We start from the raw sequence: 72,089 nt of genomic DNA on the forward strand, positions 1-72,089 counted from the left end.
CGTCATTTCATAAGCACATGCATTCGTGCACACAGATACCAATTAACACATCATAGACGTTTTTCTCTTCTTTAGTCATGCTGTACAATATCAGGGATGCTGTACAGCAGGGCTAAAACCACAGGCAAGCCAATAAGTGCCAAAGTCATGCAATTGCATACCACTTACATGGTGTATTTATAAAAGACAAATGTCTTCTAGGGTAGCTGAGCCCTGTGCATAGCAACAGGACATTTAACCAACATGTGAGAATAAGCAGAAATGCAGATACGTTTGAAATGATCTGACAGGACAATATATGTACACAACTAAAGTATAAACTGCATCGCATTTTGGTGAAGCATAAGAGGGCCACAAAATAGTTAAAGATGTAAGTTTTAAGACCTTATGTGAATAGCATGAATCACATAGCAATTATGAGTTTATTCCTGAGTCTCAATCCATATATCAAGAAAGGCAGTCTGTGTGGTCTTTCTGTGCCTTTTGGATTTCTAGTCTAGTCACAGGTGTGCTGGTGGCACGGGGTGCACCATCAGCAATTTTGAGTCTAGAGGCAAGGTGGGCAATTTTAACCAACCGAGAGCCTTATGGATACGAATAGTTCTGCCCGTGGAATGAAGAAAGATCGAGAGTAATTTGCTGGGAATAGCTGCTAGATATTTTCATCAGGCCTTGGTGTTTAGATTTAAAAGATGTGTTTGAAGGATGTGTTTGAACTTTGGGAGTGTCAGGGCTGCTGTGCATTCCCGACATGGGATCTGAGCAGTCCACTCAAGTGAAACACCAACAGTGCAAACAGTGGCTTACATACTGTCAATGGGCTCTGGTTTGCAGAGTGAAAATGTAAAATGTGTGTGCGTGTGCAAACTTTATATTGGCAACTATGCTTGGAAAGGAGTCCTCATGCGTGACTACAAGGTAAGACGGAACAGTGTCCGCAACAAACATTTTTGAGTGCCCTCTCCATCAAACCAACAGACAGTTCTATACACAGTTGGGGGACCAGCATCTTCTGGCAGCAGTGACACTGTTGGATCTGCTGCTGGAAAGCTTCATCAAACAGGCAACAGAGATGGGACTGTCAGAGTAAGGATGTTGGACTCCCCACCCTATTTAGGGTGGTCTGGTGTTTTTTTCTGTCTGTCGCTCAAGAACTGAAAAAGAAGAAAAATGCGCTCTAGTGGGGGGCATTAGATTTTTCCAACTTTGAGATGGGAGATTTTTTTAAAGAACAAAATAGTTTGGTGTACCAAACTTGCATTTCAGGAAATCACCCTGACAGCAGTTCCTCCGAAACGACAGAGATCGCCGCTGGGCTGCTGGTGATCTCTTAATATGGTGGTCTTCTGTCCATCAGAATGGCAGATGCAATGTCCTAAGCCACCATGACACGCAGAGTAAAGACCACAATACTGTAAATCATGCTCCAAGTTTTTTTTATCAAATGGGGAAAACATACTTAGGGACACCCACTTACAAGGATTTTACAACAGTCTAGGAAGTGGCAGCATATGTCATCATGGCTTACAAAGAAAGTAGAGGCTTCCGCTTCCTCTGATTCTTGATTCCGCCCCTCCAACAGGAGGCCCGTGGTGGTAGCCTCAATCAACTTGATTTCAGCATACAGTTGGGTAAGAAATGTTCTTGACTGTGAGGATGACTGAGCTTCACTTAGATTACAATGCATCGATCAATACGGTATCTTTCTTTTTCACAGTGGTTTTGCCACCCTATTGAACTGCCTCCATCCATTTGGTGCTAATACACTTACAGTGACCACACTTACTGCCACTTCCCTTGACCCTAGAGTCCAAGCCCCCCACCATTGAGAGGCCCTTATAGTTTACTGGCGGTTGCCTCAGACTACAAATTAAGGCCCATATGTAAGAGGGCCTAGCGCCTCCTTGCGCCACATTAGTGTAATTTTTTTACACTAATATGGCCCAACAAGGCCAAAATCGCTGCTCCAGATTTACAAAGTGGCACAATGCATGGATTGTGCCACTTTGTAACCTCTTGCCCCAGGCATAATCTATTCAAGAGGGGTGCCATTTTTTGCGGCCTTTTTAATGCCTGCTCATACCAGACACTAACAGGGGGCAAACCATTGGTCACAATAAGCCCCTATGTAGTGTTCAGGGTTAGTGCCAACATTTGGGCATTAACCTTGAACAGTAAATCAATAGCATCAACAATTCTGAGACTATTGCCCCCTACACATGGTGGCGGTAGGGGGTGCTAATGGGCACAAGGAAAGTGGCGCTGCACTAGGTGCAGCGCCACTTTTCTTAAACCTGCCCCTAAATCCATGACTGAGATGAAGTCTATGCAGCCAACAGGATGTCTCTGGTAAGGAAGTTTATTGCTTCAAGTATCAAGTAATACAACCACTGGTATGTCATACTCCTGCTCTTCACCAACTGCCACTCTCAACATTCCATGTTATTGTTCCAAACACTGACATCATATAGAACCCCACAATTTCCCAGTTGTATAATTTAGGAAAGCTAACTGTGCTCTACATATGCTACAGGGCAGCAAGTGATTCTGTAACCATCTGTTTTTACAAAGGTATTGGGTATTTTTACCAATTAACTGAATTGCTTGCGTGTTTCTGATGCATTACTCTTACAAATGAGTGAGTGGCAGTCTGGACCACCGCCAATGCTGTGGCCCGACCACCACATTAAAACCCTGGTTGTTCGACCGCCAGGGAACCACCAGCACCACCAAAATTTTGGATCCTGGCAGTCTGGAGGTGGCGGAGATCCTAAGCGCTGGGAGCGCTGCCCTGAGTATTACAACCTTGTTCTCTGCCAGCCCTTTCATGGCAGTAACACCACCATGAAAAGGCTGCAGAGAACAGGTGCAGGGGCCCCACTGTCCAGCACCCTCGCAAGGTTCACTGTCTGCTTTGCAGACAATGTGCATTGTGAGGGTGCAGGTGCACTCTACGAGCCAATGACAATGCTGTAGTCAGTTTCCTGCTAGGCTGGTGGGTGGAAACCAAGGTTTCTGCCCGCCAGCCTAGTGGGAAACTCTTAATGGGGCCAGCAGGGAGGTAGCCTGTGTGGTGGCAACCTCCCCTTTGGAAGTTCGGCAGACGCTGAAAACCATCCTCTGAACTTGTAAAGACCCCCTATGGGTCCGATCTCGTAATGACCCCCTTTGGGTCCGATTATGACATTAACGGTCCGAGGACAGCCAATACTGCAGTGGCGGTCAGACCTCCAAGGTTGCGCTGGTCCGACCGCCACATTATGAGGTTGGCAGGCAGACCCGCCAACCTACCACCGTCCCCACCAGGATCTTCGATGCCAATGGGCTGACGGCAGGTGCAGGTTTTAATCAGCCAGGGTAGCTCTGAACACTGCACCGCCCTGCTGATTACAACCTTGTTCTCCGCCAGCCTTTTCATGGTGGTACCAGCCAGGTGACACAGAGAACAGTGCAGAGGGCCACAGGGGCCTGTCTGCCCAGCACCCGTGAAATGCGCACTGTCTGTTATGCAGACAGTGAACCTTGCAAGGGTGCTTGGCAGGAGGCCCCTGCACTGCCCAGGCCAAGTGGGCAGTGCAGGGGCCCCCCTGTAGCCCCTGCACCTGTTCTCTGCCAGCCTTTTCATGGTGATGTTACTGCCATGAAAAGGCTGTCAGAGAACAAGGTCGTAATCCCCAGGGCAGCACTGCTATGTGGACAGTGTGCATTACGAGAGTATTGACGTACCCTGTGTGCGGCAGCATTGCCGCCGTCTCAATTATGAGCCTGCAACAATGCTGCCATCTGTTACGACTGTCGTCCTATCTCCAGGGGGTGCTGCAAACTGACTATCAGCAGCCTGGGATTCACCATTAATACTCATCCAGATTCCCTTTCTGACCCCTGTTTGCTTCCCATGTCGATATGGTATGCTATTTAGAACTACATTTGCTTCCATGTTCTTCAGGTCCCATAATGCACTGGTAGTCAGTAAGACCTGGATTCTGCTATCCATTGTTTCCTATGGGACTAGACCTGTTGTTCCTTTGTACTGAATTCTCTCCTCCAGGGCTTGTGTGAGACTGCACCTGCACACACCTGTGATCACTCTTGTGCAGCCCAGCCATGTGACTCCACCCTGGGCTTGCGTCTGCCTCGAACTGCTTATAAGCTGATATTTCCTGAAGCTCCTCATCGTGCATTGGAGTTCATTTCCTTTGTGTACCAGACCTCTTGTTGGCTTGTGTTCCAGTCCTGTTCCTGCTTTTCTTCAGCCTGAACCTGCTCCCTGTTTTTCAGTCCTGTTCCTGCTTGTTCCAGCTAGTCATTGCTCCCTGTGTTCCAGTCCTGTTCTTGCTTGCTCCAGCCAGAGCCTGCTCCCTGTTTCTCAGCCCTGTTCCTGCTTGCTTCAGCCAGAGCCTGCTCCCTGTTTTCCAGTCCTGTTCCTGCTTTACTTCAGCCTGAGCCTGTTCCCTGTTCCTGCTTTTGCCTCCTAGTTTGTTCCTTCTGTTTCTGTTTCCTCTTGGGTTATTGTGCCTGGTAAGTGTACTGTCAGTCCTCACATGTGTGTAAGTGTTTTCCTTTGTACTGGGGTTGGCTCCTGGTTTCCAGGAGTCAATTTCTGCCCCATCCTTTGTCTAGTGTTGTGTGTAGTCTTGAGTGTCTAACAGTGACAGTGTGCTATTACTATTTTTCAAGAATTGCCACTGTTTTCCAGCTGGACCCACAAGGGCTTGTCTTCTGTATGTAAGTACAATCCTTGTTTGTGCCCTAAGGGTCCAGAGACAGAATCACTTATGCTGCCTCCTTTCTATTGGGCTTGCGGGGCGACTATCTGTAAGAGTAATCTGCACAAAGGCATTGATATTCTCTGTTGCTGTGGGAAGTTCTGATCCTTACGTGTGTACAACCTTAGTGGTAACTCCAGTGTGGTTGTCCACTACTGATTAATTCCCTGTTTGTTCACACTAAGATTGCTCTGCCTTCTATCCTGTTTCTGTGCCTTACGATAGCTGTCCTTTCATAGTGTATGCCGTGAGCTGCTCTTCTGCTTTGGTACACAACATCCATAGGGAGATATTCTGTGACCTCAAGGAGTACACCACCAGAGTCCAGACAGACCCACCCAGAACCTGTTTCCGCCGGTCAGCCCAGCATGAAAGTCTAAATGGGGCCAGCGGGGAGGTCGCCAGCATGGCGGCAACCACCCTGTCAGGAGTTTGGCAGATGTGTGTTCCCATCCACCAAACTCATGATAGGGCCCTTAGACTTGGTCTTTGCATACTATTTGTTGGTCTCAGCTGTGAATTGCTATACCTTGTTTCATCCACCCTTATTGTTCAGACAATCCTTGTTTGTTTTATTGTAAATCCATACTTATGTATGTAGTTATAATTAATTTTTCTTTGTGATCACTGGGGACACCTCAGTTTGTCTTGTGCCAGTTGAATATATTTTCTATGTCTATTTACAATAGTATATTTCATTATTAAATTGATTTTCACATACGAAAGGATGCCAGTGGAGCATCAGGTAATTAAATCATTTGATCTACAAAATCCAGCCTCACAAACCCAATGTTTAAGCCAGAATGCACAGCGACTACCAACAGTTTTAGTTATGCTCTGCTTCACTGACCTATCACTGGAACCCTTCTAATCTAAAATGGCTAATTCCTGGATGTGGATCATCAGGAGTGATGTCTGCACCATCAAGCAAGCCCAGGGACACCATAATGCCCCTTATATGCAATTTCTCCAAAGATCAGCACAATTGTGAGATTTATTTTTGTCTTGGTAAAGTCTGTTGAAGCAGTACATTAATAACCTACGTTTCTTGCTATCCCTAAATCTAAAGATGGGCATAATTCTGGGTGTGGAGAAATTCGTAATGATGAGGTCACTCAAAAAATAAAAGGTGTATGACTCGTACCATTGAAGAGATCTGTTTTCTAAATTAACAGGGTCCATAAATGCATACGCTCCAGGCTTCTTTTTCTGTTAATGAGTGTTTTGTTTTATAGTACAAGAAGGATCACCTGTAAGCACGCCCTACTTTGTGAAGCAGGGAAACTGTGGAACAGGAAAAGCTAAGGTGTTGCAAAACATTGAACAATTTGTCATGTTTGTTCAGAGACTCTAAAACTTTATCAAGTTGGCTGATGAACCACATGTGCACCTCATAATTTCCGCCACTGAAATATTTAAACGTGCTTGGTGCAAATAACCTGTCCACTTTCTGGCACCAGAGGCTTGCCATTCACTAGCTATCATGCTCTGCAATGGCCTCCAAGTCAATGATCTAGCAAAGACTATGGGGGTCATTACGACCTCGACGGTCTTGTAAAAAGACCGCTGAGGCCGCGGGAGACAGAATACCGCCATTGCCGGCGGTATTCCTGGCTCCCTATTATGACATTTCCGCTGGGCCAGCGGACGGTAACAGTGTTACCGTCCGCTGGCCCAGCGGAAATGTCACATCAACATTGCTGCCAGCTCGTAATAGAGCCGGCGGCAATGCTGATGTGCAGAGGGTGCAGTAGCACCCGTCGAGCATTTCACTACCCGAAATTCGGGCAGTGAAATGCACGACGGGGCTATGCCTGGGGGCCCCTGCACTGCCCATGCCAAGTGCATGGGCAGTGCAGGGGCCCCCAGGGGCACCCCAAGTCCCCTTACCGCCAGCCTTTCAATGGCGGTGTCTACCGCCACGGACAGGCTGGCGTTCGGGGACTCATATCTGCCCTGGGGATTATGACCGCCAGGCGGAATCCTGGTGGGATATTGGAGGGGCCGGCGGTATGGCCGTGGCAATTCCGCCACGGTCATAATTGCTCGCGGAACACCGCCAGCCTGTTGGCGGTGTTACCGCCACCTTACCGCCGGCCGCCAGGGTCGTAATGACCCCCTGAGTCTCTTGATTCAAACGTTCTTTATCCGTTCAACGCATCTCCGGAGGCTCAGTCACCTATAATGCACATGCCAGATTTTGGAAAAATGTTCAGGTCAACTTCCTCAACACTAATCCACCTCAATGCCAACTCCACTTAAAGGTTGCACCTACAAATCCACATACATCTTCAACTGTGTTGAATGTCCACATATCACATACCAAAATATCAGGTCTTAAATATTGTGTACAAAACTATCATCCCATTGGGAGATTTCTATTATTAGTTCCAAAGGGGCAATATTTTTGTATCACACTGAAGTAAACAAAAAAGTGATGGGTGGAATGCTTAATTATCACAGCCACTGGTAATTGCATCCCAGTCCATTGTTGTTTGCACACCGTCCCACCTCAGATTAGACTCAGTCATATGTAAATCGGTCTTAGTCCCTCTCCAATAAAACCAATCCAGCCTAAGCACCCAAACAAGGTAACCTCTGAACTGGAACACAAGCAACACAAGACCAGTTTTATCATAGTAGGGGCTTTTCCATCAAGTTTAGCTTGATGCCAGTCATACAGTGAGCACAAGACACACATATGGGCATACTCGTCAGCCTAACAAGGCAAACACTGTTCTGGGGTTGCTTCTTTTCCCTTCTGGATGGGACCTCACCTAACAGTTCGGGATGGACTGTACCCATGAGGAGCAGAGTCAGCACTGATTTTGCATAAGGCAGACCTTTGTCTAGTGTTGCACAGTGGGCAAAAAATGTTGGGTTGGAACGCTGCCCTGACCAATTGGTGGTAGTCAGACTATTTGCAATCATTGCTTCCATCACCTTTTGTGTGATTAAATACTTTTATAAACACTATTTAGAGCATGATAGTTTTACCAGATTATATTCTGACCACTATATTTTGGTACAATGTCCTTAAACTCTATGGCCACAATAGCTACTAAAAAGAGTAATCCAAATCTCACCAAAGCAACAAATGATTTTAAGAAGAGGAAACTGGTTATGCAAGATCTGTAGGCAGGGTTGAATGATTATGTGGGAAGCTTTTGCCAAACCATGGCGATACTCCATCCTGAAATAAATAAAATATAGGCAGGAAAATAATTTTGCACAAATAACAAAAAACAACAAAGGCTCAGAAAGTAACTCAGCCAAATTATTCAACCTCAAACTAATGCTAATCAAACAATTTGTATATAATACTGTATAACAAACTTCAAGTACTTAATGACTATGTGGAGCTCACTGATATGCTAGTAGGGTGAAAGGGAGCCAGTCTTAAGGTGCAAGACCAAGATACCTACCTCTTGTGAATGTAGCTTATACAACAATATCCCTTAATGAGTTAATGCTGAATGAGGCCAGATGTAGTAATCTTGCGATCATTAGTTTGAATCTTGTCAAGGAAGGCTCAGTCTTGTATCCTTTGAAAGTTGTTAAATTGAGCACCATAAACTGGGTAATTATAAGGTCTGTGATTTGTAGCTTTTCTTCATATTATTATTATTATTGTTATTATTAATCAAATAATAATAATAATTAATATTATTATTATTACTATTACTTGGAGCCATTTCAAGTATGTAAAAGTGACTGTTAAATGTAGTAAGCCATAGGAAATTGGTAAAAAATCTTGTATATGTTAGCAGGCCATTGATGTGGCTAGGAAGCTTGCTAGTGGCAGGAGCTGATCCTGCTGAACAAAGTTACCTTCTAAATTGAACCCTCCTTCCAATTTGGCTTGTCTCCTGACTTGGGTGCAAAGATGTTTCTGTTCCTGAATCAGGATTCACTGTGTACATTTTGCCAGTAAGACCTAGCAAGATATGTCTGGGTGAGAAAACACAATTCACTGGGTTACAGCTTGGAGGAAAGAAAAACATGTGATTTCTGTGTTACTTGCCATTCTGACCTAGAAACTAAGGAATGTAGAGAAAATACTACAGTGGGGAAAAAACGAACCAAGCAATATCAGTATTTTACTGGGTGGCATTACCTCCCAATATTACCCTAAAACTCACATTTGATGGCCCTTTTCTTTTCATGAAAAGTCCCTTCATGATTGATGATGGTGCGACATTATTTTACTGTCTGAACAGTCATTCCCAGTTGTTGGACATTTTGGCCCTTAACCTTTTTTCCTTCACACTCCTGTTTTCTGAATCCATTTTTGTTGACTTTTAGGACCCTGTGCACTATACCACTGCTAACCAGTGCCAAAGTACTTGCGCTCTCTCTTTTAAACATGGTAACTTTAGCTCACACCTAATTGGCACATTTAATTTACTTGTAAGTTCCTCATAAAGTCATACCACATGTACACAGGGCCTGTAAATTAAAAGCTACTAGTAGACCTAAACACTAAATGCACCACCCACTTAAGTAGCCCTATTAAACATGTCCTAAGCCTGCCTTTGCAGCCTGTGTGTGCAGTTTAAACTGCCATTCCAAACTGCAAAATAAACCTTTTGCCAGACCTAACCCTTCCTTTTTAATACACATAAAACATGTAGGATAGATCTAACAGCCCATAGGATAGGATGCAGTGTATTTAAAAAGCTGAATATGCCTTGCTAGTGAAAAACTCTTACATTTGTTTTTCCCTTCACTTCAAGACCTACCTCTCCCATGGGATAACATTGGGCTGCATTATTTTACATTTAATAAGTGCTAACTTTCAATTGGGAGCAAGTATGCATTTTAAGTTTGATGTTGAAAGATGTGTAATGTAAACCTCTCTTTAATGGTAAAGTAGGATTTAAAGTCACACTTCTGGAAATGCCACTTTTAGAAAGTTGCCATTCTCTTGTCTTAACCACTTGGTGCTGTGGCCTGTGTATTCTGTCACATGAGTAGGAGTAGCTGGCAGTTGGCATTTGTACATGTCAACTTCCACCTAGAGAACAACAACGACCCCAACTCCACCAAATTGATCTCCAACCTCGGACTCCGACAACTCGTCACCACACCCACCCACACGCTTGATCCCGTCTTCTCTACAAGCACCCAGATCACCTTCAACCACACCACCGAACTCCACTGGACCGATCACCACTGCATCCACTTCACCTTCAAGAAACAAACCAAGCACCACCGCACCCAACAACCACCCCGCCGCTGCTGGAGCAAAGTTATTGAAGACCAACTAACCAGCACCCTCACCCAAAGCCCACCTACCGACCCCACCGACCCAGACACCGCCGCTCTCAACCTCAGACAGTGGATCACCAACTGTGCCAACTCCCTAGCACCACTCAAGAATCCCCCCAACAACCACACCTGCAAAAAAGCCACCTGGTTCACCGACAAGCTCCAAGCTTCCAAGTGTGACTGCCGGAAACTAAAAAAAGAAATGGCTCCACGAACGCACACCCGACAACCACACAGCCCTCAAGGACGCCACCTGCAGGTACCACCAACTCATCAGACTCACCAAGAGGTCCTCCTTCAAAGACCGCCTGGATAACAACGCACACGACAGCAAAGAGCTCTTCAACATCGTGAAAGAACTCTCCAATCCCAGTGCCAACGTCAACGACATCCCACCTTCCCAAGAACTCTGCAACTCTCTGTCCACATTCTTCCTCCAGAAAACACCACCACCTGAGAGACCTTTACTGGCTCCCCGTAGACAAGAGGATCACATTCAAGCTCCTCACCCACGCACGCAAAGCCCTCTATAACACCAGACCAGCCTACCTGAACAACAGACTCAGCTTCTACACCCCCACCCGCCAGCTCCGCTCCGCGAACCTCGCCCTCGCCGCCGTTCCCCACATCCAACGAAAGACCTCCGGTGGCAGATCCTTCTCCTACCTCGCTGCCAAGACCTGGAACTCCCTCCCAACCAACCTACGGCAGACCCAAGAACTACTCGCCTTCAGAAGACTCCTCAAGACCTGGCTCTTCGATCAGTAGCAGCAGCCCCCCCCCTTTTCCCCAGTGCACTTTATAAATACGTTGATTGATTGATTGATACATTACCCCAAGACAATGAGGCAATGGAGAATAGGTATTGGTAGGATGTGCCATCTCTAACTTGATGAAAGGGAGGAGCTGTCAGGTACCACACTTGCAAGTCACAAAGGATTTGCCTGAGCACACTCACAAAGGGTTTGACACTAGTCTTTTGTGACCCCAGGCAAGCTTTGGCCAGGGCAGGAAGGCAAGAAAATCCAACCAACCCTGGAGGTGGAAACCTTCTTCTTTCATTCTCCTTCCTTCCTTGTTTATGGCTTTCAGGGATGAGGTCCCTCAAGCCTCTTATGAGCCTATGCAGGTGCGATGTCACTGGTATGTAAGGAAGGGAATATAAAAGTGCATACTTTTTTATGAAGGAGTATCTGTGCTGTAAGAATGAGTGCTGGTGCCCAAAGATCTGCTAAGAAGTCTGCAGCTGGTGTAATTAAGTGTTGGGGATCCCAATACCAAGGTAGCATAGTCTTGAATCCACGTCCTGCCTCTTTAATCCACTACTGGGCACTCCCTGGCCACTTTTCTTACTCTTGAAGCTTCCTGTTTTCTCTCTTTATTACTTTTTTCCATCTTTCTCTTCTTCTGTCTTTCCTCATTGCTTATTTGTCCCTCTCTTGCTCTCAGTCAATTTCTCATGAGGAAAAATAAGTGATGGTCCCCAAAAATGAGTGCTGGTGTCCCCAGGCAATATTCTGTTTATCACACTGAAGTAAACAAAAAAGCACTGAAATGGAAAATGTTTTAGGTTGCTTGATGAGTTAATGGAAAGTGGGCATGGCCTTCCAAGTCAGACCAGACTGCTCCTCTTGTGGTGGGGTTTGACTGACCAGCTTAAGGATACCAATCAAAATAGATGTCAGATGAATCTGCAAAATTATACAAAATGCTGCCTATGGTATGCTTCAGTTTAGAAGTCTCAACTTTTTGCCATCAATTCCTCTTTTATATATTGAGTCTTTCTAAAAGAAGTGAGTATATCCAGTCATGACTCCAAGCTTACTGTGCCTTAAGACCAAGGCCACTGGAATTAAGTGATAGAGGAGGACCAAAATATGAAGCAGAGTTGAGTAAATTATGTGGCAAGAGACATCACCTATTATTAGAAGAACTTACAACACGCCACTCTGGCTGCCTGGAAAAGAGTGAAGGACTGGTGGAAACAACAAGAAAAGCCAATTTACAAGGCCAGGGGATGCCCACAAAAAACACCTGACGAAGTGGTGCAAATGTTGGGATTATTGTGGACTGAGGCACCCATAGATGATGGATCGAGGCTGTGTCACAGATTTATCTGATGGTAATCTACTGTTTGAAGTTTGGGACTTGGGGCTGGCATAACAGTGGTGTTATGTTTTTACAATGCACTGAATTCTGTAATCCCTGCATATTTGAATGTTTCAAATTTGTTTCGAATCCACATCTTGTGATGCACCCAGTCACCGATTAAAAAGAAAATGTGTCAGAACCCTACTATTATAGGTTGCTATTATAGTCATGTTCTAACTTTACAATGCCTGCTGCCAAAGCCAGCAGCCCAGGTGAAAGGCAGGTCAGATTTTCGAGCTCAATTGAAGCAGCTGTTTAGCAATGAAAACTGAACATAGTTTTCTTTCTTCTGTTCAATTTTTCTAGCTTAAATTCAACAACCAGAGAGAACATTTTTGCCACTCCTTTGATAGTCAGAGAAGAGCTAGAATCTTGTTTCCACACATTCCGAGCTATTGCAGCTTTTTGTATTGAACAGTTTTTTATGTTTGTTTGCAACAACTACATAACAGGGTTTTGATGTGTTTAATTTTGGACTAAATGCTTTATTTTTATTCTTCATGTATGCAAACATACTCCCTCTTTCATATAAAAGAGCTATGCACCAAGGCACCAAGGTTTTAAGTGATTTGTTGGAAAGGTGATGGTGTGACCATGTATTATATAGGATAAAGGGCCCCCTGTTGTACATGATAAGGATGTTGCAAATCACCTTGGAGTTCCATAGACTTTTAAAGGGAACTCATCCTTTAGTCTCATTCCTCTATATGGTTATGTAGCTCCTCAGTGACTTCCAATATCCCTAAAATGCATGGCAGGGGTACTTTTATCCTTTATGAACATGTGAAAAAAATCAATAAAATCAGTTATGAAAAGATTACGCGGAAAGAAAAAACAAATAATGTGCAGTAATGCAGCACATTGTGTGATAGTATTACTTTATTACTTTTTCATGTTTACACATCATCACGCTGTCTTGGCAAGGGTTTTCCTCATTAGCACCGGTTTAACATCAAGAGATAGCAATAAGCAACAGAAATGTGAGCAGTCGAGTTTTGCGAAGGGTATTACACTATGTAACAACACATGCTGTGTTGTTTTTTAGTAACTTTTGATCTGTTGGAGCTAAAAACGACTTTTTGGGTAAAATCTGAAAATTATACGGCAGATGAAGGGTCATGGTCCAAGAAAAAATATTCCGAAAACGTTGCAGCCATAAAATTGCATAATTCCCGTGGTCTTGCGTAGAATAAATACTCTACCATATGGATGAAGCCCAACAAGATGGAAAGACGTCTGGGCCTGCTTTCGGTCTCTTGCTGAGGGAACGTAGCTGCCCTTGCAGAACTTGTGCTCTGTTCAGAGAAGGTTGATCCATTTCTGTAACACAGAGAAAAGGCTGAAAAAAAGGTAAAAATGCTGCCCAGTGAACATTGGTCAGAAGATGAATTCAAGAATTCCTGTCCAATTCTTAAGAGGAGTGGGCGTGTCCAGATGTGGAATTTTCTTGCTCGCTGCGCCAGGAGACTCAAGCTGAATCTCACTGACCTATCCATCGAGTCTGAAATGCGTCTAGAGTCGATTGATGTCTTTTGCAAGTGGTTCCTGGCACAGACTAAAATTATGGTTAATGCTGGTCATGTGTTTCCGAGTGTGATAGGAGTGGTATTCTTATCAAATTTTGTACTCTTTTGTGGCATACCCCAAGAGACGATGGGTCTAGAGAGGTACCTTAAGCTGAAAATAGCATTCTGTGTTTATCCTTGTACCATAACTTGGGGTGGTCTCGAGACAGTCATGGCCTCTTTACACCAGCATGTAAGTTAACCAGTCACACTGGCATCCACTGTTGGGTCACGTCAATTGCCCTTTAGAATAAACGTATGCAAGCCCTTGGGATAAGGTCAGTTCTGTGCGTAGCTCATTTCCTCAAATTACCCTCATCTTCCTGTTATTAGTCTTCACAATGCCGGCTCTCGCCTCCACCTACTCTATTTTCTAAGCCCTAATCAGGAAGGCTTAAATCTTGTCTGCCCATCAGTCACTGCACTTTAATCGCGCAACGTCCTCATCCTTTTAAACTTTTAACCACAGCCTAGGTTGTTTGCTTCTTATTACTGTAAGGTCCTCTCTGCTTTATCTGAAGTGGCACTTCAGGACGCATACAGGATTGCTCGCCACAAGTTAATGCGATATTGGCGCCGGTGACTCATGCCGCCGCCACGCAGCACTCTGTTTTAGGCAAAGTTGCATGTCTCCCAGTGGATAACGATTAATGGAGAACATTTAAATTATAAACTACTGGAACTAGAGGTCCATGAACTTATGCACTGTGGCGCTTAAAGGGACTTTATTGACTCAAGTCGCTTTTATTTGGGGTGAAGTCGTAAAAAATCAGACGAAATGAAAGGGGAAACATTAAAACAATATCGGAGGCTTAAAGTCATCGTGTTTAAGGCAAACTTCTGAAAAATAAAATGAAATGTATACACTTAAGCAAATTATTTGATGGAAAGAAAACAGGAACATACGTTTTGATAACTAGACAAATTAATTGCACTAAGTGCTCTTCTTTAAACTCCTACCATTGTTTGTTAATGTATCATTTGGGAATTATTATTATTTTATTATTATGACTATTATTGATATTATTATTGTTATTATCATCATCATCATCATTGTTATATCATTGTATTTTAATTCAACATTTTCCTTATTTTATTATAACCTATTTTTTATGGTGGTACATCCCCTAGCCCCTTCACTTTGTAGCTCATGGAACTTTCTTACAGCTGTAGTGCAGTCTGCCTTAGAATGCCAGGTATGTTCCATTCTGTGAAGACAGCTCACTGTGGGAAGAGTTGTAGAGCAGTGGAGATAGTTACAACAATCCTCATGATGATGATGATGATGATGATGATTATTATTATTCCCAGAGTAGCAATACTAGCAACAATGTTTCTCCTGCGACTAATAAAAATAATAATACTAATAATGAGCAGGCCATGTCTCATATGCGATGAAGAGACTAGCCTGCTCACTTGAGAACCAAGGAAGCTGGGTCTAATCCCACGTCTGGTACTTGATTGAGCATCAGCTGTCTCTTGGCAAATCACTTAGGCTTAATTAGGACAGCTCCAGGATGGAGTAAAGTATTTACTAGTTGCCATAAAAATGAGCGATTCTGAATACTCCCTAGAAAATAGGGAATTGAATGCCCAATTGATGCATTCCACATGTAGCGAAAATGACCCTGCTTTTGTCTTGCTGTAAATTTTGGCCACTTGAGATGTCAGAATGTACCCAGGGAAAAACTCAGGGCAGTGTGGTGTTAGCAACGAAACGCAGAATTCTGATATGTGCAGTAACATCAGTTAACTAACGCACGTCAGCCCTACACTCACGATCAGGGTCAAAATTCACTCGGCCAAAAACGTTAAATGTACGCTAAATGGAATAATGTTATTAATACATGAAATGTAATTTAGCTTTGTAATTCGAGTGGTTAAATGTTAAATGTCTTAACAATTTCTTCATTGGACCACGTAAAAATCGACCATAAAAGAGCACGTCACAAATTACAATATACAATAACAATGGTACAAAAGGAATAAAAAAGGATAAAAATAGGGGCATTAAATACGTACACCAATTTTCAATTTAAAAATGCCAACAGCCCTAAAAAAGGGAAGTAGTAACTCCATCAAAGAGTTCGTCCAGTGTATGAGTACCAATAACATTTTAAAAACGTCAGCGAGCTCGAAGAAGTCATGGCCAGTAGTGAGAGTTATTAAAATAACCTTGATGTAGGCAGCCATACAGCATTTTATAAAAAAGAACCAACCACTTTACATACCAGGTGACAATCAAGCCATTGGAGATCAATCAATGCAACTTTACCTCTCCTTAACTTTTTGTTTTGTAACAGTGGGTTCAAATACTGTTTAGTCAAGAGGGCATATCTTCATTTTGCTGTCTCTCAAGCTGACCACATACTATTTTAAGAAATGTCTTTGTTCTCTTACCAGCAGTTCTTTTCTCCTTTAGTACTTTTTCTGTATTTTGCCCCTTTTGTTTCTCAGTTGTGAGGAGATAGTGTTGTCTCTGTTTCGTTCTTCACTCACTTTTTGACAGCATTGTAAGTCTGTATATTTAAGTAGAAGATTGTGGCCCTCATTACAACCCTGGTGGTCAGTGTTAAAGCAGCGGTAATACCGCCAAAAGGCAGGCGGTAAAAAAATGGGATCACGACCACGGTGGAAACCGCCAGCACAGACAGCCACTTTAACACTCCGACCGCCACGGCGGTAGCAACAAGCACCGCGGCAGTAACCGCCAACAGACAGGCGGAAGTCAATGCACCGCCCACCCCATCACAACCCGCCCATCCGTCAGCTTTTCCGGGGCAGTACCAACGCCATCAAAAGCACGGCGGATACAGGGCTTGGAAGGGAAACCACTCACCTCTTGACACTCAACGAAGAACCAGGACGCCATAGAGCCTGAGTTGCAGGTCCTGCCCATGCTGGTCTACCTCCTCATCTACCAGGAGTACGAACGGCGGCAGCTGCGACGAACACGGTGAGTACTGCACCTTGCACACAGGGGAGGGGGGAGGAAAAAGAGAGTGACACACACACACGCAACATCCCCACCCCCACCCCCACCCTCACCCACAGCACCATACACACAAACACATGCAACAACATTACATTTACACCCCGTAACCCTCAGGAACAACGCAAAGACAAAAGAAATGGAGTCAAATTAGTGTTATATTAGAAACAGTCATATATACGTAATAATTAGAAAAACAGTATTTACAAAAATATACAAAATGTACATAAGGCCGTACATTGTCCACTCAAAATGTCTGCGGGCCACTGGGCCAAAACTCATAGACCAAGCCCACACTTAACTCCTGCCTCAATACGGAGAGAACACTGCAGAGGAATCAGGTCGAAAACACACAGGCACCTCAGGGGGAGGGTGAAGGAGTGTCACCTCAGCCTGAAGATGTTAAAACGGCACTGCTCCTCGAGGGGGCTCCATGCCCACAGCGATGTCCTGAGGAGTGCAAAGCCACAGTCTCTCAAGTGGGTGGTTTGCCCACTGCTTGGTCCTGGGGAGTGCAAAGCAACAGTATCTCAAGTCTCTCAAGTGGGTGGTTTGCCCACTGCTTGGTCCTGGGGAGTGCAAAGCCACAGTCTCTCAAGTGGGTGGTTTGTCCACTGCTTGGTCCTGGGGAGTGCAAAGCCACAGTCTCTCAAGTGGGTGATTTGCCCACTGCTTGGTCCTGGGGAGTGCAAGGCCACAGTTGCTCAAGTGGGTGGTTTGCCCACTGCTTGGTCCTGGGGTGTGCAAAGCCACAGTCTCTCAAGTCTCTCAAGTGGGTGGTTTGCCCACTGCTTGGTCCTGGGGAGTGCAAGGCCAAAGTCTCTCAAGTGGGTGTTTTGCCCACTGCGTGGTCCTCGGGAGTGCAAAGCCACAGTCTTTCTAGTGGATGCCTTCTTCCACTGGTTCTTGAGGGGGCTTTGTGCCCAGTGTGCTTCATCCTGCCAAGGATAGGGTGAGTGGATGCCTTTCTCCACTGGTTCTGGAGGGGGCTTTGTGCCCAGTGTGCTTCATCCTGCCAGGGATAGGGTGAGTGGATGCCTTTTTCAATTGGTTCTGGAGGGGGCTTTGTGCCCAGTGATGCAACGCTTGGGGTGTGGCAGTTCACAGTCCCTTACCTGGGTGTCTGAGGCATGAGATTTGCAGGGACCAGGTTGCATGATAGTCCATGGAGGCAGGGCTAGACTCCATCCTGCTATGGCTAAGGCAGCAAACTGGTGGTAGTGCCGGTGCTGGTGGGGGTGCTGCCAGTGGTGGAGGGAGGCTCCAGCTCTTCTCCTGCAGCCTCGGACGGCTGCCCACTGGGGCTGCTACTGCTGGTAGTGGTGCTACTGTCAGTGGTGCAGGTGGCGGGCTTGCGGAGGGGCATGTGGCGGTGCTGGCCATGGTGCAGGTGCCGGTGCTGCCAGCGGTGGAGGGAGGCTCCAGCCCTTTTCCTGCAGCCTCAGACGGCTGCCCACTGGGGCTGCTGCTGCTGACAGTAGTGGTGCTACTGGCGGTGCAGGTGGTGGTGCTTGCGGCGGTGCTAGCGGGGGGGGCTGCTGGCGGTGCTGGCTGCGGTGCAGGTGGCGGTGCTGGAGGTTGTGCTGGTAGCCACCAGACCTTCATCTGCAGCCTCAGACGGCTGAAGTGCCTTGCCTGATGTTTGGTGTCCCTTCCTCACCTTGGCAGATGGTGGTGTGACCTTGGGACTGGCAGCTGGAGTCTTTGAGGTGGCCTTGCTGGTGGTTGTGGCTCCTTCACCTTGCTCGATGCTGTCCCCCTCTTCACCTTGCCAGGTGGCGGAATGGTTTTGGGCTTGGCAGGGGTTGGTGGCACACTGGCTGGGCTGACGGATGCCCCCTTTGAGCCTCTGATAGCTGCAGGGACCACAGCGGACGTCGACTTTGTGGCTGAGGTGCTGGGCTAGGTTATGGCCACCCGGGCCTGAGGGGAAGGACGTGGGGGGGGTAGGGAAAAGGTCAATGTTTGCCAGGAAAAGCTTTTTAGATACACTGGGGCGGGAAGAGGGAGAGGGTTTGGGAGTTGAGAAAGAGGGAATGGTTGTAGGATGTGTATGTCTGCTGAGTTTGGGTGCAGGTGCGAGCTGTTGTGAGCTGGATGGCTGTTGGGTGGGTGGGTGATTGCGTTTGTTTACTTTAGGAGAAGGGGTCACAGACACACTGGGTGAGGACACAGGGGACGTGTGCATGGATGTAGGGGTGGTGACTGCCAGTCAGGGGTGTGTTGTGATGGGAGTGCTAGTGATGGAGGTAGTGGATGAGGATGTAGTGCATGCAGGTGTGAGTGGAGACGCTACTGGGAGGGAGGTGGACGTGGAGGAGGAGGGGGGCAGAGTGGAGGCAGTGGATGTTGGTGTGTCCGCATGGGGATGATGCTTGTGTAAGTGCCTGTGAGATGAAGTGTGGTGCTTGTGTTTGCCTGAGCCACTTTTGTGTGTTGATTTGGGTGAATGCTGGTCTAAAGGTGTGGTTGGGATAGGCTGGAGTTGAGGGGATTGGGACTGGGTAGAGGAAGTTGGAGGGGGGAGGCTAGATACAGGGACAAGGGCTGCTATCAGGGAGGAGGCCAGAGCCTGAAACGCTCTCTGTTGGGCCGCCACGCCAGAGTGAATGCCCTCCAGGTATGCATTTGTTTGTTGCAAATGCCCCTCGACACCCTGGATGGCATTCAGAATGGTCGACTGCCCAACAGTGAGGGATCTCAGGAGGTCAACAGCCTCCTCACTGAGGGCGGCAGGGCTGACTGGGGCAGGGCCTGAGGTACCTGGGGTGAAGGAGATGCCCACCCTCCTGAGTGAGCGGGCACAGAAAGCACGCTGAGGGGATGCTAGGAGGGCAGTGCTGGTAGGTGGGTGGCGGCTGTACCTGTTGTTGGGGTGGGCAGAGAGGTGTCCACCACCACCAGGGAGCTTCCATCGGAGGAGGAGTCGCTGTCTGTGGTGTCCCCTCTTGTCCCGGTCATGGGGCTCCACTCGCCCTCCGTCCCTCTGGTGCCCTCATCGTCGGTGGATTCGGCCTCCAGGCCCATGTGGGATGTAGCTCCCTCCGTCGCCGGTGCCTCTGCTCCTCTGCCAGATGATGCTAATACACACAAGGAGAGGGTGACAAAACAAAAAGGGGGGGAGAGACAGAGGAGACACTTTGTCAATGCCAGCAACACCACTACCGTTGGCATACACAACACACAGGGAGAAGCCCTATGCACTAGGCCATGCACTACCAGTTACTAAGATAGTCACCAGCTCATGGGGTACAATGCCTACCGCCATTAGCTGCACACCTGACACCCACAGGACCCTGCCCAGTAGTAGATGCCCACTAACACTATTGGGGTAGGAGTGCTTCAGAGCCTGCCCAACAGTGGACCTACCCTGCCATGTCCACTCTGTCATAGGGGCACCCACAGCCCACATCCCCCACCCAGGTAAATCTTAACGCGTGCACAGTCAGGAATCTGAATCTGTACTCACCCCCTTGTGGCTGCTGTGGTGCCTTCAAGCGCCCATCCAACTCTGGATAGGCCACTGCTAGGATGCGGAACATCAGGGGGGTCAGGGTACGACGGGCTCTCTTTCCTCGTTGGGAGGCCAGCCCCAGCTGGGCCTCCGCTGTCTTCCTTGCCCAGCGGCGCCATTCCTCCCATCGTTTGCGGCAGTGGGTGCTCCGCTTGTCAAAGACCCCCAGGGTCCACACCTCCTTGGAGATGGCACGCCAAATACCCTTTTACTGGTGGGCGCTGACCTGCATGGAAAAGACAGCAGAAAAGGGAATTACTCAACCATCCGGACCATCACACTCATGGCCCACCAGATCCCTCCCATTCCCTGACGCACATACACTGACCACCATACATGCAGCACTCTGGCCAGGACATCTCAGTCCCCCCCTACATGTGGCTCACACACACAGCAATCCATACATTCATGGTCCACGCATCATGCTCACAGTGTACTCACCTGTTTGTCTGGAGGACCATAGAGTAACGTGTACTGTGGTAGGACCCCATCCACCAGTTTCTCCAACTCCTCCGCAGTGAAGGCAGGGGCCCTTTCCCCAGACACATAAGCCATTATCGCTTACAGACACAGGTCACAGCAGCACTTGCAGTGTAGGCCCTCTCCTGTTGAAGGTCAGGTAGCAAGTGAGTGAACAGATAGAAAATGGCAGTCACGTCCGCGGCGTTGCGTACCATCACTGCCGGCGTACATCGGCATTGGCTCCTGGAATCCATAGGGCCCAATGATAACCAAAGCGAAGTTGCACTGCGGTCATAGACTGCCTACCGCAACGGCTCACAATGTCAGCAGAATTACCTCACTTCCACTTGTCCCTCCTCAAAGGTCAAGCACCCACCATTTCAGGGGGGCACTGGGCATGGCACCTAACTGCGTCACAGCAGACATTGGCACAACAACTGACTCTCGGATTCACATACTGGTTCTGTGAATATGACCCTCTGCTCACCGTTTTTTCCATAGGCTTCAACCGCTGAGGCTGAATATGAGATGGCGACATCCTCTGTTGTACAGACCCCTGGTGGACCTTGCGACAATGGAGGACAGACACATTATTGTGACATACAGATTTGATCGGGCCACAATCCAGGAACTGTGTGCCCAACTGGAGCCAGACCTGATGTCAGCTATCCGCCAGCCCACAGGTATCCCGCCTCTAGTGCAGGTCCTGTCAGTGCTCCATTTCCTGGCAGGTGGTTCCTTCCAAACAACAATGGCCATGGCATCAGGGATGTCTCAGCCAATGTTCTCCAACATGTTGACCAGAGTGTTGTCAGCCCTGCTGAAACACATGCGCAGCTACATCGTATTCCCCCAGGTGGAGGATTTGGCCACAGTGAAAGCTGACTTTTATGCCCTGGGACACATCCCCAACACCATTGGTGCCATTGATGGTACACATGTGGCATATGTCCCCCCCGGAGAAATGAACAAGTGTTCTAGAATAGAAAACGCTATCACTCTATGAATGTGCAGATGGTGTGTTTGGCGGACCAGTACATCTCCCATGTGAATGTCAAGTATCCTGGCTCTGTGCATTACACATTTATCTTGATGAATAGGAGCATCCCATAAGTGATGGGCCAACTCCAGAGGCACTGTGTGTGGCTAATAGTTGAGCCCAAGGTCCCCACCCTGTAAAAGTAGGTGTCTGGGTATGGGGTTGTCCCTAAGGGTTAGTGTGTGTATAACATTTGTCCCTCAATATTTGTAGGTGACTCTGGTTACCCCAACCTCTCATGGCTACTGACCCCAGTGAGGAATCCCAGGACAAGGGCAGAGGAATGATATAATGAGGCACATGGGTGAACAAGGAGGGTAATTGAAAGAACCTTCGGCCTCCTGAAGACCAGGTTCTGGTGCCTCCAGCTGACAGGTGGATCCCTGTACTACTCACCCAAGAAGGTGTGCCAGATCATCATTGCATGTTACATATTGCACAACCTGGCTCTTGTGACGCCAGGTGCCTTTTCTGCAGGAGGATGAGCCTGGAGATGGTCTTGTGGCAGCGGTGGAGCGTGTGGACAGTGAGGAAGAGGAGGCAGAGGAAGATGTTGACAACAGAGGTACTATAATACAGCAGTACTTCCAGTGACACACAGGTAAGAGACAGTATCTTCACTTTACTTTTCAGTTTCCTGTTGGACATTGTACATGGCAGCCTGAATTCCCTATGTCTATGTCCACTTACTGTACCCTTTGGCATCTCTATTTTCAGATCTCTGTGGCCCACTGTGGCTCCTGGTATGTTTACTGCTGCCCACTAAAGGTCATTCTATTGTAAATTTAACTGTACATATGAGTTGCAATGCTTTGATAATGTTGTACTAATATATATTTGAATCATTTGACAGACTCCAGATTTGTATTTGTTCCAAGGGTGTTTATTTAAGTGCTCATAAGTAGAGGGGGATGTGCAATGGGCTGGGGTGATGGTGAGGAATGTCCAGTTAGAGTCCATTTTTTTGGTATCACAGATGCATTGTCAAAGGGGGCATAGGAAGGGGCGTAATGACAGTTCAAGGTGGACTGGGTGACATAGTTGGACACAAGGGTGACAATCAGGAGAGTCTTATTTCCTGGAGGGGGTCTTGGCAATGTTCTCTGGCTTCTGCCTGGATCGTAGGGACTTTTTGCGTGGTGGTTATCCTTCTGCAGGGGGTTGGGTGCTGGTGGCCTGTTGTTCCTGTGGCGAGGCATCCTGTCCACTAGCGCCGGTGGAGGTGGAGGGCTGTTCATCGGTGTGGCTAGTGTGAGGGGCCTGTTGGTGTGCCACTGCCTCCCTCATGGTGTTGGCCATATCAGCCAGCACCCCTGTAATGGTGACCAGGATGGTGTAGATGTGTTTGAGGTCCTCCCTGATCCCCAGGTACTGCCCTCCTGCAGCCGCTGGGTCTCCTGCAACTTGGCCAGTATCTGGCCCATGGTCTCCTGGGAGTGGTGGTGTGCTCCCAGGGTGTTGTTGAGTGCCTCGTGGAGAGTGGGTTCCCTGGCCTGTCCTCCCACTGTCACACAGCAGTCCTCCCAGTTTCCCAGTTGTCCTCTGCCTCTGTCCCCTGAACCATGTGCCCACTGCCACTGACCCCAAATCCCTGATCGTCCTGGGTTTGTGTGGTTGTCTGGGGTCCATGTAGTGGTGGACACACTGCTGATTGAGGTGTTCGGGGGACAGTGGCATGGGCCCGCTCGGTGGGTGCTGTGCTGGTGTTTCTTGAGGGGGAGGCTCTGTGGTGGGTTGGGGCTGAGGCAGGGTAAACGACTGTCCAGAGGTCCCTGATGGGCGAGGTTGGTCATCGTGATCCAGATGTGCAGAGCTGCTGTCGTCACTGTGGGCCTCTTCGGGGGGGACTGGATGTAGCTGGCAAGTCCTCTTCAGTGACACTGAGTAGGGATCCTGTGGGGATGAAAATGCAGTGTTATTGTATCTGCGTGTGCCATCTTGTGCATGGGTGTGTTTCCCTGTATGGTTGTGATTTCCCTGTCAGCTTTGCCTTGTGTGCGTGGTGATTGTGTGGGCTGGGTGATTCTCTCTACTGGGCATGCTGTGGAGATGGGTGTCCATGCAGGTCTGTGATGGGGTTCCATGAATTGTTGTGGCATGCAGGGCTTGGTATTGGGATGGGTGGGTTGTAATAGTGGGGTATGTAATTGTAATTGTAATTGTAATCGTATTTATATAGCGCTTACTACCCCTGACGAGGCGTCGAAGCGCTTTTCGATGAGTAGCACGCTACTCCGGAACCCAACAAGAATTAGTGATGGATTAGTATCGTTAAATAATGAGTATAGTTTTAGTATTATGATGAGTTAATTTGAGCCGCGGATATGAGAGTTTGTTAGTTAGACTGGAGTAATGGAGGGGTGGAGGAGGAAATAAATCCAGAGGTGTTAATTGGGAGTATATCCTTCATTTACTCAACCCAAAGGCTTGGGATGAGTAAAGGGGGGTGGAGGGGGGTGGAGGGGGAAGAGTATGTGGAAGGGTTAGGGAGTTAGGGAGAGCATAGTAGCAGGGTGAGATGAATGCAGGAGAATTTAGTAGGGTTGTGTGGGAGGTCACAGAGGTAGAGTGAGGTTTGGTGAGTTAGATGTGGAGGGAAGAGCTTAGGCAGAGATATTTAGGAGATGAAAGTGGTAGAAGGGATTTGGGATGAGTCAGTGGAGGATAGTTTGATAGAGACATGACATAAGAGTGATGAGTAGATAAGTGTGATAAGTTGAGAGCAGGAATTCATAGATATCTAGTATAACAACCCAAAAAAAAAAACAGGAGCCATGCAATGATCCACGAACATGCCAAGCACAGAAACAACATATGCACATACACATACATATATATATATACATATATATATATACATATATATACACACACACATATGCACATACAGTACATAATTAGAATCATGGGTAAAAAATACTTAGTCAGACAGGTTTAAAGAGTGTGTGTGTATTTTATTGTTATGACATAGTAGCAATACATATTTTCCAAAGAAACTATAAATAAATAGAAATATACATATAATCTGAAAAAAATATTTATCCACATAGGCATATGTGTGCAGTGTTGGAGTGATGGGAGTGATGGGAGTGAGGGTGAGGGAGGGGGTATGTGATGGCATGCAGGTTGGAGGGATATAGTAGTAAAGATTTGACTTACCAGAGTCCAGTCCTCCTGCTACTCCAGCAAGGCTCTCAGGATGCATTATTGCCAAGACTTGCTCCTCCCATGTTGTTAGTTGTGGGGGAGGATGTGGGGGGTCCACCACCAGTCCTCTGTATGGCTACCTGGTGTCTTGCAACCATGGAACGCACTTTCCCCAGTAGGTTGTTCCACCTCTTCCTGATGTCGTCCCTTGTTCTGTGGTGCTGTACCACGGCGTTGACCCTGTCCACGATTCTCTGCCATAGCTCCATCTTCCTTGCAATGGACGTCTGCTGCACCTGTGATCTGAATAGCTGTGGCTCTACCCGGATGATTTCCACTACCATGACCCTTAGCTCCTCCTCTGAAAACCTGGGGTGTCTTTGGGGTGCCATGGATGTGGTGTGGGTGGTATGTGTGAGGGTGTGTGGGGTGATGTGTTGGGGTGTGTGGTGTGAGGTGCGTGGATGGTGCGTGGGTGATGATGTTTTGTGCCTCTGATTGAGTGGGTGCTCCTGGCTTGTCTCTCTTTGCTTGCTATCTTTTTTTTTAATTGTAAGGGGTTGTGGGTATTGTGGGTGTGTGTTTTATATTGGATTGGGTGTGTGGGTGTGGTGTGTGTATGTGTGTCAGGTGTGTGTAGTTTGAATTGTCCAATGTGGTGTAGTTTTGTAAGTGTGTGTGTTTTTTAAGCGCAGCGGTGTGTACCGCCAATGGTTTACCGCGGTTGAAAGACCGCCGTGGTGATTTGTGGGCCCTGATACAGTGGGCGTATTCCTGTTGGCTTAACGGTGTGGGTTTTGGTAACGCCAATTTATCACTGACCTTTGGTCTGGCGGACTTGTGTGTCTGTCTGTATAGTGGTGGATTTCTCTGTGTGGGTCATAATACCCATAGCGGAATACCTCTGCGGTCACGGTATGTTGGTGGCCGTCAGCACGGCAGTAGGCGGAATTTACCGCTGGGGTTGTAATGAGGGCCTAAATCTGAAAAGTAACAAAAAAGGTAGATCTATGTCTTAATTATGTAGTTTCACATTTACCATTTTAATTAGTTAACTACCAATATAAACAGTTGTCTTCTTATAATATTGGTGACATTATTGTATTAGTTTTCCAGTTTATATTTCTGTGTTTTTCTATGTGTCACTGTATGCATTACTCTATTATTGTTATACTACAATATTTATCACTGTGTTCCTATATATACATTTTAAAGGATTACTAGTCTTGATGGGTCAATAGGGTGTGTCAGAACTTGCATACATATCTGTATGAGTGTATGTGTCCAGCTATTTAAATAACTCCAGCAATATATAACTGCCTGTTGCACTAACTGTATGACTCTCTAAACGGAAATGTAAGTGAACAAATACCTCAGTACCTCTGAAAGAGAATACATAGCTATGTGGCTGTGTCTCTGATTGCTTTTCACACTCTTACATACATAAGTACTTTCTGAGTATGTGAGTGAATGTAGAAGTCTCCGCGTAGCTCTGTGACTGGGTGAGACAGAGGATCTATAGTTTGGAAACATGTACGATACTTCCTTTATGAGTAGTATACTCTATGTAGTGCTTGACTTAGAGGTTTGCAAGTGCATGAGTAAGTTTCTAAAATTCAAAAGGGCATCTCTCAATCACTGAAGCACAAAGCAGCATGCTTGATGGCATACCTACAGCATATCCCAGAGGAGACTTATTTGTGCTAAAATGTGGGTTTAAGATTTGACAAAGGTGTTCTAGAGACCAACTTATGTAGATAGTGACAATGCATAACATGATAATGTCACTACTTCCCTACACTTCTCACCTAATAAAGGAGAGCACCTGCAGAAGTGCTATGAGATTTTACAGTAAATGTGATGGTATGTTAGTCTCTGTTTTAGTACCTTTAAGTCCTTCTAAATGGGCATGTAAGTGGCTGAACAAATACCTTAATGCCAGTGTTCTGAAAGAGAGGGGTATGTGGTTGTGTCTTGAATAGGCCTGGGTGGAGTTCGTGGAGTTCTGCTACATGGAACTTTGAGAAGTGCCGAAAAAATTCCACTGTGCTACGTGGAGTTCCATGAGTGGAGGAGTTTGGGTAAGGCATGCTAGTTGCACTGATTTTAAACTCAGGAGTTTCTCCCACACTGTAAAATTAGTGCGAACGGCATCAGGCAGAGTGCCAGAGAGCGCTGACTTTTTTTTGCTGCTCAAGTAGATTTTCTACTCGAGCTGCAGCTTCCTCAATGCGAGCAGCAGATTTCTCATCGCAAGCGTTCAGAAATGTCACTGATGTTCGCCAACTTAGCGATTTCCCTCACTCGAGCTCACCAACTTAACGTTGGCTAGCAAGAGAAAAAGCTCTGCTCCTCGTCACTTTGCAGAGTTTTTTGGAACTCAACACTCCGTGCAGAGTGCGCAGTGGGAAAAACTCAGCGAACTCTGCTTGCAGAGCGGAATTCTTCACCCAACCCTAGTCTTGAACTGCCTTTGATACTGCTGCATACATAAGTAGCTTCTGAGTATGTGAGTGAATGTAGAAGTCTTTTTGTTGCTCTGTGACTGGGTGAGACCAAAGCTCTATGCTTTGAAAACATATGTGTTAGTTCCTTTATGAGTGGTATACTATATGTAGTGCTTGGCTTAGGGGTCTGCAAGTGCATGACTAAGCTGCTAAAATTGAAAAGGACATCTCTAAATCAATTCAGTGCAAAGCACCATGCTTGATGACATACCTACAGCACACCTCAGAGGTGACTTATTTGAGAATATTGCGCAGCTTGAAAAAAATATTTTAAGGATATAATTTCCCCTTCAAAAACCCCTGTATCATGGCTCTGGTGTCAGAGTACCTCCACCCTGACACCTTATGCTACTTTTCATTTTATTTTTCAGCCCCGGGGACCGTGTCTCATTACCTAAAATGGCAGCTGCAACTTTCTGATCAGGTTGTAGCCAGCCAATCACAGCATTCCATTGGCGCATGGATTCGGGAATACACCAAGATTACAGCAAAAAACGTTGTGATGGATCCATGGCCCTAGATATACAAATTTATTTACCCTTTAATATCTCAAAAACTACTGAACAGATTTACACCAAACAATAAAAAGCATAATCTGCGTGCAAAACCTACCTTTCTGCCAAATTTGGTGTAATTCAGTTCAGCCGTTCGGGCTCCAGTCATGTTCAAAACTCCAATGGGAATTAACATGAGAAACACATGTATTTTTGACCCCTCCCTTTACCCCGCTTGACGGAACACCTCTGAAACTTCCCACGTGCAACAAAAATCACAGCACACGATTTGTGTGATAATCCGTCTAATGGTGCCAGAGATTTAGGCAATTCAAATAACACTTTTTCTATGGAAACATGATCCTAACTATAACTATGAAGCGGGATCCCGCTTTTGGTTTTTTATAGGCCCCTGCAGGGGCCAGGCCGCAGGGACATTAAACATTTAGTGTGGGGGGGGGGTTCCTGGCCCCACTACAGCCCTGGGGACCACCATTTCCCCAGAGCTTTCATTTTTAAATATGCGGGGCTCCCACGGCCCCTCTGCTGCCGTGGGGACCGCCACCTCACCAGGGCTTCCATTATTATATATACAGGGGGCCCGCGGACCTCTCACTGCCCTGGGGACTGCCACCTCCTGAGGGCTTTCTGTTTTAAATGCGGGGGTCCTGCAGCCTGTGTGCAGGGAACAGGACAAAAGCTCCTCTTTCTGACAGCAGACCTGCTTGACAGGTCCCGCTGTCAGAAACAGGAGTGTTTGCTGTGCTTGCCAATCCACAGCAAACAGCTATGTTCCAGGGGTGGGCATCCGAGTCTTCGCAGGAGCCGGCCCTGGAGGGTACCAGCCCGAAAGCCATTAGTGGCTCCTCAAAGGGGGCCCCTAGCCAACTTTGAAGAAACCTTGGGGAGGTGGTGATCCCCGGGGCTAAGGGAGTTCAAAATGGGCCCCCTATAATTATTTCTAATATAGCCCCGGGGAGGTGGTGATCCCTGCGGCTGCGGGGGGCCACGTGTCTCCCATGCACACTATTAAAAAATAGCAGTGGAAGGTACTGGTGTCCGGGGCTGTGAGGGAGGCCGACGGGCTTCCCCCCCACCAGTAATCAATGTAGCCCGTGGATGTGGTGATCCCCAGTGCACCGGGCGTTTGGCGCCCCACACATAATTTCTACATTGCCTCAGGGAGGTGGTGGTCCCCAGGGTTGAGGGGGAGGATGATGGGCCTCCCCCACACCCATAATTCATTCTGTCCCAGGGAGGTGGTGGTCCCCAGAGTGCGGGGGAGTGAAGCCTCTGCAAAAAATTAGGGCTTCGCCCTGGGAAGATGGTGGCCACTGGGGCTTCAGGGGGGCCCCCCTCACTCTCAAAAAAAAAAATTCCCTGAACTTATTCCACCCCGGGGCTTAATAAAAACGAAGCATGGGAGCCCATGATTCGTTTTTTAAAAAAATGCCAGATCCGCCGATCTTCCATTCATCCATACAAAAAAAATACAAAAACATATTTTTAGCTCTGTTGGGGGGGGGGTCTCTCTGGGACCCCAACACCCGAGCAAAGGGGTAAGGTTACCTATTATACCCTGGCCCCTTTTCTTTTTTTTTATATATCTTTTATTGGCACTCGGCTGCCAAATCCCAACACTTCCTGGTTAAAGCATTGACAGCCAATCAGATCTCAGCACAAGATCAGAAGGAGTTGCGAATCCTATGCATCTCAAGATATACAAATTTGGATTTCCTTACATTTTTCAAAAACTGCTGAACGGATTTGCACCAAATAATAAAAAGGGCTCTTTCTGGATCAAGAGCTAACTTTCTGCTACATTTGGTGTAATTCCATCCATTGTTTTTTGTGCTATTGCTGTACAATTTTAACTATGAGAATTAACATTGGAAAAAATCTAAATTTCATCCCTCATTTATCTCGGCCCCTGTTTCACGGATCACATTAAAACTTTCCAGAGAGCAGCTCACGTGGCTGTCAATAAAAAAAAAAAAAAATTGTGAAGATTCATCGAGCGGCGCCAAACATATATGAAAACAAAAAACTGCTTTTTCTATAGAAACTAGATCCTAACTATAACTACCTAGTGGCGACTGCCCCTAGATAATATATGCACATATATATATGTATATATATATATACATATATATATATATATATATGTGTATATATATATATATATATATATTTTGTACTTCCCTATATCTTTGACACTGTTTGATGAACCTTCACAAAACTTTTTTATAAAAGTGTCCCTGTGATTTTTATTGCACATGGAAATTTTCAGGTTGATCCGTCAAGCATGGACTAAGATAAAGGAGGGGTCAATAAAGTTGTGTTTCCTATATTAATTCCATGGGACCTATAGACACGACTACAGCCCGAACCGCTAGATGGAATGACACGAAATTTGGCAGAAAGCTCGCTTTCGGTAGTCAGATTAAGTTTTCAGTTATCAGGCATAAAACCATTCAGTGGTTTTTGAGATATTAAAGGGAAAATAGATTTGTATATTTAGGGACCCAGTTCCTTCACGAATAAATTGCAAAAATTAGTGAATGTTTGCCAATGGCTGCGTGAATAGAAGCATTGTAATAGGCTGGCCACAACCTGACTAGAATGTTGCGGCTGCCATTTATGTTATTGGAGAGGATCCCCGGGGCTGAAAATATAAATAAGTGATATAAGGGGTAAGGGTGGATGTCCCTTCACCCCAGCGGTGTGATATAGGGGTGTTGCAGGGTCCAGTTATGGGTTAAAAATGATTTTTCCTCACCATGTGTAATATTCTCGAATATCCTCAAATTTTCAAAGATATTCTAGGATATTCTCAAATATCTGAGGTTATTGAAGAATAATCGAGAATATGCCAAATAAAATGTAAAAATAAATTCACAGACTCATTCATACATAAATCTATTCGATCATATATGCACTCAGAGACTCATGCGCCCACTCACACACTCATGCACCCACTCAGACCCACTCATAGACTCACACACCAACTTTCAGAGCCACTCAGACACCCACTCACAGATCCACTGACAGAGACAAACTCAGTGGCCAACTCGCTCCTTTGCCATGCACAGATAATTACTTCACATATTAAATAATTGATGACATCATGTATGGCATCTTTGAATTTATCGCTGCAACATTTGCAATAAAATTAGTGAAAAGAAAACTGTTCATTGCAAGGGGGCAGGTTATAGTTACCTTAGGGCACAAGTTATAGTTACTTGAAATAACTCTAACTATAACTGCTGAATTTCTATAGTTTTGTTTGAGTAAATTCAGAACCTAACAACTATACATGTATGTATATGTTTATATGTATATATATATATATATATATATATGTATATATATATATATATATATATATATGTGTATATATATATATATATATATATATATATATATATATATATATATATATATATATATATATAAATGTAGTCATGACCATTTTTTCCAGAGACTGAAATTTTTTTGTTTTGCCAATAAATTTGTCTCAGCTTGACAAATCTCCACAACATTTTCTAAACTTATACTTTGGTCAGTTCAGCTTCTGTGCTGAAGGTTTCAGGGTGATCCATTAATTAGAGGCTAAGGAAAAGGGAGGGTCCCAAAACACTTTTCCCATTTTATGGCAATGGGATTTTTCTAATTTTTTAACACAACTACAGCCTAAATCGCTGAACGGAATTACACTAAATTTGGCAGAAAGCTAGGTCCTAGTCCAGAAAGTACAGTTTTTGTGATTTGGTGTAAATCCCTTCAGTACTTTTAGAGAAATTAGAATTTATAAAATATAAATCTATAGGGTGCAGATCCTTCATGGATCCAACTGTCCTGTGTTTATATTTGATTGGCTGCCAACACTTCAAGCAGGAAATGTTGGCAGCCATCCTGGTACTTGGCTTCAGCCGAGTCCCAGAACAAAAGTTTTTTTTTAAATAATAGGGCCAAGGTAGGGACAACCTGACCCTTTAGCTCTGGTGCTGGGGTGCCAGAGGGACCCCACCAGAGCTAAAAAGCATTTTTTTTAAACATTGGAAAATTCACAGATCCGGATCCATGGATTTTTCTGACATTTAAAAAAGGTGGTTTCCTTCCCATTTCTTTTAATTATGCCCAGATGGGCCAGGTCCCAGGGGCAATGGGGGCTTTAATATAGGAGGGAGGTGCACAGGGCCCCCCTCCTAGGGCTTCTATTAGTCCGGGGGCTGCCACCTCCCCAGAGGAATCAGAATGAAACAACTGGGGGCCACGCTGCCCCCTTGCATCCCCTAGGGACTGCCACCTCCCTGGGGCTTTAATCTAAAACAGTGTGGGTGGGGGGGCACCTGGCCCTCCCGCAGCCCCGGGGACTGCCACCTCCCCAGGGCTTTAATCTAATACAGTGTGGGGAGATTAAAATTGCAATGGTCTCTCCATACAATGAGTTCGAAGAATCAGACTAGTAAGATGTTTGGTAAGAATGTAAGAGTTTTGTTTGAAGGCAGAGCAGAACATAGTCACTCCTGGCCTAATGATCAAGGTCTTGTGCTATCACTCAGTAGGCTGAAGGTTCAAATCCTAGTATTGCTTGGCAGTGTGTCTGTTTTTTGTTTAGTATTTTCACTGTTAAACATTCCTAGTGATGGAACAGTGAAGTCTTTTTCCCTTTAAAATCTGTAGGTTGAATATTGTAGCTAAGTCTGGACACTGCATAGCAAGGATTCACCTCTGTTCTAGTGGTTAAGGTCTCAGACATGCACTCAAAAGGTTAAGGGTTCTAGTCTAGGTGAGTCTATGGTCATTTGCCGCTTTAGTTTCTTTTCAACTATACATATACTGAAATGTGATCTCACTCTTTTTAATTGACAAAAACATTTTTCTTCTCAATTTGTCCGGAAATATTTAATTCTGAGTATCTCATTCAGCAAAGCCTAAATCGATCTCTCTCTCTCTCAAACTCTCACTTTTTCTTTCTCAGGGTTGGGACGAAGGCCATGTGCGACGCAAGGCTGGGTGGTTATAGGGGGTTGATCACAGAGCCTGGCCACAGGTCAGGCCTTATGTGCAATCATTGCCGTGTATGGCCAAAGGACATGCACTGCGGTGGTTCCATTAATGTATGGCAATGAAAATTACTTTGTGTTAAAAAAATAAAAAACATAGACATTTATTGAAAAAAACAAAGGTTACAGGGACATTACAGTTAGGAAATAGAACTTTAAAAAATATAGAAATTCAGTGAAAAAAACAAAGGTTACAGACACATTATAGTTAGGAAATAGAAGTTAAAAAACATAGAAAATTCACTTAAAAAGCCAAATGTTACAGAGACATTATAATTAGGCTCACATTTTAAACGTACAAAACCATAGAAATCCACCTGCTAGAGTTAGAGTTACCTCAAGTAACTATAACTCGTGCCCTAAGGTACGTTTAAAATGTGAGCCTAGCTATAATGCCCTTGTAACTTTTGTTTTTTGAAGTGAATATATAAATATAAACAAATATATATATATATATATTTATATATACATATATATTGTCCATAGAGTAATCGCTGCTCCCAGTACTCAGTTGTCTACTGATATCAACTTCATTTCTTAATGTAGGTTCAGTGTATGTCAAGCGTTTGATACTAATAAAAGCTGTCCATAGTAGAGCATTTGTTTTGGAATTGGCATTCACTATTTAGGTTTTCTCTGAACAGTTGTATACAGATTAAACACCATACTCAATGAGGGTTTCCTGTATATTTGTGGGTGATTAGTTATTGTAAACTATTCTTGGCGTGGCAGCAGTTTTAAGGTAGGAGATCACATCGGTGCAGACTAGACACTGTGGATTCTTGGGATTGACGGGAGGCTCTCAGAGGTTGAGTAAGTACAGGCCTATTTTTTGATTTGCTTCTTCTAGATGAAGGGGTCTTCTGGTTTGCTATTTTCTAATGGTCGGTGTTTACTGACTAGGTTGATTGCCTGTGTACGGAGATATTTGAGTACCTGCATTTTGGTAGGAGACATTCCATGTGAGGGTTACTAGTTATGGCCTGAATTGTGTAAGTGTAAATGTTCAGTACTGTGGTTGTATTCTCTGCTACAGAATGCTGGCTTAATGCAGATGAGGAGTGGGAACTTACTCTTTAAGGCCTTCACACTAGGTATTTTGGCCTTTGTTGTCCCTGAGGTTCACCACACTTGGGTGTGTTTTAGGCAAGAGTTTTTCACGACACAGGTTTCTAGTAAAGTAGATTTGGGTATATGTATGTGAGCACTCTGGAGCACGTATATTTGTTCCATGGTGTTTTTGATGGTTTATCTCACTGGGTTGTGGGCAGGCGATACACGCATATGTTTGGCATATTGTTTTAGTTTTAAATGTATATTTTATGTAGATGTATTTTAATAGTGGTTTTATTTTGTGGTTTGTACCAGCTTTTTACATAACTGGCTCCCTTTTTGGCACTTGGTGCTAAGGATGGTCTTAGCCCTAAGAGCCTTAGGGAGGTTATCCCTCTACTTTTTGCCTGCCTCCCTCCACTTTACTGACACTGTTTTTGCTTGTTTTAGGACTCTGTGCACTTTACCACTGCTAACCAGTGCTAACGTGCATATGCTCTCTCCCTTGAACATGGTAACATTGGTTCACTCCCAATTGGCATATTTGATTTACTTATAAGTTCCTAGTAAAGTGCACTACATATGTCCAGGGCCTGTAAATTAAAAGTTACTTGTTGGCCTGCAGCACTGATTGTGCCACCCACAGAAGTACCCCCTTAACCATGTCTCAGGCCTGCCATTGCAAGGCCTGTGTGTTCAGTTTCATTGCCAATTCGACCTGACATTTAAAAGTACTTGCCAAACCTTAAACTCCCCTTTTTCTACATATGTCACCCCTAAGGTAGGCCCTAGGTAACCAATAGGGAAGGGTGCTATGGAGGTAAAAGGCAGGACAAGTACATATGTGTTATATATGTCCTGGTAGTGAAAAACTCATAAATTTGTTTTCCACTACTGTGAGGCCTGCTCCTTTCATAGGATAGCATTAGGAATGCCCTCATATACTTTTTAAGAGGTAGAATCGGATCAGAAAGGGGTAACCAGGTCATGTTTAGTATGGCCAGAATGGTAATAGAAAATCCTGCTTATTGGTAAAGTTGGATTTTATACTACTATTTTAGAAATGCCACTTTTAGAAAGTGAGCATTTCTCTGCACTTAAAAACCATCTGTGTCTTACAGCCTGTCTCCAATCAACTTCTGAGCTGGTTGACAGCTCCCTTGTGCACCTCACCCAGATAATCACAAACACAGGACACTCAGTCACCGCTGCACTCATCTGCATATTGAATGAGGCTTCCTTTACAAGGGACTTACAAGTAAATTAAATATGCCAATTGTGGATTTACCAATGCTACCATGTTTAGGGGAGAAGCAAATGCACTTTGGCACTAGTCAGCAACAAAAAGGTACAGCAAAAATGTGAGGCAAACAGGCACAAGGTTTGAGGGAAGTCAGTCCTAAGGCTGATAGATCTAACAACTATCTAAGGGAATTGTTTCCGTGTAGGTAGTAATCATGTTGGTTCTTATCCTGGCCTACTTTGCACTTAGTGACAGATCTCTAATGCCCTAGTAATTTATACAGCTATATGAGGGAAAACAAAGATTGGATGATGTCAATGGTGTCAGTGATGTCATAAATGTTGTGATTTGAGATGTCATCAGTGATGTCTTAAATGATGTCATAGAAAATGCCATGAGTGATGTCATATGTGAGATCATAAACAGTGCATGACGGGGGAGCAAGTTGTAGTTATCGCTATTAACTGTAGTGAAGCATTGTGTTTTTTTTTACTTCAAAACATTAATGTTGTCACTGACAAATTCACCTAACTATAACTTTACTTTAGCCTTTAGTTTCTTCAGTGAATTCCTAAGTATTATATTTTTTCAAAAAAGATCCTTTTATCACACCTTATTATAATGGTATTTTAACCGTTGTTTTTTTTCAGTAAATTTCCAGGGTTTTTAGTAACTTAAAATAATACTTAGTTACCATACGTAAATGTAGGCCCTGCAGCCAACACATCCTCATACAACCAACCCCAGACTGTGCACGGCCTTTGGCTGTGTGCAGTAGGGGGTTGACCTTAGCACCTAGCCCTGGGGAACCCATCTCCCATGTTTTTTTTTACTTAAAGGACCCCATTTGCCGGTACCACATTTTAAATAAAGGGGAGGGAAGATGTGTGAACCCCCTCCCAAGCCTTGTTAGGCCATGGGAACCCCATCCGTAGGACAATACTTTTACCCCGATCCCCGGAGCCAGGTGTACTTGTTTAAAAGAGGGAGGCACATGGCCCTGCCTGCTTCGGTTGACTTTGGCCCTGGGGACCCCATCTCCTTGTTTGGCATGCAGCTCCCCTCCCCTAAATGCAATTTTTATGGTAAAGGGTCACATGAACCAGGGCATGCGCCCCTCTGACCGATGAGGTCCCAGGGACCCCATCCCCTGGGACCTCGTGCCTTTTTCTTGGGGGATGGAGGGTATATGGCTCCCCTCCCCGGACTCCCATCCCTGGAGCCTGGCAACATATTGAAGAGGGATAGTGCATGCGGCACCCATCCTTGGGCTGATTTTGGCCCTGTGGACCCCATCCCCTGGAGTCCAGCAACATACTGAAGGGGAAGAGGAGCACACAGCCACACAGGACACCCACCATGATTGTGCTAGGTGAGATGAAACACAGGTTTTCCTTTTCCCAGCACTGCAGGCAGGAAAACTGCTATGTCCTGGAGGTGAGCACCCCAGGACGTAGCTGCTGAGCTGGCCCTGGGAGTGGGCTTCCTCGGCCACTAATGGCTCAGGGAGGGAGGACGTGGGCCTCCCTTCCATAAAGTAATTGGCCCTGAGTGTGGGCTCCTGAGGCTTAGCCCCCTCCCCTTTTTGTGAATTTTGGGCCCCATGTGTGGATTCCCATATGGCCTTTAGAGACTTGGGGGCTGTGCAGTCTCCCTCCCTATAGAAATCAATATTGGACCTGGGAGAAGGCTCCCTGGGGTCTTTTTTATGCTTCAAGAGGGGGGCTGTATGGGTCCCCCTCCCCATAAATAATAAGATTGACCCAGGGGTTGGGCTTCTTGCGGCTTGTCATAGCTCATGGAGGGGGCTGAATGTTCCCCCGTAAAAAATATTTTTGCCTCTGGGAGGGGGCTTCCCATAACCCCTGGTGGTTCGGGAAGGGGGGCTGACAGTCCCCTTTCCCTTTATAAATATAGCCCTGGAGTTAGGTTCCTTATGATAAATAAAAGCAGCCTGACTGCCATTTTTTTCAATCCTGTGAGAGTCTTGCCGGATCACAGAATTTTTTTGCTGTCTTTTTTCTCCCTAACAGGGTTTCTCTGGTCCCCCCATGATGCCTAAGGGGGTGTCATGTTATCCGTTCCCTGTCCCCATTTATCTTTTTTTTTTACAACTTCAAGAGAAGGGATCATGTTCCGAGACCTGCAATGGCTACCAGCAACATTTTTCTCATGTTGCTGGCGACCAGTCAGTGCACTCACTCACATAGGAGTCTGACTCCCATGGGAGCGAGATGGCCCAAGGGAAATAACGCCTTCTCACTCAATAAAAATGCTCTATTTTTAAACTGACTTACCTGTGAGAGACTCTGAGACTCTGCCAAAATATATAATTATTTTTTACCCTTAATAGGCCAACCTCCATAACCACCCAACCCCACACTGCAAACGGCTTTGGGCTGTGTACAGAAGGGGTTTGCCACAGGGTTTGTCTCTCTGGATGTGTGAGGATAGGTGTGAAAGGGGGTGTCTCTGGGTGTGAGAGTGGGTGTGAGAGTGTGTCTGAGTGTGAGAGTGGGTGTGAGAGTGTCTACATGGGTGTGAGAGTGGATGTAAGAGTGTCTGTCTAGGTGTGAGAATAGGTGTTACAGTGTGTCTCTGGGTGTGAGAGTGCCTCTGTGAGTGGGTGTGTGAGTGTCTGTGTGGGTCTGTGAGTGGGTGTGTGAGAGTCTGAGTGGGTCTGTGAATGGGTACATAAATGTCTGAGTGAATATGTGAGTTGGTGCATGAGTGTCTGAGTGGGTCTGTGAGTGAGTGTGTGAGTCTCTGAATATTGCAGGGTTAAGCGGGCCGAGCTTCCAGGTGATTTGCATATTTGCAACAATTTTAAGAGAGAACCATGGACTCTGCTTTCACCAGGAGAGGACAAGAAAGAACACTCTCCTCACAGTCACATACAGATTGTGCTCCAACAGATCTATGATGCATTTGCCTCCACAAAGGATTTCAGATCATTTTTCGATATTGCCGAGTAAAAACACTTAATCGAAGAGAGGAGCCACACGCTGCCCAGCCTTGTCCAATCTCGGCCCTGGGGACCACATCCAATGGGGCCTGGACTTCACTCAATAGGGGAGGGGTGCCACACAGTCCCCCTCCCAATGCCAATTTCAGTCTCAGGGATAACCAAATGGAGGATGGGGGCTGTGCGGCTCCACTCCCAGGGCAGATTTTTGCCCCAGGGGACCCAATCCCCCAGAGCCCTTTCATGTCTTCTGGGTGACCCCCAGGGCACCCAGTGCATAATGGGACAGTGGGGGGAGTCTCAAGGCCCCCTTGGTCCTAGCCAGCTTCCCGCCTCCTGAAGGAGCCAGCTTTGCTATTGCACACAGGGAGCTGCTAAACATGCTGCTCCTTGTGTGCAAGAGCAATTGGTTCATCTTTTTCTCTGTCTGGATTTCTGCAGGCAGGGAAAGAGATGAAACCTCTGCTTCCAGTGGACGAGAACACTTTTACAGTTCTCGCCTGCTGGAACTGGAGTGTTTGCTCTGACTTGGCGGGAGCTCTGAAAGCTCCCTCCAAGTCAGAGCAAACAGCTATGTCCCGGGGTGGGCACCCCAGGACATAGTAGGAGGAGGCCCTGGGGGGTGGCGGTGCTCAGTGCCATGTATGGCTCTACAAGGCACAGACCCTCTCTAACATTTTAATTTAGCCCCGGAGAGGTGGTGGTCCCCTGGCCCGTCTCCACGATGGACCCCCTTTATTGTTTTATTTCAGCCCTGGGGAGGTAGCAGTTACTGGGACTGCGGGGGATCCATGCGACTCCCCTTTAATTTGAATGTTGCCCCAGGGAGGTTGTGGTCCCTGGGGCTGTTTGGGGGCTGTGCAAGCCCTCAACATTAATTTCATATTTATCCCCAGGAAGGTGGAGGTTCCCAGGGCTGCAGGGAAGGCTGTACTGCCCCCCAATTAAAAATAAATGTTTTGCCCCAGGGAGGTGATGGCCCCTGGTGTGCATACTTATTTTACAGGGCTCACGCAAAGTGGTGGTCTCTGGGTCTTTAAAAAGCCCTATGGGGGGGGAGTTCACAGATTTTGCCAAGATTTTAAAGAAAATGCTTTTTAGCCTTGACCACCTCGACTAAAGCTAAGGGGTCAGGGTTACCCTATCTGGCCTCTTTTCCTTTTTGTTTTTATATTTTTTTTGTGGGACTTGGCTGAAGCTAAGTCCCAAAATGGCTGCCAACACTTACTTGTTGAAGTGTTGGAAGCCAGTCAGATATCAGCAAGGGGACAGTTGGATCCACAGAGGTTCAGTGTCCCTAGATATCTATATTTTTAAAACTCTAATATCTCAAAAACTACTGAATAGATTTACACCAAATCACAAAAAGCACCCTTTCTGGGGCAAGAGCTAGCTTTCTGCCTAATTTGGTGTAATTCCGTTCAACGGTACGGGCTGTAGTCTTGTTCAAATTTCCTATGGGAAGATGCATAGGGGAAAACACATTTTAGGACCCTCCCATTTCCTCTGCCCTCGCTTGACGGATCACCCCAAAACTTTAAAAGCAGCAGCTGAACTGAGTGTCGTATTAGTTTTGAAAATGTCATGAAGATTCGTCAAGGTGTGTCAAAGTTATTGGAAAAACAAAAAATGCACTTTCTATGGAAACTAGTTCCTAGCTATAGATACCTACTAGTCATCCCATCCCTATTTTAGAAATATTTATTTACCACTACTAAACTTTTTGCAATGTGTAGCTCACACCTATACTGTTAACCAATACATTATACTCACAATCCTGATAGAAAAGTATGTCCTTATAAAAAAGGTCTCATCCAGAATAAGGATGAGGTATTTGATGAAGGGTGGGTCTTTTGTGGGGGTCTGTACAGTACCATGATGGTGAAAGGTGAGTTTTCGCCTGACAAACAATAGGCTGAGATGCAGTAAAATTAGTTCAGTGGTCATTCACTTATTGTAGGGGACCAGACCTAAGAGAGAGGAACAGTGGCTAATCCTCACATCTATTGCCCTTTCTGTTTTTTGGCTTGGAGGCAGTTTACCTTCTTCGGGGACTAGGACCTACAAGGCAGACATATTTTTAGTAAGATCATGGCATGGGTTTTCTGTGGCTCTAAAGGGGATGATGTTTAGCTTTTATCTGAAGCCAACTAGGATGGAGGACTGAGTATGTGCATTTACAATACCTTGGGGGTTATTCCAACTTTGGAGGAGGTGGTAATCCGTCCCAAATGTGACGGATTTACCACCAGCCGTATTACGAGTTCCATAGGATATAATGGACTTGTAATACGGCTGGTGGTATATCCGTCACTTTACCGTCACTTTTGGGACGGATTACCACTTCCTCCAAAGTTGGAATAACCCCCTTATGTTTTTGAAGACTAAAATCCCTGGCTTAGGTGTGTTTTGGGTAGGCTTCTTTCAAGAAGGTTGTTGTTTGCCAGTTTGAGACTGATGTGTGTCAATAAATGGAGGATGAGTTTCCTTGCCCAGCACAACATGAGGACTGCACCTGCTGTTATGACCTGCGGGGGAACCCCAAGGGCTGGACTTGCTTCCACTTGTACCCATGAACAAAACAAGAAGTGGGCTCCAGGGTTCGGTTGGCTGACCCACTGTTACACTGCATGGATACAAAAGCTGCCAAAAGCCACTTTCCTGAAGAGCCCAGTTGACCAGTTTCAATTATACCTCCCCTATGCCCAGCTGGTGGCCTCTGTTGGAGTGAGTTCTGGCCCCCAGTTGCTGTTTCTGGAACCCATGGCTGGTGTCAGAGTGTACTCCTCCTGCCCAAACATCAAACACTGGGACTTCTAAACATGTTATCAACTTTCTGCACAGAAAACCGATGGAGACTAGAGTTGACTTCAAAACCACAGTCATCGATTTTGAATCATCGGCTGACCTCAACTTTTTGGTTTGCCCCACTGAAGGAAACACAGAAGGTTTCCCTGAGTGTGACACTTAGCTGAGGCCAATCGATATCAAGAACTCCCTGAGCACAGATGGCGAAGTTCACCCACTTAGGGCTTACCCACCTTTAGCGATGACTGTACAGGACCCCACTTTTCAGCAACACGCCATCATAAAACCTTGACTGAGATCTAGCTCTCAGGTTGCCTCATCAATGACTTGTTGATGACCACTTTTTCTCCACAAAAGTTTCTAAGTCAGAAGGTGATATTTCCACTTCCACTAGCCTGGTCCCTGTATCCAACCCACACTCCATCATAATTGGACTTAACTTTCAACTTGACCCAGTCTGATGCATTCAGACGCCCACGGTTGGCACTTTGTGCTCTATGGTGCTATTTATAATTCAAAGTTTAAACATTCATATCTCTGGTTCTACTTATTGGATTTTTTTCATTTTGGTGTCATTTTATTTATTAAAATATTCTATATTTTTTTTAATTGGTTCAGGATTTTCTAGTGTTGTGTTTTCACATTATTACTATTTGAATGCTGCATTAATATTATACACATTGCCTCTAAGTTAAGCCTGACTTCTTTGGGTAAAGAGAGAAAGTACAGCCCAGATTTAGTTAGTGATTTAGTTCACCTTGACAAGGATTGCGATTAATATTTGAGGTGGGTTCTCAACTCCCCCCACTAGTACTCCAATTTCTTACAGACAGGTATCCTTGAAAAGGTGAGTTTGTCATCTTCCCAAAGATACAACCCTTTAGGCACAATTCCATGAGAGTGCAGAGAACAGAGTTATTTTCAGACCTCTCTGACCTCCAGGGATATTAGGAAGCTTGTGTCCTGGGCACCAGACCTGCAAATCACAAGTCATTTCTGTAAAACTGAGGTCCGTGCCCAGAAAGGTCTCAATGTTGATTGAATGCTGCTCGGCATCAGTCCCGATGAAGTCCTCTTTGTTCGGACTTACAACATTTTCTTGAAGTCTGATCTCCTTCAGGGGGTAAGCTGGAAAGTTGAGGCCAACTGACAAATCGACATTGGTGGCTGCAGCTTCAATGGTGACCCCAGCCTCTGTTTTCAAGGCAGAAATTTGCCAAAAGTCTCTAAGTCCCATTTCTTAAAGGTTGGGGACAGGAGGAATACACTCTAACACTAGCCAAGGTCCAGGACCTGAGGGATGCCACTTGAGGGTTAGGACTCTTTTTGTTTCCTTATAGCTCAAAGAGGAGGTCAGCCAACTGCCCCTAGGAATCACTTCTGGGGTCCTGAGTTCAAGGCAAGCAGGCCCAGTATTCCTTCAGGTTCTAGACAGCAGGGCAGGCGTTCTTCTGATTCTTCACAGGTCAAACATATTCTGGGCAGAGGTCTGTGGGGTCTACTATTATGCCCAGTAGTGCCAGCCTGAGGGTAGAGCACAAGCCTTTAACCACCCGCTAAACAAGATCTAGTCAGTTCCCTCACTCCCACTGGGTTTGGATGCAGTCTGACTAGAGAGAAAAAAGGGTGGCAGGCCTTCATGTGAGCTTCAACTGCCAGTGACAAGGTAGGCATTTTTGAAGCTCGAGAAGGAGATGAGCATAATCCCAACGGAAAATGTCAACTTTCTAAAAGGGTAATTTCTAAAATCTGTCTTATAATGCAAAGTGCCTGGTGATCACAGTGGGATGTGAACGCCTGGCACTTCCACTGATAATTGTGGATTTTTTGTAGAGGGAACAGCTCTTTGGGCAAGGACCTGTGCTCATTCATCTCACCTAATATTGTCAGTCTTTGTGTATCCCCTGTAGATATATTATTGGCCCACTAGACACCAGGGAAAGTAAATAAAAACAAACTAAGTGGTGGGGTGGCCCAAATGCATAGGCTCATGCCCCAAATCCACAGGTGAGCAGTATATAGACTCCACCCTGTGGCAGCCTGAAAGGTCTGCTCCAAACTTTAGCTCCACATAGGCAGAATGCCCATTAGATGCCAGAAAAATAAAAAACAAAAGGGTGGGGTGACCCATCATGCAGGGGGGCATGCCCCCACCCATAAAAGGGTAATTACAGTCCTTGTGGCCTTATTAGGGCAGATTAGATGATGTGCCCACAATCTTCACCCTGCACAGACCGAAACACCAATAGACACCAGGAAAAGTATTTTAAAAAAAAGGGATGGAGCTATGCATAAGGCCATGCCTCACCCCAAAAGGGGAAATGACAGTCTTTCTGCTCCCCCTGTAACAATGATTGGTGGTTTTACTCAATCTGCCCCTAGGGAGGTAGAAAGTCCACTAGACACCAGGTATTTTTCATTTGGGTGAAACAAAACAGTCTTGGAATCCAAGCCTTAAACTGGACCATAAAACCACCCCAAAAGGTTCAGTCTTTCTGACCACCAAAGGAGCAGAGAAGGGGTTTGGTCCTGCAGAAGTGGGGCCAGAAAGCACACTGGATGACAGAAATATTTGTTAGAAAATAATGGGGTGGGGTATGGCTCAGCTTGACATCAGGCCCCACCTCCACCCCTAAAGCTTCAACATTCTTTCTGCTTCCTTGTGGTTTATAGTATCCCCATGGCTACACCAAACAAGAGGACATTTCAGTTCTTTTGTGTGTTGCTTTACAAATGGACCAGTACAGAGGGGCTACATCTCTATATCATCCCAGTTTCCATGTTGAATGGCTGCAGTATTAGGGCTTGGGCTAGACCTCCACTCAAGGAAACCTACTAAACACAGAAATTTGGGAAAACTAGTCACTCAGGGGAGTCCAGGTTGGTGTGACTTGCCTGATTTCACAATATTCTCTTACTCACAATGCCACATAAACCACAAACTGTGTTTGAAATCACTACTTTTCCTACCATTTCTGTGACCTAAACTTTCAGAATCTGCAGGAATCCACAATCTTCTTAACACCCAACATTTACCCACTTGTCCTGATTTTTTTTTTAACCTGCTTGTGTGGCACGGTGTGGCACCTGCAACACACAAAGCCACAAAATGCAACATGGTGAATATCATTACTAGGGGTAGCTGCAGTATTTGAAGTTGGTAGCCATGCAGGAAAACTTAACAAACTCAGGCATTTCTAAAAGTAAGGTATCCAGGGGAGTCCACGTGGTGTTCTTTGTGTGGATTCCACAATGTTTTCTTACACACAGTGCCCTGCAAACCTCCAACTTTGTCTAAACTCACACATTTTCCTTACTTTTCTATGAGAGAAACTTTCGGAATCTGCAGAAATCTACAAAATGCCTATCACCCAGCGTTCTCCCACTTGTCCTGCCAAAAATGCTGCCCTGCAATTGTAATTAGATGTAGTGTCTAAAAAAGGCATGGATTAAACATGGACAGTGGGAGTTATTTTAAATATATCCGTGCAATTTCCCAGTTCCCTCCATGGCAATCTACAAACCCTGGGTACTTTTAGAATCCACCAGAAGTTGAAAAAAGGACACAAATTTGGTGTGGCTATCTTTTGCAGAAATATGTTATAGGTTCATCTGCAAGCTGCTTAAACAAACAAAACAGATCTTACCATTAAGGGAGAAAAGCCTTAGCAATCAAGTGGTTAATCATAGCTACTGAGCAGTAGCATAGTCAGTATGTTATGGTCACTAATGCAACGCAGGAAATGGGGCCCCATGACTACTGTTTGAATTATAAAGCACATAAATCTCGGTGTTTGATGGGCCCCTGGGCCCCGGTGGCACTGCATCTGCTGCACCAATGGGAACTACGCCCCTGCCACTAACGTGCGTCCTTTGACATGAGCAGCAAAGATGAACTCCCTGATGCTCTGCAGATGATTGTTTTTGTGTCCCAGCTGCCGGAAGTCCCACCCCTTATGGCGAGACTTCTGGAACCCAGGAAACACCTGTGTCCTGCTCAGACACTCACGCTGAGAGGCAGCACGAACAATTCCCTCTAAGCTTTCAGGAACCTTTCATCCGTTACGCGAGCTCAAACAGAGCCTCGTTTGGCTTACGACGATCTCGTGCTTTCTTTTTGCTTGTATAAACTGCATGCCTTTATTTATTTTAAATAGATTACCCAACAACTTTTTGTGATTGTATATAACAGCTAATTTTCCTTCACCTTTACCATATTGTATGCCACTCTGGCGCACTGTTTTGGACCTGGTTCGCGCTGTCGAAGATGCAAAAATACAATGTTTAAACAACGCTGCCTTCTTGCCAGCAGGTGGCAGCGTGGATTTATTCCCAGACTCAGCTGGTACTGCCAGTCTGTGGATGCGGATCAGCAGCCTGAGCCAATGAGAGGCTGGCTGCATGTGCTACAACAACAGACTTCTCATAAATATGCAGCACCCGAGTTTATTTCATAAGCGGTCGTCAATCACTGGCTCAGCGTCTTCCCGCCCCCTCCCATGCAAATAAGGTTTGTTCTTAGACTAGAAGAATTCACAGGTGTTCAGCTTGCCTCGAGTATACCTTTAGTAGTGAGCCGAGGGGAAGAAGTGCAAGGAAGGAGTTTGCCTAACATGGATTCCTCGTTGCCGTGTTACCCACGTGTTCTTGCATTAAATTAACTGCAGAGAGCCAAAAAATGATGAATATGGTGCACAAATGCAAAAAGTCACATTTGCTTAAGTTTTGCACAGGTGCTCGAGAAATGCAACGTGACGTGAAATATATAATCAATATACTTACCCCTTGAAAAGCTTTTATGGATAACACTAAGTTGCCACTCAGTCACAAATGTTAGTGAATGTGTCTGCTTTATGTGTCTGCTTTATGCACATTATTACCCTTGTCCTCAGTCTTAAATGTGCCATTACCTTCTGGTGAGCGCTCGTGCAAAGTAGGGGTAGATTTATCAATACTTTGTCCCGCCTATACTGAGGCAAAAGCAGTGCAGACTCTTAATATGGTATTTCCTTTCCATTACAAAACTATTTTTTGCAGCAAAATTGCCCTTTGTCCTGCAAATAGTGCTTTGCGATACTCTGTGCTACTAGGCAGTAAAGTGTCATTTAATTGTAGTTACATAATGCTTATTTCCTCTGATGTCATTAAAGTGCTTTCGGCTAGTAGCTGCTACTCCAGAACCCTAAATGGATTGGTGATGGATTAGTATAGGGAAATCTAAATTGTTATTTCGAGCGGTGGAAATCCGACTCAGTTGGATTGAACAGGATAAAGGAGGGATAAAGAAAGGAAGCGTCTAGAAAGTGTTATTATAGGGATCATAGTGGTACAATGAGGTTTGGGATGAGTCAAAGGAGGTAGAGAGGAGGGAAGAGTCTAAAAGAGGTTTTTAGGGAGATCATAGTGGTACAATGAGGTTTGGGATAAGTCAGAGAGTGGAGGTAGAGGATAGATTGAAACGGAATAGGATGAGACTGTAGTGAATTGGAGAGAGTTAAAAGTTGCTTTTCTTATTTTCAATGATTTATTTATTTGTGTAGAGTAGCAGCAGAATTACAAATATATAGTTACATAACTATATAGAAAGGTATACACGTATATGTAAAATAATGAAGAGATATAACGTTGTATTACATAATGTTCCATATGTACATGTATGGATAAATAGTTACAAACTCAAACGTTCAAATGTTGCTATACATAAAGTACATTTTGCTATGTACTTTTTCTCTTTTTTATTCATTTTTTGGAAATGTTCGTTTTTTATTTCTTTTTTTCTCTATTTCTTTTTATTTTATATGCCTCCCTTAATATTTCAATAGTGAAGCACTTATTGGTACACATTTTATGAACATATATACACATTGCGATATCTGAAATAAAATAAAAGAGACCCACAAGCATATAATCAAATAACTTATCACATAATCTAAGTCTAAACCTCCAACTAAGCGAAACCACTATGAGCCATACTTAAGCATTCTGGGCAGCCACTGATGGTTTCTGATGCAAAGACATAGCTACTAAATGTGTTACACCAGGCTTTGCTGTGCAGCTGGCATGCATTGTGTGAAATGTTTTGAAACATGTCTCGGAATAGGAATTTTCTCTGGAAGGGTTTGCTTTTAGCACAAAACCTATATTAGCGCATACACCACTACACAATGGCACAAATATGTGTGCCTAGAGCTCGGCAACCTTATAGTGCACCATCGCAGGAGGAGACAGCAGCAGCAAGGCCTCAGAGTAGTTTTCTCCTCCTACAAGAATATATTTTTGAATATCTGCCCCTAGGAGTGCAATTTTCTCCCTGTGAATTATTTGAGTTAGTGCTGAATCGATCGGTCAAAGATGCAATTTGGCACGTTCTTTCTGTAACTCAGGAGATTAAACAGGCCAATAAGAACATTAAATTCGTTTCTCTGCAACAAATGGAATGGGCTGGTGTGGTCATTGTGAACAATAAAGACCTTAATCTGGAGTTTGATTTGGTACTAATGTGAATAAAAGAATTGTGTCCTCAAATTTTTGGGAAGTCATTAGCAGAAGACTACATTTCACTTGTGCGTTTTCAACATGCAATGGAAAAGCAGAGGGCAGATAGGTCTTAGGGCAGGCAACGTTTTTGAATGCATAAAAGTACTTTTAAGTTGGTAACAGTAGTTCTGTCTTTCCTCACGTTTGACAACAAAGGCGATATGACATAAAAGGAACATAGGAACATAGCATTTAAACAGGAAAGGTTGCCAGTAAGCTCATTGGGCGTGTTTGCCCATTCCTCCTAATACTAAGAGGGTACGTGGTCTCCAGCTTTACTTGTAAAAATATAATATTATATAAGGTTGCTAGTTACAGCTCAAACTAATCACCGAACTCAGTGCACAAATACACAATGGTGCTCACATTGAACTAGCAGCCAAACAACATTTTGGAGAGATGTCAAATTCAGGAAAAGGGATCAGCTACGGTAGCTTTTCAATTGGGATTAGAGTCATGTTCTGATTACAACATGAAACCATAGGACCTCTGGATCTTGGGGCAATAGAGATATGATTAAAATGATTCTGTGATTGTGATACCGAATCTCAGGGGATGGGATATTACCATCAGACCTAGAGTGAACTGTAAAAAATAGCTTCGTGTCACTCTTGGGCCATATGGGGTTGGGTTATATGTGGTCCCACCAAGTTAAGGAGGTACGGGGCAGATGAGAGCAATGCAGGCATTTCTCAGCTGTCTCCTTCAGGTCTTTGACTTTCTTATGAAGCACATATTGTCAAATCCATCATAGTCATTAGGATGAAGACTCTCAGAGCACGTTTGAAGGGTGGAACTCCTGAAGATCTTGTTGTTGCCATAAAGTTTCTCTGTTTTTCTCCTCTCCATGGAAGTACAACTCCATTCTTCATAGAAGGGCAGAGCAGGGCTTCTCCAGTGCCATAAGGGTGATAGTCATGAGAAAATTGCGGAGGCTGCTGGGAGTGGGGCTAAGACCAGCTACTTAGGCCATCTCCCATTTTGGGATATCATCAACAGGCGATGCTGAGGATCTTCTCCAGAAGTCCTGACATGTGGCGGGACTGACTCCAGAGAACTCATACTTCTAAAGTTCAGGGAGGACACTGACAGGAATCCCGGGCCAAATAAAGGACGTACCACGTTGAAAATTCTATATATGCAACTTATTAATACTAGACACCTCCTCGTGAGCATTCCTGTAAAGAGGCGCGGGCATCGCGTGGTCAAGGGAATGTGCAGTAGGTGAAGGTAAGGCAGGCCTTTTTAAAGAGGATCTCTCTTGTTTACATACAGATCTTAATGAAGGAAAGAACACAGACAGAATCCAGGATGTGTATTGGGGTCTGATGTGGTAGATGCCTCAAGTGGCCCTCAGCTAGCTAAAAGACTTAGAGGCAGAGCTGTCAATGCAACAAAAGTGGTTTTGGCCAGTCCTGGTCGGTATTTTATATCAGAACCCAGGCATCACAGGATATGTGAATTCAATAATCACGAGCCCAAGTAGAAAGGGCTACCATATTAGCATGAGTGAACCTATATGAAGGCGGTCAGGTCCCCAACGCAATGCAGAACCGCAACCTTTATATTGTGCGATATTCGAGGTGTCCGTTCACACAGCACAATGACACGTAAGCATGCCACCTGTAGTAACATTAATACCATAAACAGGCTACGTGTTACACGTCTGCAAATGGGCCTGCAAGAAAACACTGAGCAGTGTCAAAATGTCAGAACTTTCCATGTGAGGGCCTCTGTCCCTCCAGAAGAATGTTAGGTTGTGTGAAACAGTCAACCTCGCAAGGTGGACAAAAGATTACCTATTGTGTTCACAAAAAATACCAGATTGGGTTTGGCATTCTGGACAAGCCAGTGGGGGCAGGTTGAAGAGATGTAGGTCCAGTCCAGAAAGAACAAAGAATGACACACTTATCATCAGCCTAGTTAGTTCCCATTTACCCCCTAGTGGTACCTTTAAGGGTCGTGAGGAAAACTACCAACAATGCGAGTTCAAGGGGTACCATTGAGCAATCTGGCCAAAGAACCCTCACTGGGTCCACAACACAGTCAACAATAGGAACCTTGTTCTTTCATAGAACACCAATACCGCCTCATAATACGCCATACTCACTCATTTCTAGCCCACTTCTGTTGACAACACAGTCGTTATTGCAGTACAGAATGAACAACAAATGAGTCACAATATAATCTCTCCATTGAATTATGCAAGCAATTCTGAACGATATCCCTAGTTCGCATCTCTCATCTGAGCTTGGGCTACTCTAGCAAGAAGGCAAAAATGTCCATTGCATCCCCTTTCTTTTATTCTCTTTTCACATCATCCCTTGCTTCTCAGCTACAGGCTTGTACCTCCAAAGCACTGGAATTAACTATCATTGTTATTAGACCAACTAAATGCTACTCATTTTATCGACCTCGGAAGGATAGCACACTGAGTGGGAATGCTAAAATCAGAATGCAATTTACAGTCCATGCAGATCCTCGCAGGTGGCTTGTAAGGCAAAGAGCTATTTAAAACCCGTTACTATGATATGGACGTTGTTCGAATATGAGGGGCATGCGGCAAGTGGAATATTGACAGATAGCTTGAGCTGACAGATTTTCGCTCCATTTTCCCCATCAGACATAGGCCTTTTTTTAAATATTCTCTCACTCTACAAAATGTATCTGTTGGTCAGCCTTTGCCAGGCACATCCACATTAAGGTCTGCCCCTTGAACGCTGCTAAACCATAATCTCATCTCAAATCACAAACTGGTGAAGATCAAAGGTAAAATATAGTGCCTAATAGAGCTACTGAAAATAAGGGCAAGCTTCCACGGCCAACACACTCACTTCACACTAGCATTTTTCAACCCTAATCTACCAAGGTAGCTCTTGTAGATTATCTAGCTTGCCTTTAAACACACTAAACACTGCATTTTACTCTTTGTTCTGAAAGAAGTCATGGCACTTGATGGCATAAAAATACAATGGTAGTCTTCACATTGAATTGGGTTCCAACAGGTCATTGGCCACCAAAATCACTAGCTGGGTACCGAACGCATCAACTTTCTTCACAATTATTTCAAGGCCTGCATTACACTATTGGCACACTACATCCGGAGCAGAGAGATCTGATTAAACTCCAGAATGGTGTGAGTGATCTGCAAAAAATGGTGGATTACTCACTGTGAACTGGATAAAAGTTAATCACTTGTTTCAGTTTTTCCTAAATAGAGGTCCTCTGTGTGGGGCCTAGATACAAACTCCTTACTCCTTGCATCAAGACCAGGGTCTCATCCCTGGTCTCTGAACATCAAGGCCCATATTTATACTCTGCGTGCACCAGATTTGCGTCATTTTTTTTGTGCAAAATCGGTGCAAAACTAAGACAATATTTATACTTTGACGCTAGACCCCACGAACGTCAAAATATCTCAGTGTGTGTCCTTTTCTGGATGCGTGAAACCACCTTGCGTTAATGACATGCAAGGTAGGCGTTCCTGTCCAAAAAATTACTTAAACACCAGTGCGCCATATTTATCCAACCGTGCAAAAATGGCGCACAGCTGGGAGGCGGAGCCGGAAAATGACGTAAATCCCAATTTGCATCAAAAATTAACGCCTGGGTCAGGGCAGGCATTAAGAGACCTCTGGGCTCTTTTCCATGGTGGCAGACCATGGAAGCAGTCCACAGGTGCCCTTCCCTGTACCCAGGGACACCCTCTGTCACCCTAGCCACCCCTGGAGGACACCCATGGATGAGGGGACCAAACCATGGTAAGTGCAGGTAAGTACATATTTTTTTAAATTTTAAGTGGCATAGGGGGGCCTAACTTGGGCCCCCCTACATGCCACTGTGCCCAATGGCCATGGCCAGGGGACAAAAGTCCCCTGGCCATGGCCATTGGGCAGGGGGGCATGACTCCTGTCATTGCTAAGACACAAGTCATTTCCATGGGGGTTGTGCATCAAAAAATGGCACAAGTCAGGTTAGAGCCAATCCTTTTTACTCTAACATGACTTGCACCATTCTTTCACGCACAACCCTCATTCTTCCCTACGCCTCCGCTGCCCGGTTAGAGTAATTTATTTTTACGCTAACCAGGCCACAGTGCCGGCTAACGTCATTCCATAAATAAGGCGCCCGGCTGGTGCGTTGGAATGGCGTTAGCCGGTGGTAAACATTTTGACGCGAATCTGCCCAAGCGCTGATTTGCGTCACAAAGTATAAATATGGGCCGAAATCAGCAACCTTCAAGTAACCTTGGCTGTAGACCTGTCCTGACTTCTGCAAGTAATCAAAATATTAAAGGCAAACGTGTACCGTGGGTATAGGAACTAGATGTATGCCATCCTCCTTTTGCAATTGACACCCAAAGGCTTGAGCTAGCCCCAAGATATGTGACTACTGCAGTGACATTTGCACTGGACTACCCACCAATTCACTAAATAAGAGCATAATTATGTCATTATACCAACATTTCTTACAGCTCTCAGACAATCAAATGCTATAACAGCAACGAACAAACATAAAACCATCAACCTCCATGTGACCTATAATCGTGCCTCCAGCCTTATCCTTGTTCCAAAGGAGATCTGATCTAGACCATAAGAACTGTCCAATAGCTTCTGATCAAAAATATGGTTATTTTAAGATGCAGGCCCAAAAAGCATTCTATGGCTAAGTGCATACTAACCGCGGTAGAGCTCTCTCACCTCGCTTGCAGGCGAATGTTGGCTCAGGGTTGACAACCCAAAATCTGCCGGACATCTCGAGGAAAAAATGCATGGGCTCGGTGGCAGATTGTGGCTTTCGATTTACCTTCCTCTACATTAATCTGTCCCTGCATTTCTGCCTCGAAACTGATCTTTTTAAGGGCAAAATAGCCAATCGACCCCTCTCATCCTCCCCGCCTACGTATCATAGACTTTGAAACGTGCACATATTCTGTTCCACCTCAATGCTGTTCCCTCCCCTCGCACAATAATCTGAAGCAGCCACGTGACTGCTTGTCAGCATTACAAACAACATTTCAACTATATAGCGATTACGTGCTTTGTTCATTTTTGATAGAGCCCACTCTAACAACCCCAGTTCAAGCTCCTCACAGACACCTTCAAAGCTTCAGAGCCGCTTTCTTAATTCACGACTTTCGCAACAAGCTGAAGTGCTGGCTGTTCGAGCAGGCCAACCCACCAGTCCCAGGCCAGGCTAGAATTACACCTGCTTCGGCGCCAGGACACCCACACGGGCGGTAGTGCGCGTGAAAAATGCACGTATCAATGGAGGGGTTCATCTTGTTTCAAGTGCTTCCAGTTCGGAAACATAAAGGAAGTAACACACACTTATATACACCGATTCGCCTACAAAAGCCCAATTGGGTGACGTGGGGAAATACACGCCAGAATTTGCACCCCTGTCTCTTAGTTCCACCGCGGACAATATAACCTCTGGACAAAATAAGAAGAAAAAAAAGGCACAGCTTGCCATAAAAACCTGGTTCCACGCACTGCTGCACCCCATGCAGAAGGGGTAACTTTCGCAGCCAGTTTTATGGCATTGTTCTGTGCTCGACACGATCATAATCTCCGCGGCAGTAAAAAAAAAAAAAAAAAAGAGAGAGAGTCCCTCGTAAATAAGATCTGGCTGCCAGAGGGAAGGGTGGTTTATAGCGCCCCACCCCTTTACCCAAGAGAGTTCACTTCCCTCCCTCAGATTCCCTCTAAAATATCACCTAACTTCATAATGATGAAAGCACTACAGTTTAATTTATTGCTTCAGCGCACACACCGGGAATAACCTGTGCGAATGGGGCTGATAGGCGCATAATGCAGCAATGCAATCTTCTGGAGCGGGCAGCAAGAGGCGCCCGCCAGGGAGCTGCTCGCTAATACTGATGTGTGTCAGCGCTGTGATCCGGCGTCGCCAGCCATATAATGCAATTAGTGTAGTGTTATTATGATATTAATAGTGTGTGTGCGCGCGTGCCAGCTTGCCAGGCTGCCACACTGAATGAGAAGAGCAGCCAGAGAGTCCCCGCTTTTATAGTTGACAGGAAGGCGTGCCAGTAAGGGTTCAGCTCACAAGCTCACAGCCACGTTCATCGCACAGATTTAACCCCTTATGCACAGGTTCACACAATTAGTGACCATTCAGCTGCACAACACGAGTCGTTAAGGTTTTTGGAGAGTGTTGTTTGTTAAATCGGGCTTTGGTGCCAGGTGCTTACAGTTAAAGATCCTGACGAGGGTCAAACTGCGTGGTTGAAACTAATCCAGGGGCATTCCGCGAGCGCGCTCAAGGACAGTGGTTGGAAGACTCGAGAGTTTAGCGACTGCTCTGACTTTTTGAAGAACGACAACCATTTTGTTGATAACACACGCAAAAGGACCATCTCACTCACCGATCAACACAGGTCGCAGATCATCACAGGTCGCCGACCATCACGATATTGTATGTCATAGGCCGCCAACTCACACGGTGCCATCATGTGACACACGACATAGGCTCCCTTCAGACGTTCACCTGGTGATGAGTTCTTATTACAAGCAGCAGGTAAACGACCTGAAATCCACTGTAAACAGTGGTTTACCAGTTTATTTTTGGAGGCTTTGAATTGCTGACCTCCTTCATGCAAGCTTTTTTTTCTTCTTTTTGGAAGATTGACTCTCTGGTACTTCTCAGCACAAGACCCCACCTCCTCTAGGGCTCCGCCCCTCCACACACAGTGACATTGTTGTTTTAGTTGGCAGATATGCCATCACCATGTTACTTTAACACAGTGGTGCATGAAAGAAAAGGGCAGCAGAAACCATCTACTGCAGTGATACTCAAAGTGTGGCCACAGGGCCGCATGCAGCCCTCCTGAACTTTACCTGTGGCTCCCGGTCACCAGTTGCAATCGCCTGCTGTTTACTCAACTCAGCACCAATGTTAAAAGTATGTTAAATAAACAGTTAAGCATTTTTTTAAATGTTAATTGAAGTGGAAGAGAGGAAGCAACTAGGTTGTCCTGCTTCAAAACCACCTTCATTTTAAAAACCATCTTGCAGCAAAAGTGTAAAAATATAGTAAAGTCTCTTCAAAATTCAGAAAGTGTATTTCATTATTATGCAGAACCTTTTTGACTTAATACTCCGTGCATTATGAAGTATTTTTTAAAAGTGAGTTTTTAAACAAGATTTTAGATACATACCTCCTCCATCCTGACAACAATGCCAGTAGTGAACTAAGAGGCGTTAGCGCGTCAGACCTTACTAAGTAAACTTACAAGGGAGACGCAAATAGGTCGATGAACCTTTTGACTCACTTTGAGGTTTTCCCACCACATATCCCGTACATGCACAGATCTATAACCGATAACAATAAATAACATTTGTGATCAATAGGAGTCAGTAATTGTCACACACCATGACCTTGCAGTCATGAATAAGCAAACCTTTATGTAAAAGCTAGAACATTTATTTCCCTATATTAACAATGCTAATGTTATGTAACTTAATCTCAAAATCAAATGATAAACATACAGAAACAGCACTGGCTGACCAAAGCGGTGAAAGAATCGCAGACTAATCAAAGCTTGAGCTACTACACATTCTAAAGTTACAGTACAAATCAATAACAAGAATAACTGCGCAAACAATATTACACACATTTAGAACTGAGCAAAGAAAAGACTAGAATTACCATGTTTGGGTTTCATGCAAAAGAATTTAGTCAACAGAAATTTGGAAAAACACCCAACTATGGCTCTGCCAAAATAAAGGTTGGTACCTAGAAACAAAAGCAAATAGACACAGCAATCAAAAACAGTGATGGTATACCTCTCCTCAATTGGATCAGCACGCTAAAACAGTCTTCATCATCAGGACATCAGTCTGGTCAGCACGGCATCAGGATTCAGCATCAAAGTTCAGATGAAGCATAGTCTCTTTAAGCAATAAAGTTAAGCACGTCTCTTCTCAAGACGGAAAAATGAGCAAAATGGTGTCCTCTTCTCAGTGCACTCCAGCTAAGTTAGATTACCTAAAACTGCTTCCTATGTCCCTATTGGTCCAAGAATCGCATGTTTACTTTTAATCCAATGAAACTGAACCCTCAAATCTACAATTCTACTAGTACATGGTTCACATGTCGATGATTGGTTCTCATCTCATCCGTTCTCGTCATTGCGCTCATCAGGTAACAATATTGTTGCAGCTTATACTCCAAACAGTGAATTCATTGTCTTCTCCTAGGAAAGTCAGTCTCACACACATTACATTAAACATTGTTTCACTAGCAAATACATCATCTCCTAACAAGCAGTTCTCATGAGAACAGATTTCCGCTATGAGCACATGGTCAGCACATTGGTAAATCACAATTTAATTTCTCTAAGCATCCATTTTAGAAGTCAATTAAGAAATGCAGCTTCACATGAGGCCATGCAACTAGGCCAAGACCTTGCTAAGTTAAGGCTTATGCTTAATAAAAACAAATAAATAATATATAACCCTTAATATGACATATTACTACATTAATCAAAAATAAGCTCGACATTTCATATTAATAAGCCATTAATAACTACACTTCGTGTACATTGGCACCCACTCACGTGGGCGCACCTTCAAATGTGTGCATTATTTTTCTCTACGTTATTACATTTTCTATGCAAATTCAACTCTCAGAATACATGAATAATAATTAATATTTTAATTAATATTTTCTGCAGTAACAGAGGCGAGTGAGTTGTTGTGTGCACTCTTTGAGCGGCTTGGGTTCCTATTAAACATGAACAGTGTTAGACCTGGCATCATTGGTGTGGTTTTACCCCTAACCTTTTGCCTTCATCCCTCTTGTTTTGTTGACTTTATTTTTGCTGGCTTTAGGACTGCTAACAAGTGCTAAAGTCGTCTCTCCTAAAAAATGGCAGAATTGGCTTATACCTTACTGGTATATTTAATTTACTTGTAAGTCCCTAGTAAAGAGGCACTACCTGTGCCCAGGGCTTGTAAATTAAATGCTACTAGTGGGACTGCAGCACTGATTGTATCACCCACTTAAGTAGCAATTTAAACATGTCTCAGGTCTGCCACTGCAGCCTGTGTGTGCAGTTTTAAACTGCCAGTTTGACCAGGTAAAGCAGACCTTTTACCAGGCCGGAGGACAAGGTGCAGTGTATTTAAAAGTTGGACATGTACTTTTAAGTATTACATATAATAGTAGTGAGAAACTCTAAATGCATTTTTTACTGCTGCAAGGCCACCTCCCTAACATTGAAGTTATCTTATTACATCCAATAAGTGATTATTTCCAAATGGGAGCAGATAACTAGTTTATTTTTGGTGTCTTTGGAATCGTAATGAAAAATCCTCTCTCATGGTGAAGTTCCATATTTAAATTCAAATTTTGAAAAAGCCACTATAAAGACATTTATAATTTTCTTGCCTTAGCCATTTAGGCCCTCATTACAACCCTGGCAGTCGGTGTTAAAGCAGCGGTAATACCGCCAATAGGTCAGCGGTAAAAAAATGGGATCATGACCACGGTGGAAACCACCAAAACATACAGCCACTTTAACACTCTGACTGCCACGGCGGTAGCAACAAACACCGCAGCGGTAACTGCCAACAGACAGGTGGAAGTCAATGTACCGCCCACCCCATCACAACCCGCCCATCCGCCAGCTTTTTCGGGGTAGTACCAATGCCATCAAAAGCACGGCGGAAACAGTAGTTGGAAGGGAAACCACTCACCTCTCAACACTCAACGAAGAACCAGGACGCCATGGAGCCCAAGCTGCAGGTCCTCCCCATGCTGGTCTACCTCCTCATCTACCAGGAGTGCCAACGGCGGTGGTGACCACGTGAGTACTGCATCTAGTACATAGGGGAGGGGGGGGAAGAGAGTGACGCACACAAGCAACACACCACACCCCCACCCTCACCCACAATACCATACACACAAACACATGCATCAACATTACATTTACACCCCGTAACCCCCTGGAAGAACGCAAGGACAAAAGGAATAGAGTCAAATCAGTGATATTTTAGAAAAAGTCAGTTATACGTACGATTTTTAAAAACAGTATTTACAAAGATATGCAATTTGTACACCATTGTCCACACAAAATGTCCGTGGGGCACTGGTCCAAAACTCATAGGCCAAGCCCACACTTGACTCCTACCTCAATATGGAGAGAACACTGCAGGGGCATCAGGTCGAAAACACACAGGCACCTCGGGGGAGGGTGAAGGGGGGTGCACCTCAGCCGGAAGATGGTAAAATGCCACTGCTCCTGGAGGGGACTCCATTCACACAGAAAATGTCCTGGGGAGTGCAAGGCTACAGTCTCTCAAGTGGGTGGGTTGCCCACAGCGATGTCCTGGGGAGTGCAAGGACACAGTCTCTCAAGTGGGTGGGTTGCCCACAGCGATGTCCTGGGGAGTGCAAAGCCACAGTCTCTCAAGTGGGTGGGTTGCCCACTGCTTGGTCCTGGGGAGTGCAAAGCCACAGTCTCTCAAGTGGATGGTTTGCCCACTGCTTGGTTCTGGGGAGTGCAAGGCCACAGTCTCCCAAGTGGATGCCTTCTTCCACTGGTTCTGGAGGGGGCTTTGTGCCCAGTGTGCTTCATCCTGCCAAGGATTGAGTAAGTGGATGCCTTCTTCCACTGGTTCTGGAGGGGGCTTTGTGCCGAGTGTGCTTCATCTTGCCAAGGATTGGGTGAGTGGATGCCTTCTTACACTTGTTCTGGAGGGGGGTTTGTGCCCAGTGTGCTTCATTCTGCCAAGGATAGGGTGAGTGGATGCATATCTCCACTGGTTTGTGAGGGGGCTTTGTGTCCAGTGATGCAACACTTGGGGTGTGGCATTGCACAGTTCCCTCACCTGGGTGTATGAAGCACGAGATTTGCAGGGACCAGGTTGCATGATAGTCCATGGAGGCAGGGCTGGACTCCATCCGGTGACGGCTGCAAACTGGTGGTAGTGCCGGGGCTGGTGGGGGTGCTGCCAGTGGTGGAGGGAGGCTCCAGCCCTTCTCCAGCAGCCTCGGACGGCTGCCCACTGGGGCTGCTGCTGCTGGTAGCGGTGCTTCAGTCAGTGGTGCAGGTGGCGGTGCTTGCGGCGGGACCTGTGGTGGTGCTGGCGGCGGTGCAAGTGGCGGTGCTGGCCGTGGTGCAGGTGCTGCCAGTGGTGGAGGGAGGCTCCAGCCCTTCTCCTGCAGCCCTGGATGGCTGCCGACTGGGGCTGTTGCTGCTGACAGTAGTGGTGCTTGCGGCGGTGCACGGGGCGGTGCTTGCAGGGGTGCTAGGGGTGGGGCTGCTGGCGGTGCTGGCCGCGGTGCAGGTGGCAGTGCTGGCGGTTGTGCTGGTACCCACCAGGCCTTCACCTGCAGCCTCGGACGGTTGAAGTGCCTTGGCTGCTGTTTTCTGCCCCTTCCTCACCTTGGCAGATGGTGGTGTGACCTTGGGTCTGGCAGCTGGAGTCTTTCAGGTGGACTTGATGGGTGGTTGTGGCTCCTTCCCCTTGCTGGATCCTGTCCCCCTCTTCACCTTGCCAGGTGGCGGAATGGTTTTGGCCTTTGCAGGGGTTGGTGGCACACTGGCTGGGCTGACGGGTGCCCCCTTTGAGACTTTGATAGCTGCAGGAACCAGAGCGGACAACGATTTGGTGGCTGAGGTGCTGGGCTGGGTTCTGGCCACCCTGGCCTAAGGGGAAGGACCGGGGTGGGGAGGTGTAGGGAAGCAGTCAAAGTTGGCCAGGAAAAGCTTCTTAGGGGCACTGGGGTGGGAAGATGGAGAGGGTTTGGAGTGAAGGAAGAGGGAGTGGTTGTAGGAGGTGTCTGCCTGCTGAGTTTGGATGCAGGTGCATGGGCTGGATGCTGTTGTGAGGTGGATGGCTGTTGGGTGGGTGGGTGCTTGCGTTTGTGTACTTTGGGAGAAGGGGTCACAGACACACTGAGAGAGGACACAAGGGATGTGTGCATGGATGTGGGGGTGGTGACTGCCAGTGAGGGGTGTGTTGTGATGGGTGTGCTGGTGATTAAGGTAGTGGATGAGGATGCAGTGCATGCAGGTATGAGTGGAGACGCTACTGGGAGGGAGGGGGACAAGGTGGAGGCAGTGGATGTTGGTGTGTCTGCATGGGGATAGTGCTTGTGTGAGTGCCTGTGAGATGAAGTGTGGTGCTTGTGTTTGCCTGAGACACTTTTGTGTGGTGATTTGGGTGAATGCTGGTCTGAAGGTGTGCTTGGGATAGGTTGAGGTTGAGGGAATTGGGACTGGGTAGAGGAAGTTGGAAGAGGGAGGCTAGAGACAGGGACAATGGCTGCCATCAGTGCTGAAGCCAGAGCCTGAAATGCTCTCTGTTGGGCCGCCACGCAAGAGTGAATGCCCTCCAGGTATGCATTTGTTTGTTGCAAATGCCTCTCGACACCTTGGATGGCATTCAGTATGGTTGACTGCCCAACAATGAGGGATCTCAGGAGGTCAATAGCCTCCTCACTGTGGGCAGCAGGGCTGACTGCGGCAGGGCCTGAGGTACCTGGGGTGAAGGAGATGTCCACCCTCCTGGGTGAGCGAGCACGGGAAACAGGCTGAGGGGCTGCTGGGAGGTCATTGCTGGTATGGGGGTGGCAGCTGTACCTGTTGTTGGGGTGGGAACAGAGGTGTCCGCCACCACCAGGGAGCTTCCATCGGAGGAGGTATCACAGTCTGTGGTGTCCCCTCCTGTCCTTGTCGTTGTGCTCCCCTCGCCCTTCGTCCCACTGGTGCCTTCATCGTCAGTGAATTCGGCCTCCAGGCCCATGTGGGATGCAGATCCCTCTGTCACCAGTGCCTCTGCTCCTCTGCCAGATGATGCTAATGCACACAAGGACAGGGTGACAAAACAAAAATGGGGGGGGAGAGACAGAGGATACACTTGGTCAATGCCAGCAACAACACTACCGTTAGCGTACATAACTCACAGGGAGGAGCCCTATGCAATAGGCCATGCACTACCAGTTATTAAGATTGTCACCAGCCCATGGAGTACAATGCCTAAAGCCAATAGCTGCACACCTGAAACCCACAGGACCCTGCCCAGTAGTAGATGCCCACTAACACTATTGGGGGTGGAGTGCTTCAGAGCCTGCCCAACAAGGGACCTATCCTGCCATGTTCGCCCTGGCCTAGGGGAACCTATAGCCCACATCCCCCACCCAGGTAAATGTTAACATGTGCACAGTCATGAATCTGAATCTGTGCTCACCCCCTTGTGGCTGCTGTGATGCCTTCAAGCGCCCATTCAACTCTGGATAGGCCTCCACCAGGATGCGGAACATCAGGGGGGTCAGGATACGATGGGCACCCCTTCCTCGTTGGGAGGGCAGCCCCAGCTGGGCCTCCGCCGTCTTCCTTGCCTAGCGGCTCAGGTCCTCCCACCATTTGCGCAGTGGGTGCTCCGCCTGTCAAAGACCCCCAGGGTCCGCACCACCTTGGCGATGGCACGCCCAATGCCCTTTTTCTGATGGGCGCTGACCTGTATGGAAAAGACAGGAGAAAAGGGAATTAGTTAAACGTCCAGACCGTCACACTCATGGCCCACCAGATCCCTCCCATCCCCTGATGCACATAAATTGACAACCATACATGCAGCACCCTGGCCAGGATGCCTCAGCCCCCACCACATGTGGCTTACACACACAGCAATCCATACATTCATGGCCCACACATCATGCTCACAGTGTACTCACCTGTTTGTCTGGAGGACCGTAGCGTAACGTGTACTGGGGTAGGACCCCATCCACCAGTTTCTCCAACTCCTCCATAGTGAAGGCAGGGGCCCTTTCCCCAGACACATGAGCCATTGTCGCTTCTAGACACAGGTCACAGCAGCACTTGCAGTGTAGGTCCTCTCATATTGAAGGTCAGGTAGCAAGTGAGTGCACAGGTAGAAAATGGCATTCACATCCGCGGCGGTGCATACTGTCACCGCCGGCGTACATCGCCATTGGCTCCAGGAACCCACAGGGCCTAATGACACCAATGTGAAGTTGCGCGGCGGTCGTTGACCGCCTACCGCAATGGCGCACAACGTTGGCGGAATTACGTTATTTCCACTTGTCCATCCTCACAGGTCAGGCAGCCGCCATTTCAGGGGGACACAGGCCATGGCACCTAAATTCTTCACAGCAGACATTGGCACAGCAACTGTCTCTCAGATTCACATACAGGTTCTGTAAAGGAAAAGATGCATCATTATTTCACTTGATTTGTGAATATGACCTTCTGCTCACCATTTTCCTTCATAGGCTTCAGCCGCCTAGTATGAAAATGAGATGGCGACATCCTCTGGTGTACAGACCCCTGGTGGACCTTGCGACTATGGAGGACAGACACATTATCCTAACCTACAGACTTGATTGGGCCACAATCCAAGAACTGTGTGCCCAATTGGATCCAGATCTGATGTCAGCTATCTGCCAGACCACAGGTATCCCCCCTCTAGTGCCAGGTCCTGTCAGCGCGCCATTTCCTGGCAAGTGGTTCCTTCCAAACAACAGTGGCCATGGCATCAGGGATGTCTCAGCCAATGTTCTCCAACGTGTTGAGCAGAGTGTTGTCAGCCCTGCTAAAACACATTCGCAGCTACATCGTATTCCCCCCAGGTGGAGGATTTGGCCACAGTGAAAGCTGAATTTTATGCCCTGGGACATATCTCCAATATCATTGGTGCCATTGATGGTACACATGTAGCATTTGTACCCCCCCAGAGAAATGAACAAGTGTTCAGGAATAGAAAAAGCTACCACTCTATGAATGTGCAGATCGTGTGTTTGGCGGACCAGTACATCTCCCATGTGAATGCCAAGTTTCCTGGCTCTGTGCATGACGCCTTTATCTTGAGGATTAGCAGCATCCCATATGTGATGGGCCAACTCCAGAGGCACCAGGGGTGGCTAATAGGTGAGCCCAAGGTCCCCACCCAGTATAAGTTGGTGTCTGGGTATGGGGCTGTCCCTAAGGGTTAATGTGTGTCAAACAGGTATCCCTCAATATTTTCAGGTGACACTTGTTACCCCAACCTCTCATGGCTACTGACCCCAGTGAGGAATCCCAAGACAAGGGCAGAGGAACGTTACAAAGAGGCACATGGGCGAACAAGGAGGGTAATTGAAAGAACCTTTGGCCTCCTGAAGGCCAGGTTCTGGTTCCTCCATCTGACAGGTGGATCCCTGTGCTACTCACCCAAGAAGGTGTGCCAGATCATCGTTGCATGTTGCACAACCTGGCCTTGAGACGCCAGGGGGCATATTTATACTCTGTTTGCGCCAAATGTGCGTCAAAAATGTTGACGCACATTCGGCGCAAACCGTGCACCATATTTAAACTTTGACACCCGCGGACGTCAAAATTCCTCCGTGTGCGTCATTTTTTGGATGCGGGAAACTGCTTTGCATTAATGACATGCAATGTAGGAGTCCACGCCCAAAAAGTGACTTTAAGGCCTGTGCGCCTTATTTATACTCCAGCGTCATTTTGACACACAGGAGGGGGCAGGCCTTAAAAAACGGCTCACAGCCTGATGTGCGCCGTTTTTTAATGCTTGGGTCAGGGCAGGCGTTAAGGGACATGTGGGCTCACTTCCATGGACTATGACCATGGAAGGAGCACAGAGGTGCCCTTCCCTGCCCCCAGGGACACCCCCTGCCACCCTCACCCACCTCTGGAGGACACCCATGGATGGGGGGACCCATCCCAGGTAAGTACAGGTAAGTTGAGGTGAGTATTTTTTAGATTTTTTTTAAGTGGCATGGGGGGCCTAATTTGGCCCCCCCTACATGCCACTGTGCCCAGTGACCATGCCCAGGGGACAAACGTCCCCTGGGCATGGCCATTGGGCAAGGGTGCATGACTCCTGTCTTTGCTAAGATAGGAGTCATTTCAATGGGGGTTGTGCGTCAAAAAAAGGCGCAAGTTCGGTTTGAGGCATGATTTTTGTCTCAAACCTGACTTGCACCATTTTTTGACGCACAACCCCCATTTTCCCCTACGCCGGCGCTGCCTGGTTTGAGTCATTTTTTTTGTCTTAGACCAGTCTGCAGCACCGGCTAACGTCATTCCTTAGATAAGGTGCCCGAGTGGCGCGTAGGAATTGCGTTAGCTGGTGATAAAATGTTTGGCGCAAACCAGTGCCGTCGCTGGTTTGCGTCAAAAAGTATACATTTGGGCCCAGGTGCCTTTTCTACAGGAGGATGAGCCTGGAGATGGTCATGTGGCAGTAGTGGCACCTGTGAACAGTGAGGAAGAGGAGGCAGAGGAAGAAGATGTGGACAACAGAAGTAATATAATATAGCAGTACTTCCAGTGACACACAGGTAAGACACTGTAACTTCACTTTACATTTCAGTTTTCTGTTGGACATTGTAAATGGCACCCTGATTTCCCTATGTCTATGGCCACTTTCTGTACCCTTTGGCATCCCTATTTTCAGCTCTCTGTGGCCCACTCTGGCTCCTGGTATGTTTACTGCTGCCCACTAAAGGTCATACCAATGTATAAATGACTGTACATATGACTTGCAATGTTTTCAGAATGTTGTACTAATACATTATTCAATCATTTGACAGACTCAAAAATTGTATTTGTTCCAAGGGTGTTTATGTAGGTGTTCATACGTAGAGGGGAATGTGGAAGGGGCTGGGGTGATGGTAGAGGAATGTCCATTTAGAGTTCAGTCTCTTGGTATCACAGGCGCATTTTCCAATGGGGCATAGGAAAGGGAGTAATGGCAGTTCAAGGTGGACAGAATGACAGAGTGGGGCAGAAGGGTGACAATCAGGAGAGTCTTATTTCCTGGCGGGGGTCTTGGCAATGCTCTCTGGCTTCTGCCTGGATCACAGGGACCATTTGCGGGGTGGTCCTCCTTCTGCAGGGAGTGGGGTGCTGGTGGCCTATTGGTCCTGTGGCGGGGCCTCCTGTCCACTAGCGCCAGCAGAGGTGGAGGGCTGTTCTTCGGTGTGGCTAGTGACAGGAGCCCGTTGTTGTGCCACTGCCTCCCTCATGGTCTTGCCCATGTCTGCAGCACCCCTGCAATGCTGACCAGGATGGTGTAGATGTTTTTGAGGTCCTCCCTGATCCCCATGTACTGTCCCTCCTGCAGCCGCTGGGTCTCCTGCAACTTGCACAGTATCTGGCCCATGGTCTCCTGGAAATGGTGATATGCTCCCAGGATTTTGGAGAGTGCCTCCTGGAGAGTCGGTTCCCTGGGCCTGTCCTCCCCCTGTCACACAGCATTCCTCCCAGTTTCCCTGTTGTCCTGTGTCTATGTGCCCTGAACTGTGTGCCCACTGCCACTGACCCCAGGTCCCTGATCGTCCTGTGTTTGTTGGGTTGCCTGGGGTCCCTGTAGTGGTGGACACACTGCTGATTGACGTGTCCTGGGGACAGTGGCATGGGCCTGATGTGTGGGTGCTGTGCTGGTGTTTCCTGAGGGGGAGGCTCTGTGGTGAGTTGGGACTGTGGCAGGGTAATTGACTGTCCAGAGGTCCCTGATGGACCAGGTTGCTCATCGTGATCCAGGCATGCAGAGCTGCTGTCATCACTGTGGGCTGGACTGGATGTTGATGGTAACTCCTCTCCGGTGACGTTGATTAGGGGTCTGTAGGGATAAAAATGCAGTGTCATTGTATCTCTGTGTGTCATCTTGTGCATGGGTTTGTTTCCCTGTATGGTTGGGATAGCCCTATCAGCTTAGGCTTGTGTGGGTGGTGATTTTGTCGGCTAGGTGATTCTCTCTAATGGGCATGCTGTGGTGATGGGTGTCCATGCAGGTCTGTGATGGTGTCCATGGATTGGTGTTACATGCAGGGCTTGATTTTGTGATGGGTGGGTTGTGATAGTGGGGTATATGTGAGGTGGTGGAGTGATGGGGGTGAGGGTAGGGGTAGGAGTTTGTGATGGCATGCAGTTAGGGTGGGGGATATAGTAGTAAAGATTTTACTTACCAGAGTCCAGTCCTCCAGCTACTCCTGCGAGGCCCTCAGGATGCATTATTGCCAAGACTTGCTCCTCCCATGTTGTTAGTTGTGGGGGAGGAGGTGGAGGTCCACCAAAAGTCCTATGTACAACTACCTGGTGTCTTGCAACCACGGAACGCACCTTCCCCCGTAGGTCGTTCCACCTCTTCCTGATGTCATCCCTTGTTCTTGGATTCTGTCCCACAGCGTTGACCCTGTCCACGATCCTCCGCCATAGCTCCATCTTCTTTGCAATTGACCTCTGCTGCACCTGTGATCCAAATAGCTGTGGCTCTACCCAGATGATTTCCTCCACCATGACCCTTAGCTCCTCCTCTGAAAACCTGGGGTGTCTTTGGGGTGCCCTGGATGTGGTGTGAGTGATATGTGTGAGGATGTGTGGGGTGATGTGTGGGGTGATGTGGTGTGGTGTGTGCTGTGAGGTGCGTGGATGGTGTATGGGTGATGGTGTTCTGTGGCTCAGATTGAGTGGGTGCTTCTGGCAATCTTTTTTTTCATTGAAAGGGTTGTGGGTAATGTGTGTGTGTGTTTTATAGTGGTCTGAGTGTGTGGGTGTGGTGTGTATATGTGTGTCAGGTGTGTGTAGTTTGAATTGTCCAATGTGGTGTAGTTTTTTAAGTGTGTGTGTATTTTGAGTGCGGCGGTGTGTACCACCAATTGCTTACTGCGGTTGAAAGACTGCTGCGGTGATTCGTGGGGACTGATACTGTGGGAGTATTCCTGTTGGTGTAACAGTGTGGATTTTGGTACCGCCAATTTATCACTGACCTTTGGTCTGGCGGACTGGTGTGGGTGTCTGTATTGTGGCGAATTTCTCAGTATGGGTCATAAGACCCGTAGCAAAATACCGCCGTCGTCAGCACGGCGGTAGGCGGCATTTACCACCAGGGTTGTACTGAGGGCCTTAGTTCCTACAGCCTGTCTCTAGGTCACATGACTGGGTGAAGTTGGGCTTTGTGTTTTCCTCCTAGACAGTCACAAACAGTAGATTAGGTGTGCCAGGATGGACCATCACTGAAAAGTTGGAAGGGCGGAGCTACACAGAGCCCTACTTACACTTGAATAGGCTGTGTCCTGTCTCCACACAAAGGGCTGCATACCCGTTCAGCTAGTCTGGAGCCAGGACAGGGAAGGCATGATGCCTGTGGACTCCAAAGGGAAACTTCTAGAAGCTTCTCCCACTTCAAAGGATGTCCCAGGTACAAATATTAGACCTCAGACAGCAACTCTTCACTTCACTTCTGGACCTGTGGATACTCTGCCAGGAAGAAGGACTGTTGGGTTGCTGAAAGGACTGTCACTCTGCAGGACTGCTGCTCTGAATGCCTGCCTTCCTGCTGTGCTGACCTGCTATCTGCCACTATCTTGCCTGTATGAGAAGGACTGGACCTGCTTCTGTTGAACTCAGGACCCCAGAGTGACTCCAAGGGCTAATTGGCTGGCCTCCTGACTAGAGCCTCAGGGACAGAAGGTTTCAACAACCTCGAACCCTGCACCTGGACTCTGCCATCTGTGATTCCTACCCTGTCAAGTGGTGCCACCCCAGTCATAGACCCTTAGAAATGAGCCTGACGGTGTTCTGCCAGTACATCTGTAGATCCAGCAGGACCGACACATCTCCTTTGCTGCGCGGTGCAAATGAGAGCAGCATGGACTCATTGCCTTGGCTGGCAAGGGTTCTCCCAGAGCAAGCACTCTGCATTGACCTCACAGACCAAATCAGAACCACCACTGTGCGAAGCTTCACCTACGCAGGAACTCAAGTTGCAAATATCTCATTTACTATAGCCTCGATGATAAGGCAGGATCTTGTACTGCAGTCTCGTAACTACTTGGATCTGATGCATCGCATCAACTGTCAAGGCATCTTGGATGTCAGACTTTGCACTGCTAGTACTCATTGACAGGATCCTCGACTATGACGCAAGATCTCATACCGCAGCTTCAAAGTCCCTCAGAACCAATGCATCACCTCAGCTGTGCGAGATATCCTCGATGCAAGACATTGCAATGCCCTGCAACCAAAATGTAAGGTACTCTTGTTCAGCAGGCCTAAATGGGTCCCTGTAACCAACCCATGCTCCATCGGGGTCACTCTGAGCTTGTGGCTTTGTCCTGGTCTAGTGAAATTATATATTCACTGTTGGCGCATTGTGGCCCATATTTATACTTTTTGACGCAAACCTGCAAAATGTTTAACGCCGGCTACCACCATTCCAATGCGCCAGCTGGGCGTCATATTTAAGGAATGACTGTAGCCGGCACTGTAGACGGGTTAGCGTCAAAATAAAGGACTCTAACCGGGCAGCGGAGGCGTAGGGAAGACTGGGAGTTGTGCGTCAGAGAATGCTGCAAGTCAGGTTAGAGTAAAAAAAAATGACTCTAACCTCACTAGCGTCATTTTTTGACGCACAACCCCCATGGAAATGACTCCTGTCTTAGCAAAGACAGGAGTCCTGCCCCCCAGCCCAAGGGCCATGCCCAGGGAACTTCTGACCCCTGGGCATGGCCATTGGGAACAGTGGCATGTAGGGGGGGCCCAAGTTAGGCCCCCCTTTGCCACCTAAATAAAAAACAAAATGTACTTACCTCTACCTACCGTAGATGGGTCCCCCCATCCATGGGTGTCCTCCAGTGGTGGACGAGGGCGGCATGGGGGGGTCCCTGAGTGCAGGGAAGGGCACCTGTGGACTGCTTCCATGGCCGGAGACCATGGAAATGAGCCCACAGGTCCCTTAACGCCTGCCCTGACCCAGGCATTAAAAAACGGCGCAAATCCAGCTGGGCGGCATTTTTTAAGGCCCGCCTCCTCCTGTGCGTCAAAATGAAGCGGGAGAATAAATAAGGCGCACATGCCTTAAAGTCATTTTTTGCACAGGAACGCCTACCTTGCATGTCATTAATGCACACTCCATAACTTTGCCAAAGTATAAATATAGAGTTAAGTTTGCGCCGGATTTTACGTAAAAAAATAATGAAGCAAATCCAGTGCAAACAGAGTATAAATATGCCACTGTGTTTTTTAATGCTATTCTTACTGAAATGTTTAAAATTACATATCCCCAGGTCTACTGATTAGATTTTTGGCATTTTTATATATTTATTACATTTAACTTCATTCTTCTAAATTGGTCTAGGATCTTTCATGTGTTGTGTTTTCACTTTATTACTTTTAAAAGTCCTGCATAAATACTTAAAACATTGCCTCTAACTTAAGCATGACTGCTCTGTGCCAAGCTGCCAGAAAGTTGAGCATTGGTTAATTTGGGGTTTGCTTGTGCCTCACCCTGACAAGGATTGTGGTTACAGCTTGAGAAAGGTTTCACCCCCCAACCTCAAATCCAATTTCTCACCAACAACATTTTATTTTATTAAAAGAGGAGTAAATTTTGTACTGCGAATATCCTGAAGTTATGTTTTTTTAAGCCTTTTTATTTGATATGTGTTAATGAAGAAAAAGAAGGGAACATGACTAAAATAATAGCCTAGGATCACACAATTTGGTTAAGTAGGAAAGCCAAGAATAATCCCAAGTTGTTTATTTGTGCAATTCAGCCACTACATGTATATGCTTTTTTCTCCTTACACCCACATTACTACCAACATCTCGCATGCCCCCAACTCTGACTGCCACTTAGCTGGCATAAATGCAGCCAATGGTCATATCTCAGACCAAAACCGTTTGGGCCCTGGTAAAATGTTTGCAAGTATCCATCATCTACTCCAACAATGAGCAGTGGGAAAGGAGCGTTCCCCAAAATTACACATATGGGGTTTCACCCCAAAATGAGCGGTGGGCGAGTCAACAAATAAAAGGGACAGCCAAGGAAGAGCCATGCACTAATTGAGCCATGGAAATGTTAGGCTTAAATCATCCATATAAAATATAATAAAGACTTTTCTACATTCAAAAAAGTGCATTTCTTAGCCATGAGGAAGCATTTTACCTTTGTACATCAGATTATGTCACTGCATTGAGAGGCAGTTATTAAAAGTGATTGTTCGTAAACATTAACTTAGAGACATTTATGCCTTCAACCGCCCTGACAACAATGCCTTTAGCAAATTATGATGTAAGTCAGTTATCACATACCCCTATCTGTGGTCCTGATTCAGTGCTTAATTTGTTAAAGAATGACATCCGGTGGCCAAAGCTCTGCTTGTGCTATTATTTCTTGGTGCACCGAATACCAAGGCTGTGTAGTCTTGATTTCACCTCATGCCTCTTTAATCCACTACCAGACACCACCCTTCCCCTTTATCTCACCCCTGCAGGTTCCTGCTTTCTTCTTTTGTGATAGTGTGTCCGCCTTTCTCTTTCTACTTCTTTCTCCTTTGTGTGTCTTCCCTCCTTTGCTCTTGGGAAATGTCTGATGGGAAAGCATATGTGCCAGTCACCAGAAATGAGAGCTGGTGCCCCCCACCAGCAACCAACTGCTCAAGTTAAGCACTGCCTAGATTCCTACTGTACACAGCAACATTATGGTCTAATAAAAGAAAGGTCAACGTTTTTTTTAATGAGCATATACCCTGAAATCATGCGTTTTAAGTGGCTCTCATGTGTGATAATGAAGAAAAAAGAGTGTGGATGCAGGCAAAAGCCACATGAAATGTCAGCTTGTTTTGGGATTAGGGTCCTAAAAGACCTTGAGCTGAGTGAGAGCTAAGCACCTGGCTCCAGCCTTGCTTGAACCTTCAGTGGCTTACAAACCTCTATCCAAAACAGAACCACAGGTGTTGGGATTTGGGATGAATGTCTTTACACAGGAACACCTACTTGCTTTCTTTCAATAGCTCTAAATTGGAGTTTAGAGCAATGACTCAATTTAGGACAGTGCCTTTTTAAACATAGCTTTATTAGTAAGCGATAGGCATCTCCCAAACATCTTCATCAATCCATGCATGTTTTGTCCAGCCTAAGGAAACATGATCATCCTCTACAGAGTTGTCAATATTTTTGTATTCATAATTGGATATTTAAAAAATCTTGTTGAAATTCTGATCATCTCTCTCAACTTCATCATGACCTCAGCAATAGATTGGTAGACTCCAAAGATTAGACCTGCCTTCATGTCTATTCGAATGCTGATGTTGGCATGTATTAAAGGTGGGTGCACCAGCAAATACAGGGAAGATATGAGCTAGAGCCAAGTTGAGGTTCTGGCTGGGCTCTAAGAGCCCATGCATGAGCTAAGCCCTGAAAAACACATGGCACATAAATTGTGCAACAGGCACCAGATAAAAATATTATAAAGACTTACGTTCAAAAGAGTGTTTTTCTTTAACACACAAAAGCGTTTCAACTTAGTACATCAGATTATATCACTGCATTGAGGCATTTAATGAAGGTGACAGTTTTTAAACATGAGCTTAAAAATATTTATCCCACCACCATCCCCCACAATGACAACAATGCCATCAGTGAATTTAGAGGCAAGTCAGTGGTCATGTGCACCCTGTATGCAGACTAGGGGCCAGATGTAGCAACGGTTTTTCATGTCCAAACAGTGAATTTCGCAGTTTGTGATGTGCAAAACCCACATCGCAATGCCCTATTCCCGTTTTGCGAGTCGGTAACCTGGTTACCGACTCGCAAAACAGGACTGCAAGTCACAAATATGAAGGGGTGTTCCCCTTCCTATTTGCGAGTCGCAATACGATGCTGCATTGCTTTGTGACTGCGAACACGGTCGCAAAGCAATCGCAGTTACCCCCAGTGTCACACTGGTGATAACCCATTCGCAAAAGGGAAGGGGTCCCCAGGGGACCCCTTCCCCTTTGTGAATGGCCTGGAAAACATATTTTCAGAGCAGGCAGTGGTCCTCTGGACCACTGCCAGCTATGAAAAAATGAAACTGAAACGTTTCATTTTTTCATTTTGTAAAGAATCTCATTTTCCTTTAAGGAAAACGGGCTGCATTACAAAAAAAATAAACTGCTTTATTCAAAAGCAGTCACAGACATGGTGGTCTGCTGTCTCCAGCAGGCCACCATCCCTGTGAGTGCTGCGAGTTGCAAGGGTGTCGCAAATTGCGACCCACCTCATTAATATTAATGAGGTGGGCCTTTGCGACCCCCTTGTGAGTCACAGATGGTGTCAGGGACACCATCCTGCATCCTGAATTGCGAGTCGCAAATTGCGAGTTGCTCTGACTCACAATTTGCGAGTCGCAATTCAGGATATACCCACATCTGACCCCAGATTCTTAAACAGAGCAGCATTTAAATCAGACACCAAAGAGGTGCTTGAGTAGCACATAATATGAACTCCCATATTTTTAAGAGCTCTCAAATGGAATAAGGTAAAAGTTAGCAATGTGAGTGAAAATATTTGCTCAAGATCACACAGTTTGGTCAAGTGGAGAATCCATTGATTTTACAGTATCTACTTCCCTCACATGTTTTACGTCAAAAGAATTGATTCTTCTTTAATTCTTGGGGCATTAGTTGAAGCCGGTGTTGCCAACCTTTTTTCTAATAAGATCTGATTATGTTCAATGAAAATTATCCTCAGC

Source organism: Pleurodeles waltl, chromosome 3_1 (genome assembly GCF_031143425.1).
Source record: "Pleurodeles waltl isolate 20211129_DDA chromosome 3_1, aPleWal1.hap1.20221129, whole genome shotgun sequence".
NCBI classification, from domain to species: Eukaryota; Metazoa; Chordata; class Amphibia; order Caudata; family Salamandridae; genus Pleurodeles; species Pleurodeles waltl.